Source organism: Myotis nattereri (assembly GCF_964212035.1).
Source record: "Myotis nattereri genome assembly, chromosome: 2".
NCBI classification, from domain to species: domain Eukaryota; kingdom Metazoa; phylum Chordata; class Mammalia; order Chiroptera; family Vespertilionidae; genus Myotis; species Myotis nattereri.
In genome coordinates this window covers 126,089,908-126,161,996 of record NC_138076.1, presented here as the reverse complement: position 1 = coordinate 126,161,996, position 72,089 = coordinate 126,089,908, and the positions used below count along the sequence as shown (strand labels likewise).

The window sequence follows — 72,089 nt, the reverse complement described above, 5'->3', positions numbered from 1 at the left end:
AAGCCTGTACTAGAAACTTCTGTCCTTTGGCAGATGACTCCTCTAAACCCATAAATAACTGACTAGTGAAAAATGCTGGATTTCTAATATAAAATATTAAATGTAAAAAGTCAAGCTACACATGTATATAAGGGATGGTCCTAATTTTATTAAATGTATAACTATATCCAGACACAGAGTCAAAGAAAAAAAGATGAGAAGGCAATAAAAAGGAATATACATAATTAGTACCTCAAAATGATAAGATCATGCCTGTTATTTGTTTGTTTGTTTATTATTTATTTATATTTGCCTTTATGTGTTTGGAAATGTTTACAGTGAGAGATAAAACATAAATATTTTTTAAATATGTTTTTATTGATTTCAGAGAGGAGGGGAGAAGGAGAGAGAGATAGAAACATCAATGATGAGAGAAAACCATTGATCGGCTGCCTCCTGCATGCCCCCTTCTGGGGATAAGCCCAAAACCCAGACATGTGCCCTGATCCAGAATCGAACCTCAACCTCCCAGTTCATAGGTCAATGCTCAAGCACTGAGCCACACTGGCCGGGCCATAAATATTATTTATTCATTTGCCTCCCTATGCATTACTTAGGAAGACAACATCACAAAAGACTTTTTTAAAAATTCTCACCTGAGGATATGTTTATTGATTTGAGAGAGAGAGAGAGAGAGAGAGAGAGAGAGAGAGAGAGAGAGAAACTTCGATTGGTTGCCTCTTGTATGAACCCCAACCGGGGATCGAACCCATGACCTAGGTATGTGCCCTGAACAGGTTCAAACACGCAAACTTTTTGGCTATTGGGCCACCCAGCTGGGGCTTGGAAGACACCGTTATTGACTGCTGTGTTCCTTGCGGGCCCAACACTGTCCCTCCCAGGACTTGCCCTCATCTCTTCCTTGCCCTTTCACTCCATCCAGGCAAATTTATCTGGGGCTCTTCTCTCTCAGTTCCACCTCTGTTCACTGGGAGCCACATCCTTGGGACAGTCTCGGGCCTCTGGAGCAGGAGTCTGCTTCTCACTCACTCTTCAAATCACCCTGTTGGCAAGCCTTCTAAGCCCAGGAGGCACTGAGAGCCTTCCTCACGCCCTGTCCCCGCCAGCGTGCCCCTTCTTCCCAGGGGGCCTGCCTCCCCTTCTGCACCACTCGAGCTGCTTTGGCCAAGTGTCAGATGAGTAGAAATGAAAGTTAGGAGTGAAGGTGGGAAGGAAGGGAAATGGAGGAAGTCATAAAATTGGAAAACGCTAAGTTTGCATCACTTGGCATATCTAGGCCAGGCATTCAGCGGCTACAAAGTCTCAAAGGCAGCAGCAGAAAGGGCTTCAAATGGTCTTTTTCTCTTTTCTCTGACCCCGGTGGGAGGTGGCAGGAGAATGTGTCTGAGAGACACACGGGTCCCTTCAGGGAGGACGCGCTCTCTCCAAAGAAAACACTGGGTCACAAGGTCCCTCAGCCTGCCCTGTGGGGAAACGCCCCACCCCAAGGTGAGCAGAGCTGTGCCCCAGAGTCGCCTGCAGGGAGCTTATTTACCTGGAATTTCCTATTCTCTGACCCTTGGGTTTAATTAATCTCCTCTCTCTCTCTCTCTCTCTCTCTCTCTCTCTCTCTCTCTCTCAATACACTGTGTTTTAAAAGCTTCTCTCTCTCTCTCACCCTCTCAATACACTGTTTTTAAAGTCCCAGGGGTGGCTTCAGAACTGACTTGCATCCCCAGTCTAGAGACCCATTTATATTCACAAATAGCAGGAGTGTGGTGACAGAGTTGAAGGTATTACTTATTAAAATAACATTATATGAAAATCCATGATTCAGTCCAAATTTTTCTTTTTTTAAATGGGGTATTTGTCTCTCTTCATGTTGCTATTTCAGGGAAAAGAACTGCCAAATGGAGTTTTTCCATATTTGACTTGAAAGGGGGCGGGGAGAGGTAGAAGTAGATCCTTGTTATAACATTGGTGCCAACAGTTGGCCTGGAATAAGTGTTCACAGCCAGATTTTCAAATTCCAGGAACCAGGAGCCCAAAATGAAAAGACTCGTACAAATCTCTCTGAGGCCTCTGGCCAAGAAGAGCGGGAACCTTTGATCTTGTCTGGAGCCAAAGGGCCCTGAGGATGGGGTGCAGACAGACGAGGGTGCTGGCGGAGAACCAGCTGGGGGCACTATTGGCAGCGTGTCTGCGATGAAGTCTCTCCACCACTGGGCTGGCCAGCCGCGCCAGCCTTGGGCCAGGCAGGCTGGATGTCAGAACAGTGGCCTGTTTATTCTACCATATTGCGCTCAGGGAGGGACCGGCCAACTGGTCTCTTTGCCCAAAGAGGCCCAACCTGACCACAGCTGCCCTCCCCCAGGGGGCCTTGGCTGCTCCCTTAAGAACCTCCCTTCCTTGTCTTCTGCATAGAACTGGTCCTGGATGCCTTTATTTTTCTAAGCCCTCTGTAAACAAACAGGATGTTCGGAAAAGCTCAAGATAGCCAGGGGTCTGCTGTGCTGGCCATTGGTTCTCCCTTGGAAGGCAAGTCTGGGCGACATCCATGGGCCTGGTACTCCAGGCTCTGGATATTGCCCAGAGCAGCTCTCTCTCTCTCTCTCTCTCTCTCTCTCTCTCTCTCTCTCGCTCTCTCTCTCTCTCTCTCTCTCTCTCTCTTCTCTCTCTCTCTCTCTCTCTCTCTCTCTCTCTCTCTCTCTCTTTCTGTCTCTCTCTCTCTTTCTCTCCTCTCCTCTCCTCTCCTCTCCTCTCCTCTCCTCTCCTCTCCTCTCCTCCAGGGAGTTCACAGTGGTAGAGGTAAATGGAAGAGATGCCGTCTTCAGTGTTTAAGGGTGTTTCCTACCAGGGTCTTAAGAAATCTTCCCTGCTCCCAGAGGCTTTAGAGGAGAAAGGTGAGTCTCAGAGGTGGAGACCTTACTCTTTACAGAGCTCTTCTCAAGTTTCTAGAGATTGGGGTAGGCCCCAAAGAAGATTCCTCTATGGATAACAGCCAGCTGTGATTACAAGGCCATTGGGCAAAGGGTTCAGGAGGAAAGACACTCTATTGCTCCCTTCTGACAGAACAGAAAGATTCGCAAGAGCAGGTTATCTCATTGATCAACAGCAACCAGTGCCTGCTCCCCTGGAGCTGAGTTAATCCCAGATGCAAAGGTCCCAGCATCTGAGGACAGAGAAGAAAACCACAGGCACAGAGAGAAATCAGAGCCCTCCTGCAGGGAGGGGATAAGAGCCTTGGCAGCCTCTTCTCCTGGCTCTTGCACAGCCATCCTCCCGGCCAATCCCCAGGCTCAGCTATCAACACTTTCACACTGAGCCATTGCGAGAGTTCCCTGAGGGCTGGCCAGCACTGGAGGCAGGAATAGGCCATGCTCACCCACCACTTCCATCACCCCACAGGATCTGCTTCCCTGCTGATGGTGTCCTAGAGCATGCTGGTACCTCTGCTGGCACGGCTGGTGCCCATGCAGCCACACCCACCCCACAGCATCCACCCAAACCAGCTTTGCAGTGCCTCCTCCCCCCTCAGTCAGTGCCCCTGAGCCAGTGCTTTTCTGCCCCCTCAGTCCAGTTCCCCTGTGCCCTAAGTCATGCTGGGCAACTCAGGAGTGCCCTGTTCCAGCCCAGGGAGCAAGGCGAGGCCTGGCAGGTGGCAGTCCCCAGAGCAGCAGCCCTGCCCAGGGTCCTGCAGCCAGCCCTGACTGAGGAAGAGAAGCCTTCCTCTACGGTCAGGACCCAAGGCTGCAAGAGCAAAGTGTCTGTGCCCAGAGTTTCTGTCTCACAGACTCTGTGACATGCCCCCCACCCCCCGCACCCTCTACCAAACTCTAAGGAGAGATTCCAGCAGCAGGGTGGGGGTTCCATGACAGGGCTGGGGTGGGACTTCTGGGACAAAAGGGTTCCCTGGGTTATGATGCTAGAGTGTATGCCACTCCTGGATTTCCCTTGTTGCCATTGATATTGTAACCCACGTTCCTAGATTCTGCCCTTCCCCATGGGGCAGAGGACACTGGGAAAACACATGTTATTCCACTCCTCTTCGGTGAACTTCACCTTCAGTAGAACTCTCCTGCCCTGGGGAGATGCTCATGAAGATTAAAAAGCACTGGGAACTAGTAGTTGAAGATCGGTACAATTATGAGAACCGCTGTGCCCAGTAAGAACCCACAGACACTGTGTCCAGGCTGCTGTCCACGCAGCCATAGTTCTCACAGCCAACCACAGCACACAGACACGCAGACACGAGGAGAAAAGACTGCGGAAAACTACTTTGTCAAAGTCATTTAAAAAAAGAAAAAGAAGAAAACATTTTTTTAAATGAAGGCAAAAATAAAGGCATTTTCCATCAATAAATGAACAAATAAAAAATAAAAACATGTGGCAAATTTGCAACAACATAGATGGAACTGGAAGACAATATGCTAAGTGAAATCAGAAAGACCAATATTGTAAGACCTCATTTATATGTGGAATCTGAAAATAGTCAAACTCACAGAGATAGTTAAAATGGTTGTTTCCAGGGGTTAGGGATAGGGACATGGGAAGATGATGGTCAAAGGGTACAAAGTTTTAATTATGCAAGCTGAATAAGTTCTAGGGATCTCCTATATAACATAGTGCCTATAGCTGAAAAATATTTATTGTATACTTAAATTTTTTCTAAGAGAGTAAATCTTTTTTTAAATTCTTTATTGTTGAAAGTTTTACATAGGTCTCCTTTTCCCACAATGACTTCTCCCCACCCACTCCCAGCCCCTAGTACATGCCCCCACCCCCGCTGTGTCCATTGGTTGATCTCTTACCCCCCCCCCCCCCACATTCTTCCCTGCCTTCCCTCTGAGGTTTGATAATTTGTTTGATGCTTCTATGTCTCTGGGTATACTTTTGATCATCAGTTTATATTGTTTATTATATTCCACAAATGAGTGAGACCATGTGATATTTATCTTTATCCAACTGGCTTATTTCGCTTAGCATAATGCTCTCCGGATCCATCCATGCTGTTGCAAATGGTAAGAGTTCCTTCTTTTTTTAAAGAAGTGTAGTATTCCATTGTGTAGATGTACCACTGTTTTTTTAATCCACTCAACTGCTGATGGGCACTTAAGCTGTTTCCAAATCTTAGCTATTGTAAATTGTGCTGCTATGAACATACGGGTGCATATATTCTTTCTGATTGGTGTTTCCGATTTCTTGGGATATATTCCTAGAAGTGGGATTACTGGGTCAAACAGGAGTTCCATTTTTAATTTTTTGAGGAAACTCCATACTGTTCTCCACAGTGGCTGCACTGGTCTGCACTTCCACCAGCAGTGCATGAGGGTTCCTTTTTTTCCACATCCTCGCCAACACTTGTCATTTGTTGATTTGTTGATGATAGCCATTCTGACAGATGTGAGATGGTAACTCATTGTCGTTTTGATTTTCATCTCTTGGATGATTAGTGACTTTGAGCACGTTTTCATATGTCTCTTGGCCTTCTGTATGTCCACTTTCAAAAAGTGTCTGTTTAGGTAGGACCTTTGCTCATTTTTTGATTGGATTGTTTATCTTCCTTTTGTTAAGTTGTATGAGTTCCCTGTAAATTTTGGAGATTAAACCCTTATCGGAGATAACATTGGCAAATATGTTCTCCCATGCAGTGGGCTCTCTTGTTGCTTTGTTGATGGTTTCTTTCTTGTGCAGAAGCTTTTTATTTTGATGTAGTCCCATTTGTTTATTTTCTCCTTAGTTTCCATTGTCCTAGGAGATGTATCAGTAAAGATATTGCTATCACATATGTCTGAGATTTTGCTGCCTATGGATTCTTCTAAGATTTTTATGGTTTCCCCAACTTATGTTTAAGTCTTTTATCCATTTTGAGTTTATTTTTGTGTATGGTGTAGGTTGGTGATCTAGTTTCTTTTTCTGCATGTATCTGCCCAATTTTCCCAACACCATTTATTGAAGAGACTGTCTTGACTCCATTGTATGCGCTTGCCTCCTGTGTCAAATATTAATTGAACATAATAGCTTGGGTCAATTTCTGGGTTCTCTGTTCTGTTCCATTGATCTATATGTCTGTTCTTGTGCCAGTACCAGGCAGTTTTGAGAACAGTGGCTTTGTAGTATAGCTTGATATCTGGTATTGTAATCCTTCCAGAAAGAGAGTAAATCTTACGATAAGTGTGCTTATCACACCCACACACTAACAACAACAACAACAACAACAACAATAACAACAACAACAATAATAAAGATGGCAAGAAGAAACCTTGGAAGTTGGTGAACATGTCTATGGCCTTGATGGTAGGAGTGGTTTCATGGGTGTATTCTGACCCCCAAACTCATCGAGTTGTATACATTAAATATGTACAGCTTTTTACATGTCAACCAGACCTCAATAAAGTTGTTTTAAAAAACACACACACACAAGGCATTTAAAAAAAAATAGAAAAATGACAACATTTTTATAAAGAAAATCTGAAAGGAAACTTGCTTGATTGATTGTTTAATGGAGAACCCAGAGCAGTGAGTTGAGGGAAACCGTCCAGTAGGTTTCAGCAATGTTAACGTAGTATTCCCAGCAGTTTCCCAACAGATAGTATCTTTGGGATTCAGGAACAAAAAATGAGGAAGTTCAGGAATTTTCAGGAATTCCCCAAATCTTAAGTTATTCTTTTAAGTATTTCTAAAATTGATTATACTCTTTACTCATTATTATGGATATCTAAAATTTTGTTTAATAAATAAATATAAAGTTTATTAATATTTACAAAAACCATAGTTTGAATATAAAAATATTCAAACACTAGAAAACACCAGCAAACATTACTATGTAATATTCAAACACTGTAGCATTCAGATATCCTGGGAAGAGGTTAACTAGGTTAACAGCACTAGTGAGAATATGTTGAAATTGCCAATTTTAGGACATATTTGCTTCCAAAATTTGTTGTTTTTTTAAGAACACCATTTATACAATTTGTATTAAGTACACTATACATAAAATATGCTTTAATATGTATCTTTTATTACAACAATTACTCACCATGAGAGGCAGGTAGGCCAGAAACACACTTATAATGGTAATTGCTATATGCAAGGTCAACTGATTAGATCTTGACTGCTCTTGTCTTCCTGTGCCTGTCCTGATTTTCAAAACTATCACCCTTCCCTTGGGCTCTGTGTGTCAGTGTTTCCTGTTCTCACGTTCCATTGGAATTCAATGGATTCCTTCAAACCAGTAATATCTCGGTGTTATTTGCAAAGCTTTAATTCTTGCAGGAGACTTATAGAGCTCTTTTCTGTTTTTCTTATTTTTCAACAAATTTTTCTTAGAATTTGAATTTCAAAAAACAGAAATTTCCTGAGCAATGCTGGGAAGGAACCCTCAGATGGAAATGCTCAATGGGCTGCAGGTCCAGTGGGGAAGAACCATCAGCAGGCTCTCTGGAAGGGAAAGCAAGGAGTTTGATGAAAGCTGGGACCAAGGCGGTAGCCAGTCCCAGGATGACAGGCCTGGGAAAACAGAGGGAAGAAGTCCATCTTCAACTTAGCCTTGGCTAGAAAATGTATTGTAAGCAGATCCCACCAGGCTTACTTAGTAGTCAATGAAGCACCTTTAAGGGATGGAAGATCCACAAAGTGCTTGGAAAAGGCAAGTCCTGACCTAGCCATATGCCTTGCTAGAGAGAGAAGGGGTTAAAACTGAATCTATTTCTTATCTTGTTGAGACCTACCTGCTTAGGTGTTCTTGTTAAGGTAGTCAAACAGCTTTCTGATATTATTGAGAAATTTGGGTTTTATCATTCCAAGGACAGTAGACTTGTAATCCTGAGACAAGTTTAGTCCTTGAAACTACTATTTTGTCTTTGCAGTTAATAAATGCCTTCTGGGGAATTACTCTGATGCTATGTATGTATGCTGTTTCTCAACACCCACTACTTTTAACATCCATTGGTGTTTCTCGCCTGAAATAACTTTAGTTATGTGGGTTGTCAAATAATTTTCCAAATCCATAATTCTTCCTACAATTTTTAGTTGGCATTCTGCCATAAAGAAGAACTTTCTTTTTTCCTTGTTTATCCATTCATTCATCCACGCATTCATTTGTATGAACTCATGGATTCTTATTTAATAGTATGGTTTGTAATCCTACCTAATAATAGACAAACATGGTAATTAACCATACCTCCGACACGCTTCTCATTGGCTAATCGGGGCGATATGCAAATTAACTGCCAACCAAGATGGCAGCCGGCAGCCAGGCAGCTGAAGCGAACAAGAGGCTTGCTTGCTCCAGTGATTGTGGAAGCCAAGGTTCACTGCCTGCCGCTGCTGGCCTCTGAGCTGCAGCCTAAAAAACAATGTTGCAATTATAGAAGCTAAACAAACCCCAGAAACCTGCTTTCGGCCAGCCGGGCCTCAGAGCTGGAGTCGCAACAGTGTTTCAATTATAGAAGCCAAACAAATGTAGATACCTGCTTTCAGCAGCCGAGGTCTCAGAGCTGGAGCCAAGCCTCAGAGCTAAAGCTGGCTCTCAGTTCCAGTGACAGCCATAGAAGGAAAATAAATCCCAGAATTAAAAAAAGAAAGAAAAAAAGGAGAGGTTGGGAGCTTTAGTTGCCCACCAGCCTGAAAACGGCCCTCAGCCCCTCACCCAGACTGGCCAGGCACCCCAGTGGGAACCCCCACCCTGAAGGGGGTGTGACCAGCTGCAAACAGCCATCATCCCCTCATCCAGGCTGGCCAGGCACCCAAGCGGGACCCCCACACTAAAGGGGATGTGGGCAGCCTGAAAACAGCCATCAGCCCCTCATCCAGGCTGGCCAGGCACCCAAGCGGGACCCCCACCCTGATCCGGGACATCCTTCAGGGCAAACCAGCCGGCCCGCACCCGTGGACCAGGCCTCTATCCTATATAGTAAAAGGGTAATATGCAAACTGATCCTAACAGCAGAATGACTGGGAATGACTGGTCACTATGACACACACTGACCACCAGGGGGCAGACGCTCAATGCAAGAGCTGCCCTCTGGTGGTCAGGGCGCTCTCACCTGGGAGGAGCTCTGCTCAGCCACAAGCCAGGCTGATGCTGCCAGTACAGCGGTGGTGGTGGGAGCCTCTCCTGCCTCCTCAGCAGCGTTAAGGATGTCCGACTGCAGTTTAGGCCTGTCCCCGCTGGCAAGTGGACATCTCCCAAGGGCTGCCGGGCTGCCAGAGGGATGTCTGATTGCCATCTTAGGCCCAATTCCCCGGGGAGCGGGCCTAAGCCAGCAGATGGTCATCCCCTGAGGGGTCCCAGACTGTGAGGGGGCACAGGCCAGGCTGAGGGACCTCCCTTCCTCCCAAGTGCACAAATTTTTGTGCACAGGGCCTCTAGTCTATATATATATAAAAGCCTAAGCAACCATTTGACTGGTAGCTATGACATGCACTGACCACCAGGGGGAAGATGCTCAATGTACAGGCATGGAAACATGGAACAGACTGATGAATCTTAGAGGGAAGGGGGAAGGGGGAAGGGCAGGAAGAGATTAACCAAAGATCTTATATGCATAGTAGGGGCCCAGTGCACAGATTCCTGCACTGGTGGGGTCCCTCAGCTTGGCCTGCAGTAAGAGGCAGCAGGAGAATGGAGGTGGAAGAGAGCTACAGTGGGGTGGCCAAGCACAGGGTCCAGGACCCTGCCCCTATCCCCAGCAAGGCCCCCAGCAGTGCCAGCCACTACGAGCTGCTGTGAGAGAAGTATTGGTCTGACTAGGCCACTAGCCTATCCACTCCAGATAGCCTAATAGGGTCACAGGATAGGCCCATGGTTTCCGTCTAGCCAACCCTGTTTTGTGCCTTGCCAAGTCTACAGAAACTGGCAGGTCTTTGCACGAGAAGGGAATGTGCCCAATATTATCATTGCTGGCCCCCCAGAAACTGGCAAAACTACAAGCATCCTGTGTTTGGCACGAGCCCTTCTGGGCCCAGCTCTCAAGGATGCTGTTTTGGAACTCAATGCCTCAAATGACAGGGGCATTGATGTTGTGAGAAACAAATCAAAATGTTTGCCCAACAGAAAGTCACCCTTCCCAAAGGACAACATAAGATCATCATCCTAGATGAAGCAGACAGCATGACTGATGGAGCCCAGCAAGCCTTGAGGAAAACCATGGAAATCTACTCCAAAACAACTTGCTTTGCTCTTGCTTATAATGCTTCAGATAAAATCATAGAGCCCATTCAGTCCAGGTGTGCTGTCCTCTGCTACACAAAGCTGACCGATGGCCAGGCCCTTATCAGGCTAATGAACGTGATTGAGAAGGAGAATGTGCAGTACACTGGTCTTGAAGCCATTATCTTCACTGCCCAGGGAGACATGCGGCAGGTGTTGAGCAACTTGCAGTCTACTTTCTCAGGATTTGGCTTCATTAACAGTGAGAATGTGTTCAAGGTGAAGGAGATGATCCAGCACTGTGTGAATGCCAATACTGACGAAGCCTACAAGATTCTCTCTCACCTGTGGCATCTTGGCTTTTCACCAGAAGACATCATTGGCAACATTTTTCTAGTGTGTAAAACCTTCCAAATGGCAGAATACTTGAAACTGGAGTTTATTAAGGAATTTAGATACACTCATATGAAGATAGCCGAAGGTGTGAACTCTCTTCTACAGATGGAAGGGCTCCTGGCCAGGCTGTGTCAGAAGACAATGGCCCCGGTGGCCAGTTGGAGCAGAGAACTCATTGATTGGGTAACAAGAGTCCCTGAGAGACAGGACTCACAGCCTTCTGCTTTGGAAGAAAATGCTGCCCAGACTGGCAGCGGGACTCGCCTTTTAGTAACATGCCGTGGCCTTCCCAGTGCTTCTACACACATCTCGAGAAGAATCAGCTGAGATAAGGAGAGGGGCAAATCCCAGCTGTACCCCTGGGCTTCTGTGGGGACCTGAAGGGACCAAGCACAGCTGCTTTGTGCCTTTAGTTTTGGACAGAGGGCATGAAAAGAGGAAGCAAACCTGCCACTACAAGGCTGAGAGGAGCATGGGGTAACTGAGGTGTGGTTCCTTCCGGATGCTTGTCGGCGTGGCTTCGCCACATGGCCATCAGGGGTCAACCAGGGACCCACCCACAGCCCCAGAGGCAATGTGGGCTGAGGAGAGAAAGGGACATGTGGGACACCCCAGGGACGATCCCTATCTGAGCAGAGGAAGGGCACTGGCAGGACCACGATTCCAGGGATTCTACTCATGGGGCAAACACAGAATTACTTCTCTGCTGGGGTTGTAAGATGCCTTGTGTGTCAACCTGTCATATTTCTGCATCTATAAGGTTACTTTAACTTATAGTAGAGCTCCAACATTCCCAAAAATCAGAGAGAGAGAAGAATCAGTGAAAAATGAACTTGGTTACCAAGGGAACAGTCTCCTGACTGGACTAAAGATAGTCACTGAGATGACCTTCACAGTGTTCTGGTCAACAAAGGCTGGTGACAGACAGTGAGCAGAAAAGCAGCATTTCATGCAGAACTTTGGACAAGTATATAGGTAGTTCCAGGTGCAAAGAAGCACATGGACACCGTCCTTGCCTTAACTTCAGAGCAGCTGCAGGAAGCCGAGATCTGGCACAGTGGGCACCCGAGCCGCTTTCTGTTGTCCTAGCTGTGGGTTTGAGAGAATCACAGATTCCCTCAGCGAATAAAGAGCACCAAAGTTAGACTAAGCAGCACAGCTTATAGAAGCAGTTCAGCAGGAAGAGATATTTAATGTATACCTAGACAGACATTTTTAAATCTTTTTATTTTGAAATAATTTCAGACTTATAGGAAAGTTGCAAACATAGTACAGAGAATATTTGTGTATCCCTTACCTTTCATCCAGATTTACTTTGCCCCATTTGTTTTATTATTTTCTGCTCCACTATTTGTTTGTTCCATCTGTTTGTTTGTCGTCCACCTGTCCATTCACTGCTATTTATCTATCTATCTATCTATCTATCTATCTATCTATCTATCCATACATATAAAATCTCATAGATAATTCCCCCCAATCCATCTTCCAGTGAGTATTTCATAAAATCAAGGACATTTTCATATAGCTGGGATACAATGATCAAAATCAGGAAGATAACATTGATACAGGACTATTAGCTAATCACCAAGTTTTACTTAAATTCCACCAGTTATCCCCGGCTATCCTTTACAACCAAAGGAAAAATAATTTGCCCTCAGTCCCAGGTTCTGCTACAGAATCACAAATTACATTTAGTTGTTATGTCCCTCTAGTCCCCTTTATTCCGGGCAGTTCCTCAATCTTTCTTTGTATTTTGACTTTGAAATTTTTGAAGCATACAGACCATTTATTTTGAAGAATGTCCCTCAATTTGGATTTAATTGATGTTGCCTCAAGATTATCGATTCAAGTTCTGTATTTTGGTCAGGAATACCATAGAAATGATGTATTCTTCTGCGTGAATCATTTTGAGAGGCACGTGATATCCATTTTTTCAGTAACTAGTGATGTGAACATTGATCACTTAGTTAGGATGGTGTCTGCCCGGTTTCTCCACATTGAAATTACTATTTTTTCTTTGTAGTTAATAAATGCCTTCTGGGGAATTACTCTGATGCTATGTATGTATCCTGTTTCTCAACACCCACTACTTTTAACATCCATTGGTGTTTCTTGCCTGAAATAACTTTGGTTATGTGGGTTGTCAAATAATTTTCCAAATCCATAATTCTTCCTACAATTTTTAGTTGGCATTCTGCCATAAAGAAGAACTTTCTTTTTTCCTTGTTTGTCCATTCATTCATCCATGCATTCATTTGTATGAACTCGTGGATTCTTATTTTATTGTATGGCTTGTAATTTCTATATATAAAGCCTAAGTGGCCATTTGCCCGGTAGCTATGACATGCACTGACCACCAGGGGGCAGATGTTCAATGCACAGGCATGGAAACATGGAACAGACTGATGAATCTGAGAGGGAAGGGGGGAGGCAGATGGTGGAAAGAGATTAACCAAAGATCTCATATGCATACTAGAGATCTGGTGCACAGATTTGTGCACCAGTGGGGTCCCTCAGCCTGGCCTGTGGGAATTGGGCTAAATCCATGCACTAGGCCTCTGACATCACCCAAGAGGTACCGAATTGCGAGAGGATGCAAGCCAGGCCAAGGGACCCCAACGGTGCACGAATCCATGCACCAGGCCTCTAGTATATTGAATAAAAATAATTTATTTTAATTCTTTTAATTATCAAAGATCTGACCAGTGGGAACCCCTTGAGCCTAGCTGCTGTAAATTGTGACATGTTGCCATCAAAACATCCCAGCCCCCCAAGCCTAAAATCAGTGATATCTCCGAGGAGCCCTAATTCCTCTTACTGGAAAATATTTCAGAATCGAGAATCGGAGGCTGAATGCTGACTATGGTTAGAATGAGTGTGTATTCACTTAAACTATAGGAATATAGTTAGGTTCACTTGTGTTTGTTTGCATCCCATTGTGTTTCCTTCTTTCCCTACTGGTTTTATGTATGTATGTTTGAGCATACAAAATATAACATGATTTTAAAAGCCTGGCCTATAAAAAAAAAATGTATATTTTGAGAAGTATCACTCCTCCCACAGCCATTCTACCCTATCCCCCTCCCCAGTTCCTTCCACACTATTTCCAACCACCACCCATCAGTGAGCAATGTCATTTCTGATTTATCTTTATGTTTCATTTTGCATAAATAAACTGGTACATGTATAATTTTTCCTTATTTCTTACCTAAAAGATACATAGTACAGATGCCATTTTTCCTTTTTCACACTGGAAATTGCTCCATATCAGTTCAAAAGAAATGTGTCTACTTCTTTTTATAGCTGCATAGTACTCCACTGTGGTGATGTATTCAACCACTCTCTGATGTTGGAGCATACATTTTGTTTCTAACACTTATCAACACTCAAATAATTACTTTGTACGTAACTATTTTCTTCTTTTCGGAGGTGTAAATTCCTTGAAGTAGAATTATTGGCACAAATTTAAAATGTACATATAATCTTTTTAGATATTGCCAAATATCTCTCCAAAAGGACTGAACCAACTTGTACCCCTATGTCACCCCTACATCACAGTGTGAGGCTCCCTGTTTCTCATAATCTTGCCAACAGAATGTGCTGTCATACTTTTTAATTTTCACCAATTTAAGTGAAAAATTATCTCAGTACAGTTTTAATTTGCATTTCTCTAACTATGAGTGATGTTAAACATCTTTTCATATGTTTAAGACACTGTGTCTTTTGTATATTTTCCTATTGGATACATGCTTTTTGAAAAACTTTGCTAGGAATTGCATTTTTTTTTCAATTTACTATGGAGAAGCTAGAAGTTATACATTTGCTTAACATTTTTCCTGTTCTGTAATTTTTCATGATAAAATCTTATCTGTGGCATTGTTTTCATTTTTGACACCGTGTTCACTGTGACAATGTTGTCAAGCTGTACAATTATGACTTGTACACTTCTAAAAGCCTATTTTTTAAAATTCTAGCTGATTTAATTCTGTACTCAATTAACAGTGTCTTCCTTACCCATTGTCTAAAGGGAAATTAATGATTCCCACACAGCTCTGATGTGAGACAAGGGGGCAAAGCGACCACTGAAGAAGGGGCCCTTACGTTCATACTTGAAAGCTGAGCCCACAACACACACACACACACACACACACACACATACACACACACATACACACACACACACGGTCACTCTACCTTCCCTCCCCCAGGGAGCCCTCTCCCATCCGTTAACCTAGCCCAAACTGGCTGCCTGGACATGTCTTCCCACCTCGCCAGCTGGGGGAAAGGACTCACCCAGTGATGTCAGTAAGGAGTCCTGGTTTCAAGTTTGTCCTACAGTCCTTCTTTTGTGTCCCAGTAAGTGATGCCTCTCCGTTTCAAACCTCATTTTCTCTAATTTTCAGGATTGTGGAAGCAAATGGGTAATCAAATCTATTAAATAGTGTGAGCTACTTGGAGAAAGATCCAGATACTTGGATGTCTCCACCATTCTCTCTGCACTGTGCAGAGCTGATGAGCTGCGCTCAGCCTCTGGAACCTCGTTGGTACTGGAGAGACTGGGTAATCAAATAAAACTGCTGTGAGTGGATAAACGCAGGAATTTCTAAGATTCCTTGTCTATTTGTTGTATCTTTCAGGACAGCCCAGAAAAGAGAGTAGGAGCAGCGACATGGCCTCAGAGAGTGGGCGGCCCCTGAGTAGGTGTCTCGCTGCCACGGTGGTGACTGGGCCTCTGCAGTGTGGCAGCCCCAAGGCGGCGGAGCTCCGAGCAGATGAGGAGAAGGTGAGGGGCAGATGACAACCGTAGTCGTCAGGAATGAAGACCAGCCAGCGCTGGTGGAAGTCAAAGATAATCTTCCACCCTCCTGGTTCTCTCCCCCACACGCGAGCCAGATGAAGGTGGTTATTTCAAGGAGTTTCCAAGAATGGCGTTTGATATATATAATTCCAAGGGAAGCTGGGGTGAGGCGTTGTAGTGTCCTTACTCTCCCCGGCCAGGACTCCAGGACGCATCCACAGCCCTCCCCCACCACATCCTGTGTGTCACAGGCGGAAGTCACAGTAAATACACACACACACATCTTCTTTCTCTCACCCACTGGCACTCTGAACAGAATTGGGAATAGAAGCCATTCAGTGGCAAGAATTGGTGTCTCAAATCTAGGCTCTCTGAGGATCGCTGGATGCTAGTTGGACCCCCAGTTTCCGATGGTGTGCTGGATTGTCCACACTTGTGTGGTGCAGGGCTGCAGCACAGGCATATAGTAACTGGAAGCCTTCTTTAACTCCAGACATCGTTTGGTGGCCCTGTTTATGAGGGCTCTTCCCTGGATGGGAGGAGAGACAATCAAGGTATTGAAATGCCCTAGCCATGCCTCACCTCCCTGCGCCTACTCTCTCTGCCCTGCTCACAAAAAAAGCTGGAGGGTCCCTTGATTCTCTGCAAGCCATCCAGAGGACAAAGGATTGCGAGAGGGATATCTGACTGCCCCGTAGTAACCTAACCATAGGTCTGGGGTAAGCACTGCATGCTGGGCTCTGATGTTATCATCTGCCTCTCCCAAGACTGAGCATCAGGTCAGTGTGACTGACAAGACATGATGCCCCTTGGAGAGCCATGACTGACCTTCCTTTTCACACCTGCAGCTCTGAGCCTGTAACACCCATTAGGATTCTTCCTCCTTCTTCAGTGAGGCTCTGTGGTAGGCCTATTTTCTCCATCACTCTGGGGCAGTTCCTACTTCTCCCACGTGGGGGCTTCATGAGGGTTTACTACTGGGAATGTTGCAGGCTTTGGAGCTAAAACATCCCTGTTAAATCCCTGCTCAAACATCTACAGAGAGGCCTTTGGCAAATTACCTAACCTGCCTTAGTCTCAATTTCTTCATCTATAGAATGGGTTGAGAAGTAATATTAGGGTTACAGTTAGGTTTAATGTTTATTGAGCATCTTGAGGCAGAGACCACATTCTCAAGGCCACATCCCTGCTCCCTCCCTAGCCATCAGCTCCATACCTCTCTTCTCTTCCAATCACAAACTGCCCCCAACAACCCTGTCCCCAAATGTCACCTGCCCTGGCCACACTGGACTCCCTCCGCCCCCACCTCCCACGATGCATCCATCCACCATCACCATTCAAGGTGGCTCTCCGGTTCTTGAACTCTTCCCACTCCCACTGCTCCTTTCTCTTGGCCCCCACTTTCAGACAACACAGGGCCACCATTGGAGTGGAGTGGACCTGGCTGACAAATGTGCCTACAGCAGTCTGGCCTCAGCACTTGGCTTACTCCTTAGGGTTATTCCTCCAGGTCTCCTTAGCAGGCTTTGTCCCTTTCACTCAATGCCTTTAGTTTTCACTTTGTCAGAAGACCCCGCTTCCAGTCAGTCGACCCCTCGCCCAAATGACATGGGTGGTCTCAGAGGAGCTGTCCTGCTTCTGTCTCTACTGCCAGCAGTCCCTGTGCTCTGAGCCCAGCCGCACTTGACATATACAGAGAAAAACACTCTTCCTGTCTGACATCCTTCCTTTATTTCTCTCTCTTAGCAGCTTCCTTTTCTACTGACTTTAAATAAATCCAAATGTCCCAATATAAAAGGGGGGGGGGGAACACCCTTAACTCTACCTTTTCAAACCAACGTTCAGCGTTTTTCTCCCTTTCAGAAACACACTTCCTAAGCAACGAGGCAACAACAAATAGTGGATAAGATTTTGTCTTTGAACCCACAGCATTTACTATGCTATGCGACCTTGGGAATATTATGTGACTTCTCTGTGCTTTAGTTACAACATAGCTAAAGTAGAGCTAACAATAATACTTCTCTTATAAAATTTATGTAAAATTTATGTAAAGATCATGTTTAATCCAGTGCCTGGTACAGAATACATACTCAATAAATCTTGGCTATTATAATTTACTAGTGGCCCAGTGCACGAAATTCATGCACAGGGATGGGGGGGGGGATGTCCCTCAGCCTGGCCTGCACCCATTTCAATCTGGGACCCCTCAGGGGGTGTTCAACTGCCGGTTTAGGCCCAATCCCACAGGCCTAAACTGGCAGTTGGACATCCCGCTCACAATCCGGGATCGTTGGCTCCTAACTGCTCACCTGCCTGCCTTCCTGATCACCCCTAACCACTCTGCCTGCTGGCCTGATCAACCCCAACTGCTCCCCCTTCTGGCCTGATCACCCCTAACTGCCCACCCCTGCCAGAATGATTGCCCCCAACTGCCCCCCAACAGCCAAATCGCCCCCAACTGCCCCCCTTCTGGCCTGCTCGCCCCCAACTGCCCCCTTCTGGCCTGATCACCCCTAACTGCCCACCCCTGCCAGACTGATTGTCCCCAACTGCCCCCCAGTCAGCCGAATTACCCCCAACTTCCCCCCCACCAGCCTGCTTGCCCCCAACTGCCCCCCCTGCTGGCCTGCTTACCCCCAACTGCCCCCCCCCCCCGCTGGCCTGCTCACCCCCAACTGCCCCCCCTTCCGGCCTGATCACCCCTAACTGCCCACCCCTGCCAGACTGATTGTCCCCAACTGCCCCCCTACCGGCCTGATCGCCCCTAACCCCCTCTGCCTCGGCCCCACCACCATGGCTTTGTTCAGAGGACGTCTGGAAGGTTGGGAGCCAGCAATCCTGGATTGTGAGAGGGATGTCCCAGATTGAAGAGGGTGCAGAGGGACACAAATTTTGTGCACTGGGCCTCTAGTCTATAATAATAAAAACATAATATGCTAATTAGACCAGACAGCTGAACGACCTTCCAGATGAAGCCACAGTGGCAGAGGCTGAGGCAGAGGCAGTTTAGGGGTGATCAGGCAGGCAGGTGAGCAGTTAGGAGCGATCAGGCAGGCAGGCGAGCGGTTAGGAGCCAGCAGTCCGGATTGCGAGAGGGATATCTGACTGCCAGTTTAGGCCTGATCCCACAGGGATCCCTGACATCCGCTGAGGGGTCCCAGATTGTGAGAGGGTGCAGGCCAGGCTGAGGGGCGCCCCCCACCCCACCCCAGTGCACAAATTTCATGCACCAGGCCTCTAGTATTTATTGAATACTTTCTATGTGCCAGGCACTATGCTAAAATGCTTTACACATGTTATCTCATTTAATCCTCCCAACCCATAAAGTCAATACTATTTCCATTTTATGGATGAGGAAACTGAATCTCAGAGAGGGCAACAAAATTGCTAAATGTAACTGAACTATGATTTGAACCCAAATGCTTAACTCTTAAACTATAACAGTTTCCAGATTTTTTTCCCTTCAACACACACCTTAGTCAACAGACTCGGTGTTTCATACCCAGTTCCCTGTTTCCAATGTTTTCCCTACACACTGTCACAAACTGAGTCTTTCTAAAACACTATGAAATCAAATATGAATCTCTCAGATTATATCTGAATATATCTATCCTTTAAAAAGTACATGACTCACCGGCTTAAAATCCCAATATATGTGCAGTCCATTTTGGGCTGCCTTGGAACATGGCTCCAAAGTGGGATTCTCCCCACTGCCAGGGTCTGTCAGGCAGCAGTCCTCGGCATTTGCCTCTGCAATCAGCGATCCCACATACAACTCCCCAGTTAGATGGTAGTAGACTTTCTAAAAGACAGCAAAGCGATCTGCTGTAGACACAGTCTGTGGAGAGGCCCTTGACCCAGATAGTGGACATAAAGACTGCTTACGGGTCCCGTGGACACTCAGTCACCAGGGGGAGCACTGAATTTTCCTGAGTAACAAGTAGTACCCTCCGTTTTTTTCTCCCACCACCCCCAGTTGATTCTAGGGAGAAGACCAGGCATGAGGAGGGAGCACTAGCCTGCCTCCTTCCATACAGGGAGCCCAACAGAATCATGGCTTGCGTGGATGAGGGAGCTTATCTTTGGGGAAAAAATACTCAACTGAACTTCATTAGGTGTCATCGGAAGCCTCCACTATGAGCTTGTTGTTAGGAAACCTTTCAAATTTTCAATCTGACCCTCCCTTGCTCAGTGAGCTCAAAGAAGTAAGTTGTTTTGTGTCACAGCTTTTTTTTTTTTTCATTCATCAAGTGGAAATGTTTTCTACCCTGCATCCCTCAAGAGGTTCCTGTGAGGGCAACATGCGAAGTAACATGACAGCTGTGAGTAGTCTCAGGGAAAAAGAAGTCCCCTGCTACACCTCCCACTTGGTTCCAGATCTCTCTTATCCCCTGGAAGGACTCCCATTCCGCCAGGGACTCTCTTCTCTAGCCCCTCTTTCCTTCTCTATGGAAGAAGCCACAGCTCCCCACCTTCCCACACAAGGAGCAGTGGGGGGTGGGGGTGGAGGGAGGCCGTGGGAAGAGGGGAAAAAGGAATTGAAGGTTTTGTCAATGAAAATATTACTGCCAAAACCGGTTTGGCTCAGTGGATAGAGCATCGCCCTGCGGACTGAAAGGTCCCAGGTTTGATTCCGGTCAAGGGCATGTACCTGGGTTGCGGGCACATCCCCAGTAGGAGATGTGCAGGAGGCAGCGGATCGATGTTTCTCTCTCATCAATGTTTCTAGCTCTCTATCTCTCTCCTTTCCTCTCTGTAAAAAATCAATATAATCTATTTTTTAAAAAAAATATTACCATGGAGAATGAATGCAACAGATCAGAGCCTTTTCACCTTCGCTACCCATATCTGAAATAGAACTGTCCTGCCATAACTTTTTGAATGAACTTGGAAGTGCTTAGTTAAACGTACAGGTTGGGGTTTCACCATGACTCATTACCCAGGATTCCCAGCTCCTGCCTCCCTGACATCTGGCACTGAGTCCAAATCTGGCAAAGGTTGCTAGGGCTGAGCCTCAACAGACTCATCCTGTCCAGGCAAAGAAGGTTGTGGAAGATACCTGTGGACTGTATTCATTACAAAAATACATGATGGGCGTCTTGCCCTTAATAGGGCCCCGATCCAGGCAGTCATTTTCACTCAGCGAGTTTTTTATCTGAAGGAGCAAAACACATGACAACATGATTGGAAAGAGTCGGAGAAACAGTACCAAGCCTCCCAGACCCTGCATTTTCTCCAGTGCTCCACAGGGCCAGGAATTAACAGCCAAAGGGTATCCTGACAGTTTGCTATCCTGACAGCAATTTTTCTAAGCAAATTTCTAAGACAAATGCTGAAGTGAGGCCCTGCTATGATCCCCACTTCCTGGGAATGCCCGCCCACTGGGACCATCACAACATATATAAAGAAGGGACACCTACAGCCACCTTCAGGTGGGTGAGGCCAAACACCCTGATTGGCTGAGAAACGGGAGAGGCAGAGCAAGGGCTGCCAAGTAAGGAAGTAGAGGCAGAGAGAAGGAAAGGAGATGGGAACTGTGGAGTAAGAGGTAACAGGAACTGAGAGGGCCCAAGGGAAGGAGTTGGGGGACAGGAAGAGAATCTTGGACAGGATGCGTTTGGGAAACCCTTTTCTGGGTAGTCATGTGACTCAGGTTTCATTGTCTGTCACAGTCAAATATTTAAAATCTGAAATGCAATGTCATAATACGTACTCTTCCATAGCCTACAATGTTGTGGATTGGCTTCAGGACTGGATAAACATTTTTCAGATACCAGTCAAAAGTTTTACATTTCAGGTTTTCCCGGAGTGCCATTCTGGAAGAAATGTCTCCATAATCGATTCCAGAGTTCTGTAAGTAAAACACAGAGTGTTTCTGTGTAAATAAAACATGGAATGTTTCTGTGTAATGTCCTTGGCTCCATCAAAGGGTATGGATGATGCCTGAGGGAAGGGGGTATTTTTCTGATGGTCTATAAAGTAACCTTTATAATGTATAGTTTTCCGGGGAAAGTGAAAAAAGCTTGAACCTTAGGAACCACATTGGCCTCAAAGGCACTTGCAAGGCCTGTGTAGTGGGGTCACTCAGGTTTCTTTCTCATCATTAGCAAGCTAATGCAGGCTGCTCCTCTTAGAGATCATATTTATATCAGTAAAACACAAAATACTACTCATGATGGCCAGAAAAGGCTTTCAAAAGCAATATTCTGGCAGCAAGATTTTGGTGGTTAAGTGGCATTTTCTAAAAGTGATATCTGTGGGGAATCAAACTGAAAGAATGTTTGAGCCCAGAGCCACAGCTCAGAAGCAGAAGATAGCAAATCACCCTGAACTCCAGTGGCAGGGACAATGTATGGCCTTAGCCAAGAAGGTCATCCGCATTCATGTGCATCCAACAGGATTGTAGTCTCTATTCCCACCATCTCACATCCTGCCTACCGTGTTTATGTCCTCTTAAGACAGTGAGTTCCTGATGTCCGACCCTGTATCATAAAGATTCCACCAGTAATGATGATGGATGAACAAGAAATGTAGAGGATTACTTGGTTTGAATCTTATCTCAGCCACTTACTACCTTATTACCTTAAACAAGTTTCTTTCAATTCTCTGTGCTTCAGTTTCTTCATCTGTAAACTTAGAATAATAAAAATAAAACCTACCCAAGGAAGAGTCTGCGCTTGCTTCCTCCCACGACCACATCAAAACTACAACTAAATTACAGAACAGCCACCCTTGAGAACCACCTGAAGACTAGCTGAACAGAACTCCTATAACTAAGGATATAAAGAAGAAGGATATATAGAGGGTAGGAGGGGCGCAGATGCAAAATGGGCTGGCCCCACACCCACATGTGGTAGGTAAGACCTTCTCGGCTGTGAAGGTCCTCTCTGGGGAGGGAGGGGTCCTGGCTCACACCTCACTCCCCAGCCCGAAGAACCAGTGCTAGGAATAGGAGTCCCCACAATATCTGTCTGTGAAAATCAGCAGGAAGTCCATCTAGGTGAGACAAAGGGCTGCTGTAGACCAGATATCCTTTTAAAGAACCCAAGCGAAAACTCAATCGCTCACACTTGCCCTAACCTCCAGCAAAGGGACAGCAGCTTGGAAAGCACCAGGGATATATGGGGAGAAACTGAATTGACTGGCTTCAGAGAGAGGGAAGGAAGGGCAGCTCTCTCATGGACAGAAGTACTGACAGGTGCCATTATTCCTTTATTGAGCCCTCTCCCCACACAGCAGGCAGACACAGGTGTGCACTACATCTGAATCTCCATCAGCCTGGCTAACCACAATTGCCGCTCCCTAGTGATTCCCTGAGACCTTACCTCACTGAACTCTCTTTCAGCATGAATCTTTTTCCTAGGCTGTTCCTCACAAGCAACCAACCTTGGCCTGAGCTGTGGACTTTCCTAAAATCTCTCAAAGATTTACAAACCCCAAACAAGCAGTGGGTAGCCTCTTCATGCCCTGCACCTCTTGCTAATCAGCCCCAAGCTTGGCATGAGTGGCAGTCACACTCGGTCCATAGCATAACTGGTCCCAGATGCCTCCAACCCAACAGAGGGAGCTACCAACCACCGATCATTTTGTAGCTCCTACCAGGTGACCCCAGGCCAGGCAGGCAGCAGCTCACTTTGGCTAACACTGGAGCTCTTCTCAAGAGGCCCCAGAAGCAACACACCCAGTGGCCAGCTTCAGACCACACCAGAGCACCACCCAATTAGTTCCACAAATGACACACTGAAAGGGCAAATTCAGCAGACACCAGAGCCCCAGATGAACCCCATTCTACGAGGTCATTCACACACCAACAGGTTGTCTGTTGTAGCTATGGTCAGTCCCCACACCCAGTCAGCTTGGGGGTCAATCTCACCCACTGATGTGCCAACAGAAATCAAGGCTCAACTACAACAGGAGGGCACACACAACTCATACAAAGGACAGTCCTGGCACACCCATCTCAGGTGACCGGGAAGACTGTGCTACTGAACCCATTAAGACACCTACTATATAAGGTGATCCTCCCAAGATTGGGAGACATAGCAGATCTACCTAATACATAGAAACAAGCACAGGAGGTAGTCAAAAAAGAGAAGAAAAAAAAACATATCCCAAATTAAACAAGACAAAACTCCAGAAAAAGAACTAAACAAAATGGAGGCAAGCAATAGAACTACCAAATAACCCAGCAATTCCACTTTTGAGTTTTTATTTGAAGAAATCCAAAACACTATTTTGAAAAAAATATATGGACCCCTATGATCATTGCAGAATTATTTGCAACAAAGTCTAAAAGCAACCTAAGTGTCCAAATGGATAAAGAAGATGTGGTATATATTCAATGGAATTTTACTTAGCCATAAACAAGAATAAAATCTTGCCATTTGTGACAACATGTATGTACACAGAAGGTATTTAGACTAAGTAAAATAAGTCCGACAGCGAAAGGCAAATATCACATTATTTCACTTCTATGTGGAAAATAAAAAACAAAATAAATAAATAAAACAGAAATAAACTCATAGATATAGAGAACAAATTGATGGTTGCCAGATGTGAGGGGGTTTGGGAGCTATGTGAAAAGAGTGAAGGGATTAAGAAGTAAAAATTGGGAGTTACAAATTAATCACAGGAATGTAAAGTGCAGCATAAGGAATATTGTAATAACTATGTACTGTGCCAGGTGGGCATTAGACTTATCACAGGGAACACTTGGAAAGTTACATAAGTGCTAAGCATTATGATATATACCTGAAACTAACATAACATTGAATATCAACTGTAATAGAAAATTTTAAAAATACATAAAATTAAAAATAAAACCTACCTTCTAAGTATGTTGTGATAATTAATGAGTCTGGAACATAGTCTTACTACATAAATGTTGTGTCATCATCATCACACCATCTGGATGTTATCCTTATTCTTTAGGGCTGGGATGACACTTTTGCTGTATCCCTTCCCATTTCCCACCACTACCACCACCTCCTCCTCCTGGTCCTATTCAGTGCCATGACAAACCTGGAATGGTATGTTCCAGGCCAAGTAGACCATGTATTTGTACTCATCCATCCAGATTTCGGCCACTCTGAGAGCATTGCGCTTCATGGCAGGAGTCAGGTCCAAGGCATAAGGCTTGTGATGTCTCTCTATGTGAGCAATCCGGGAGCAGGGCAAAACCTCAATTCTCCCCCCACACTGCCACACCTGCAAGAGAAGGGGAAAAAATCATCTGGACAGTCTTGGCGCCAAAGCTAATAAATAGCATTGCTTACTGATGCACAGAGACCAATATTTTGGGGCCATTTTTTAAAGAACATAAACTCAGTCCTCCCACTCCCATCTTTATGTTACCTCCCAAACCACTTATCTAAAACAATCCTTAGAATTTTACCAAACTTCTTCTCTCCTGTCATTCAGACAGTTCCAGAAATCCTACCCACTTTAGGAAATCCTCCCAAACAAAACCAAAGGAAGGTCTGTTGCGGGAAGCCACCATTTGCCAATACTGTCATGAGAGTGCACCGAGAAATGCAGAAGGCTGATGGATCTTGAGCATTAGCAGGGTTGACGCTAAGCACCGATTGTTTGTGTTGAGATAGTGGTGGCTCGATAGTCTCCAAGTAAATGTTTACTGGACCTTACTGATCTTTATTGACCTTAGAGACGGTCGGTCTGCTACCTGTTTGCTGTGCTTTACTAAGGGCAAGATGTGTATCTAAAACTGAATAAAAGCAGACGGGACCCAGTTTCAGTGTATCTCTTCAAGAAAGAGGCTCCACCTGGCCCCCAATGCCTTCTAAATCCATATTTCCTGTATAGCATTTTCATTTGTGCGTCGTCCCCTCCTAGAATCCTGAACCCCACTGCGAAGGTCCTGGCGGTCTGTCCCTGCTCACTTATCCTCAAGAAAAGTGCCAATGTCCTGAGGAGCACCAAGCCCTGAGCTAATCACACTGGAGTTAGTGTCCTATGACCCCTCCTGGACCTGCATGCTGGATATTATGCAATGTGATGAACAGACCACAAGTGGCCCACATGATCCCTGCCTCCTCATCTTCACACCCTTCCTCACTCCCCTCCCCTTGAGTGTGGGTTTGTGATCTTCTTCTAACCAGTAGAATATGGCAAAGGTATGTACACGATTACATGTGTGTGATTACATTACTTAAGATTGTAGTGTCCATCCAGCAGCGGTTCTCAACCTGTGGGTCGTGAACAATGAAAATGCATCCTGCATATCAGATATTTACATTACGATTCATAACAGTAGCAAAATTACAGTTATGAAGTAGCAACTAAAATAATTTTATGGTTGGGGGTCACCATGACATGAGGAACTGATTTAAAGGGTCGCGGCATTAGGAAGGTTGAGAGCCACTGAGCTAGGAGATGCACTCTCTTGCTGGCTTAGAAGAAGGAAGCCACCAAGTTGTGAGCCACCATATGAAGAGTGCAAGAAACTAAGGGTGGCTTCCAACTGATAGACAGCCAAAACCTGAATGCCTCCTCAGTCTGGAAGACTTCAAGGAGCTGAATGCTGCCAATACCAACATGAGCCTAGAAGCAGATCCTTCTTCAGTCAGTCCTAGCTGAGAACCCAGCCCTGGACAACACCTTGACTGCATAGAGGTATGACCATCTGACCAGTGCTGGCCAATGAAATACAATATACACAACTTGCAGGTAGAACTCATTAAAAAGAGGAAGAGCATACTCTCTCTTTCCCTACTTTCTCTTCCTGCTAACTAGGATATGGATGGGATATTGAGTGAGGCAGAACCACAAGATGGGAGAGTCTTGGTCCCCATCACTCTGGAGCTGCCATCTCAATCCTGAACCACTTATGTTCAAACAGTCATGAAAGAAAAAAATTAATTTCTATCTTATTTAAACCTCTATTATTTTGGCCTCTGTCCCAAAAGTCAAATAAGAATTCTAATTCATATCTTCATAAAACATTTCAAATTATTTATTACATTTTAAATGCACAATCATTCTTATGAGATAGTTTAAAAAAAAAAAGGACACTTCTCTCCATTTCACAAGTGGAAATACTGATCAAGACCACCAGGCAAAAAAATAATAATTCTCTCTGCTAGAGAATGGTTGTGGCTTAATGGAAAACCCAGACAGGGACTCAAAGTTTATTTGTTAACACATAAATGTGGGATCTTGATTGGGTCCTAAGTGGGTGCAATATGTGGTCTTCAGTCTCAATTGAAAAGAAACTGAAGGGAGTAGGACAGAATAAGCTTTATATAGGAAATTATCTTGTTCCTCCAGAAAACACAATGGGCCAGAGGTCACCTGACTCAGGCACAGAATTTTGGAGCTGGGAGTTGCAGGGGTGAGCATTTTATAGAAATGGGGAATTAGCAGAGCCAGGATTAGAACCTAGGCCCAGTATTTTTTACAATGCCATCCTGACATCCTTATTATTTTTTTTATTATAAACTCATTATCAAGTGTAAGCCATATGTCACTCACCATGCTAGGTTCTTGGTGCAGCAGGTTTGGCTTAGGGAGTTTGTATCTGGCCAGGATAACACAAACTTTCTAGTGGAAAAGTAGGGTTTGGAATTAAGATTTACATGAGACCTATTCCAAACTGATTGTGATGTGTTGAACTTATTGGCCCCACTTCTCCATCACTTCATTGTAGACAGAAGATACTCCCCACCCCTTGACTTTGGGCTTGACCATAAGATGTACTTCGACAAAATTAATAGGAAAGAAAAAATAATGCACTAGTTCCAAACTGAAGCCTTCAGAGCCACCCCATCAAAGTCAAGCTGGAGCAGAGAAGAGGCATCATTGCTGAGTAGCCAGTGCACAGGAAGTTGGTCAGAATGAGAACTGGTTCGAGAGTTTTACTGCTGTACAAGCCATCATTGGCTATCTGTCCTAGACTAAACTGCATCTCAGCATGACCTATGCCGTCATGTCAGCTGTTCTAGCTGTCCATTCAACTGTCCACACATCTGTATCCCCTGGACCCTCTGCCCAGTTTCTCTTTGGTCTTACAGAAAGCTGTCTGCCACAGAGCTGTTTGATTCCAGATGTTTGGAAAATGCCTGGACTCCTCAAGACAAAGGGGGACACCATCTGCTGAGCCTCAGTTTTACCCTTTCCTCCGATACGTCCCAGGTTATATAGACCTACCTCAAAAAGACTCCACTCCGGAAGTCCTAGTGCCTTTCTCTAGTGACCTACAAACATGAGGATTTGTCCACCTCTTGAACCATTGACATTCAGCCTTGTTTCAGGATTCCAGAGACACTACTACTCCCTCCTATTATTTCTCCTCTGCTTTGTCCCATAAGAAGAACGGAAATGTACCCACCCGCAGACTAAGTTCCACATTCTCTCCTCCATAGACCAGCATTCCACCATCCACAGACCCAATCTTCCCCAGGAAGAGCCTGTTGGCTGCCAGGATGCCCATGATGGAAGGACTCCTGTGGAACACAAAGCAAGAGAAGTTACTTACCTCTCCATAATGAGTGGGTTAGGAGGGAGGGGAGCCGTAGGAAACACAGTGATGGTTTGGCCTTTGAAACTCTACCCAAACCTCTTATCCGTAGGGTTTCCCTAAACCCTCTAGCTGAACTAAGCGTGTGTAACTTTCCCTCACCCTCTGTGTTGTCATGACTCTTCTCAAGGTCTATTAAAAGTACCTCTTTTTCATCTGGATATTCCTACTTCATAGCCTGATAAATGCTTTAAATGGCCCACATGTTTTCTAAAACATTTGCTTTATTCTGCTTGAAAGCCCTCAAATAATCCAAAGTGTCTGTGATTTCTTATCTGGGATCAGCGTTTTTTATTTTTATTCCCTGTCCTTCATTCCTTTCACCCTTCTTCCATTACTACCACCACACCCCATTCATTCCTGACTCCCCATGTGCTAACCACATTCCTGAGACCTCTCCGACTTACTTCACTGGAGCGGTGACATCATTCAGATCAATCCAGGCCTTTGGCAGTGAATCATAACGGCACCACAGTTCCCAGTTAAACCCATCAACTGCCAATCCATACTTTTCTAGTTCAAAGGTGTCAAAGTTAATTTTGTCAAACACAGGAGACACAATCACAGTGTGGTCTTCCTGAATCCGGGCCAAGATAGGCTCTGCCCTAGAAAAAGGATGTGTAACAAACCCAGGTTAGGTATGTGGGTAAGCAGCAGGAGCAAGCAGACAAAGGTGCCCCAAGCATTAAGCACCTTCTTCATTATTGTCTTGCCCTGACATTAAGCACCTTCTTCATTTAGACTGAGCTTGATGGTGAGAGGAACGCTCCAGAGTCCAGGAACATTCTTCAGCTTTTGGTATAGCTGGGATGCTAGCATCTGACCCATGTCAAAAGCATATTTGAAATTAGTACCCAAATACTACCCCCGAGCTACTGTGAACCAGAACCATCAGTATTCCTGAATTTACATTACCTTTGGGTCACCCTGTTTCCAAAATGATAACTCTTTAATATCTGATTCTCCATTTTCTCCAAAGAACACAGCTCTCTTTAGGTCATGTAATTTCAGGGCTGGGAAAAACCTTAGGAATTCCCGAAAGGCAATCTCTTCAATTTTATAGATAAGCACATGAATATCAAGTTAGATGAAGTGATGTATATACAAAGTCCCAAAGTATTTGGTAAAGTCAGGGTTGGGTGCAATGTCAATATGCCAAGCCCATTGTTTTTGCTCCAGCACTATCCTTAGCCAACCAAAATCCTCGAGTAAAAGCATCCTGTCTTTGTAGCTTCCTTGTGTTTAAGGTCTGATGTAGGCTTTCCCCATTCCCACACTATCCTGTCTTGTATTCAGCATTACAATATGTCCTTTCTCCCTTTTTTCAGAAGAAGAAACCATCCGGAGCCTTACCACCCAGCGTTCACTTCAATATGAGCATCCAGGATGGCTACCACTTCCGCTGTGGCCGTTTCCCTGCCAGTGTTTCGGGCTTGAGCAAGACCTTGTCTCTTGGTATGCCGTACTATTTTCAGTAGTCCTGGATACTTCTGGTTGTAAAGCTTAATAAGCTCATCCAAGTTTGCCTTTAGTTCTTCTGCCAAAAAAAAATATATATATATACACTTAAAGAAATTCTGAATGTAATGACCAGTTTGGTACAGAAATGTAATACTATTCTATAGTTAGTAGTGGTTGAACTATCTCCAGGTTAGGATGTGCGATTCTACAACCTTGACTGTTTCCCCTGCACCCACCTTCCTCTCTATTCCATCCTCAGTCTTAATAGCACCATTCTAGTCTCTTTTCCCTCAAAGTTAAACTGCCTTAGAAATTGCTTACTATGTGCCAGACACTGTTATACCAGGTTTATGTATACTGAAATTTTTTAACAAGAATGAATAGGACAGTCCTAACTAGTTTTGCTCAGTGGATAGAGCATCAGCCTGTGAACTGAAGGGACCGGGTTTGATTCCGGTCAAGGGCACGTACCTCAGTTGCAGGCTCCTGACCCTGCAGGAGACATTCAATCGATGTGTCTCTCTCTCACAGCAGTGTTTCTCTCTGTCTCTCCCTCTCCCTTCCAATCTCTCTAAAAATCAATGGAAAAAATATCCTTGGGTGAGGATTAAAAATAAATAGATAAATAAATAATATGTTTAAAAAAAAGAATGAGTAGGACAGACCTGATCTAACTATGATAGAAATGTTGATGGTCAGACATTGCAGAGACAGCTCACAACATCTTCTCCACAACTCAAGATTTTTCTAAAGAATGCATAATCAACTGAAATTGTTTTGTCTTGTGTTAGCTATTTCTACTTGGCCTACTCAAGGACCAACTGGGACAGAATGCCCAACTAATGCCTTTTCTAACTTCCAGCTAATGAGTATATCCCCAAAATTATGCAAACAAGATTCGCTATTCCAAGATTGCTTATAGTTTTCTTTCTCTCTCTTTCTCCTCTCTTTTATAAAACCTATCTATGCATTTGTTCATTGGGTAAGCCTACTAGTTGACTTTCTCATAAGTATGAAGACAACTTACATACAAATCACTAAGCAATGTTTAAAATATCTAACCAAATGACTCCCTGATAATATTAATTCATTTAATTCTCAAAAAATCCTATGAGGAAGGCACTTCCAGTATCCTCACTTTACAGATGAAAAAACTGAAGCACAGCAAGGTTAAGAAACTTGTTTAAATCACACATCAAGTAAGTGGCATACCTGAGTGTGAGCCCGTGTTGTATTTAACCACCATGCCGTGCTGCCTCAACTATGCATGTAATGGTTGGATTTATCAAGATTTCCCTCCATCTCCTCTCCCCTAGTCACACCCCCCAGTGGCCAAGAGATTAGATTCTTTCTGGTTCCTTTCTCAGAAGGAGATTAGATTTGTGAATCCTGGAATCAATAACGACATGACTATGGTGCTAAAATCATACCCATTTTAGCACTTTCCCTATTGTACTCCAGGATGGTGAATCAGTAATTGAAAGTGTTGAAGAGAGCCAATGGACCTGAAGGCTGTTTGCTCCTACTCAAAAAAAAATAAAAGGTTGAAATTCCCTAAATTCACTCTGTCACTAATTTTAGAAAGTAATCAGAAGGGGTTGACACATTTTTTTTCTGCTTCTGCTGCCACCACGGCATCTGTGGGAAAGTTTGTGGGAAAGCAGGACAAAAACAAACAAAGAAGCAGGCTCTGGAGTTCACCTTTGTCTTCACCCACCCTGTGGGACATGGAATCATGACTACAGCCAATTTTGAACAATTTCTTCAAGAAAGAAAAAGTGAATAGAAAAGCTGTGACTCTCAGTGAAGGAATGCAACTATTGAAAGGAGCAAGAGCAAGATTGCCATAGTTTCTGAGGTTCTTTAAAAAAGCACGCATATTTCTATTGATCTCAGAGAGGCAGGAGAGGGAGAGGGAGATAGAACATCAATGATGAGAGAGAATCATAGATCGGTTGCCTCCTGCACACCCAACACCGGGGATCAAGCCTGCAACCCGGACATGTGCCCTTGACCGGAATCAAACCTGGGACCCTTCAGTCCACAGGCTGACACTCTATCCACTGAGCAAAACCGGCTAGGGCCTGAGGTTCTTTTTTAAAGAGATATTTGAAATATCTCACACAAAAAAAATATTTGGAGAATAATCTATGAGATTGGTTGCATGTGGCAAAGAGAGTTAGGAATTACATTAGTTCCAGATAAACCAGGATGAAGAGGAGGAGAAAGATGAGGATCAAAATTCATTTATCTGGTATATTTTGCATGAGTTCTTGAATTAAACTTGGGAACCAAAATAGTGGGGGAGGAAAAGAAGGGGTTGCTAGAAACTCTAGATATCTAGACTATAATTTGGGCTCCCTCACTATCTAATTCTGTGTCACTTCCCATTTGGGGAATTCTATTTCCAAAACTTAGAGAAGGCTGGATAACATGTCAGTACCCTTCCAATTCCAAAGTCCTATGAGCTGTAGATTTCTAGTCACCCTTTCAGAAATAATGCCTATAGTCCAACATAAGAATTAAAGACCCTTCAATGGCTCTTCTAAAGTAAACCTATGTTTCCTTCTCAGTCTTGCTCTCCCATTGATACTCCCCCTACTCCTACCCCCCAAAAGACTCTTTATTTCAGGCTGTTCAGCTCAGGGTGCTTCTGGCTTCTGTATCTTTGCTCACATCTTTTTTTTTGTTTTTTTCCTCTACTCCCTATGTAATCCCACCAGAGCCAGTCGGTCTTCCTTTGTTTTCTTTGGCTTTTAAAATCCTTCCAAGCTTTCAAGTCCCAACCCAAGGCCCTTTCCTCCAGGAAGCCTCCCTAAGTCACCCCAATTACTTCTCTGGGATTTCTTACACTCGCTGACAGCTCACTCAGTTTGGCACACTACTTTTCATACATCGAGGTGTCTTTTCATAGGTTTGTCTTGCCTCATCAATTAAAATGGGAACTTCTTGAAATCACTGGCATTCTCTTCCATGCATAATGCCTGGCACATGGTAGAAACTCAATAGTTGTTGATTGGGGAATTTGCCTAAAATTGGGGAGAAAATACAGGGTTCCACCTACATTAATATAATTTCTGAAAAACTTAGATTAGCTTGTGTTGATGTGAAACAATTGATCTGATGCAAATTAAGCTTTACATCTAGGGAAATAAAGGAAAGGGACACTCCTCTAATACCAGATTGCAGCATCTCAATAGTACTACAAATGATACTGAGACAAACAAGGATTACAACACTGGCTAACATTTATTGGGAGCAAGCCCTGTTCTGAGGACATTACAAGTGTCATTTAATCCCTAGAAAGGTCCTATCAGAAAGGCAGTGTTATTTCCCCATGTTACAGATGAGGAAATGGGGCATAATGTAGCTGAGTAACTTACCCTCACAGTCACATGAATAATAAGTTTATCTTGTGGCATGCATGGTAGAGACTTCCAATTCTTTTTCTCAGTGTAGCACAAAACAGATTTTTGAGTTCTGTTCAGTGTAGGCCCAATCTAGCTAATGTTTCCATGGTTAATGAGAGAGAAATTGATTCCTGTCCCAGTGACAACAAAGAACAACTAACAATTCTCTCTTCTGTGCCCATCAAAAAATATATCTCTATGGAAACCACAAATGAACTCTCAACTCAAGTGAGAGGATGCATTATATGATGGGGGCACAATGGAACAAACAAGGACTATGTTATGTGTCTACCCTATGTTTGTAATTTTGTATCTTTAATTTCATTGGTCTACATGCAAAGGTCTTGAATTATTTCTTATCTGCTCCTCATGGAATGTAGACTTATAGAATCATTGATTTTTTTTTTCATAGAAAAAGATACCTTCAGAGTCCCTCTACTGTAGCCCCTCTATTTGCCCCATGAAGAAGCTGAGTCCCAGAGAGGTGAGATGACTTGACTTGCCTCAGGTCATCTCAGAGAGCCGGGGAGTGGAGCCAGGTCTTCTCAGGTGTCTAGAACAGAGGTCTTTCTAATTACACTCCTATTACTTGCTTAAAATTCAGGCATACAAGTGGCTATTGACCTCCATTTCCAGAAATGAATGAAGTCAGCCATTCTCTTTTCTTTTTTTCTGGTGGAATTTTGCTTGGGAATTGTAACGCCTCATTTTTTGTGTGCAGTTGTATTGGAAGGACAAGAGAAGAAGGTATTTAAAACATGAAAAGGATATCTAGCTGGTTTGGCTCAGTGGATAGAATGTCGGCCTGTGTACTGAAGGGTCCTGGGTTCGATTCCAGTCAAGGGCATATGTCCGGGTTGCAGGCTTGATTCCCAGTAGGGGACATGCAAGAGGCAGCCTACCAATGATTCTCTCTTATCATTGATATGTCTATCTTTCTCTCTCCCTTTTCCTCTCTGAAATCAATAAAAATATATTTTAAAAAAATAAACAACATTAAAAGAAGTATTTTTAGTGTCTGGAAATCCAAAAATGAAGGTTTAAGAGGTCATTTGTCTCTTCTCCTCTAGTGAAACAGCCCTTAATTTGGAGCTACAATAACCTGTCTGGTACTTAAAGATCCTCAGAAAGGGAGAACTCTTCCTCTAATGGGCTGCCATTTTATAGTCCTTACTATTCGAAATCTCCTCCTAATTGCTAGCCCAAATCTCTGGGTTTGTGATGTGATTCTAGTTTCTTTTATTAAGTGCCCAAAATTAATAAAACTAAGAGCTAACACTTACTATATGCTAAATGCTATTCATAATCCATGTATTATATCAATAAAAACAGTGACTAGAGCTAGGGCTCTAAGATGCTGAAGTTGTGGTCAAATCTCAATTTCATCATTTACCAGTTGTGTTGGCCAAGTTCCTTGACCAGATTATGCCTTAGTTTTTTGTATTTGTGAAATGAGCAAAGAAGGAGCTCCTTCCTCATAGGATTTTTGTAATAGTTAAAGTAGTTAGCATACGTAAGGTGTTTAGAACAGTGTTAGCTACCATTATTATCTCACTTAATTCTCATTATAGTCTATGAGATAGTTATCTCATCAACATCCATGTTTTGCAAATAAGAAAGTAGTAACAAGTTAAGTTACTCAAGGACATCCTATATAGTAAGGAGGTAATATGCAAATTGACCATCACTCCAACACAAAAGATGACCGCCCCCATGTGGTCAAAGATGGCCAGCCCCATGTGGACACAAGATGGCTGGCAGGGCAGTTGTGGGAGATCAGGCCACCAGGGGAGGGTAGTTGGGGGCAATCAGGCCTGCAGGGGAGGGCAGTTAGGGGTGACCAGGCCAGCAGGGGAGGGCAGTTGGGGGTGACCAAGCCTGCAGTAGAGGACAGTTAGGGGTGACCATGCCAGCAGGGGAGGGCAGTAAGGGGCAATTGGGCCAGCAGGGTAGCAGTTAGGCATCAATCAGGCTGGCAGGGGAGTGGTTAGGGGGTGATCAGGCTGGCAGGCAGAAGCGGTTAGGGGCAATCGGGTAGGCAGGCAGGTGAGCAGTTGAGAGCCAGCAGTCAGACATCCCTCGAGGAGTCCCAGATTGGAGAGGGTGCAGGCTGGGCTGAGGGACACACACACACCTCCATGCATGAATTTCATGCACCGGGCCTCTAGTAGAGCTTGTAAAGGAGGAACTTGGATTCTGAAACCCCAGAAAATGAGGACTCATGTCTACCCACTATCTCCCAGTTCTCCATGTGTCCTCCTTGTGGGGGGCGTTGGAGGGGGGTGGAGTTAGACCAGGGTGAGGAGGGAGCAATGCCACTGTAAAGAGTCTCAGCATCCAAATCTCATCTTTTCTCTGGGCTTAACTACTTAGAAAGATTTTTTTTTCTCATAAGGAATGACTTAAATTCAACCTTGGTGTCTGAGATCCTCCTTTGGACCCCACCTCACCCCCTCAGGCCTCTCCCATGGAGCATGGACAGGGCAGAGGTGGCTTTGGAGTCACACAATCCTGGGCCTGGCTCAACTCCACCACTGACTGGCCACACAATTTGGGCACACTGTGTGTTCACTGTGTCTTTGTTTCCTCATCTGTGTAATTGAGATGATGATCCTCTTGTCTTGACTTTGTGAAGAGTAATGTGCCCATTGAAAATTGGGATCAATAAATGAACCCTTTCTTCTTCCTATATGAGGAGCCCAAAGTGTCCTAAACTCTAAGCTAAAACCCCTTTCCAACCTACCACAGTTGATAAATGGTCATTTTACTGCTATTCCTTGATCGAGTAGCTCACCATTTGAGCTAAAATCGTCCACCAAGATGATTTCCTTTAACAATCGAGAGGGGGTCCGGTTGATGATACTGGTGATGGCCCGTTGTATAATGGACAGAGCTTCATTCGTGAATATGAGAACGACACTGAGGGATGGGAGTTGTGAAGAATATGTCTTCTGAAGACACCTATAAGAGACCATTTTTAATAACCAGTTTACTTTTTTAAATTACTTAACCATTACTACCCAATCTATATCACTTCACTACATATAATGTTATATTAATCAACTCACCCAAGCTGATTAGAAAACTCTCTCTTGCTTATCACAGTAGCCAGAAGATTTCATATTTGTTTTTCCCAAATTCTCCTGTTCTGAGGATAAAACCCATTTCTTTTTTTATTACTTTTCAGGAGACATTTCCACTTGAACATTCAACATTCCCCCAAAGAAACTCCTATTTTTTCTCCATCCCCAAATTAGCTTACTTGCCAGACGACTTCTTTCTAACATTGTCACCACCCTTTTCCTATGTTGTCAGACCTTCAGTCATTTTTACACAACCCAATACGTCACCACTATAGAGACATAGCAAACTGTCCAAAGACTTGTGCTTAACACATTTTTTAAATGTCATAGTTTAAATTTATTAAATTCTTACCATATGCTAGGTGCTGGCTTACTCTTCTCTTAACATTTTTATTGAGATACATATTACATGCAATAAAATTCACCCATTTAAAAGTGTACAATTCAATGTTTTTTATAATATTCATTTTAGAACATTTTTGTCACACTTTAAAGAAACCCCATACCCTAGCCCAGGGGTCCTCTAACTTTTTAAACAGGGGGCCAGTTCACTGTCCCTCAGACCATTGGAGGGCCGGACTATAGTTTAAAAAAAACAAACTATGAACAAATTCCTATGCACACTGCACATATCTTATTTTGAAGTAAAAAAACAAAACGGGAACAAATACAATATTTGTATTTGCATGTGGCCCGCGGGCCGTAGTTTGAGGACCCCTGTCCTAGTCTGTTTGGCTCAGTGGAGAAAGCATCGGCCTAAGGACAAAAGGGTCCCAGGTTCAATTCTGGTCAAGGGCACATACATTGGTTGCAGGCTCTTCCCTGGCTCGGGCCCTGGCTGGGGCTCTTGCAGGAGGCAACCAATCGATGTGTTTCTTTCACATTGATGTTTCTCTCTGTCTTTTCCTCTCTCTACCACTCTCTCTAAAAATCAATGAAAAAGTATCCTTGAATGAGGATTAACAAAACAAAACAAAAAAGAAACTCCATACCCATTACCAGTCATTCTCTATTTCTCCCCCAAACCATTCCACTCCCACCTACCTCAGTCATAGGCAACCACTGGTTTATTTTCTATTTCTGTAGAATTTCCCATTCTGGACTTTTCATATAAATGGAAATCTATATCATAAAAGGCCTGTGGTCGTGACGCCATAACAGTGGAATGACCAAACAATCGGTCACCAGGAGGTGCATGGAGCACCTCTCATGGCTTGCACGGTGAGGTGGGGCTCACGCAGGGCTGGTGGGGCTGGCACAGCAGAGGAGGGACCTGTGGTTCACGCAAGGCAGGTCTGGGGGCCCATGGTTTGCACAGGGCAGGTCTAGGGTCCTGCAGCTCAAGCAGGCCGGGTCTGGGGTCCCACCGGTGCAGCAGGTCTGGATCTCGCGTGATTTCGCATGCTGGGCCTCTAGTATACAATATGTGGGCTTTTGGATTTGGGTCCTTTTACTTGGCATAATATTTTCCAGGTTCATCAATTTTACAGCACATATCAGTACCTCATTTCTTTTTATTGGCAAATAATATTCCATTGCATGGATATACCATATATATCCATTCATCAGTTATTGGAAATTTACGATGTTTCCTCTTTTTGACGATTAATACCACTGTGAACAACTTTTTGTGTTGGCATGTTTTTATTTCACTTACATACACACCTGAGAGTGCAGCTGTAAATCATATGATAACTCTTTGTTTAATATGTGGACGCTGAGAAGAAAGATTCATTTGATGTGAATCCAAGAAGAAATTTACCTGCTAAAAAGGACTGCCTCTGGTCAACTGAGGGCCAAAATTTTGTAACTAATAAAAGCCTAGTGGCCATTTGCTGGTAGGGCTTGTTACATACCCTGTACAACTAGGAAGAACCTCTGACTGAGCTCTGGGCTTTTGCACTATGCCCCGCTTGTTTACAAAAGATGCTTCCCCTTCATCTCAGTGGAACACAATTTAGGTTGTCACCTAAATGTGTCTGCTGGGCTGCAGCTCCTTTTTGCTCAAATAAACGCCTTCTATTCTTTGTTAAAGTTTAAAATTAATTTTGGTTTACAATTTGATGAGCTTCCCTCCTGTTTTCCAAAGTGGCTGCACCATTTACATTACTATCAGTAATAAATGAGGGTTCAAATTTCTCCACCTCTTGAACGACATTTGTCATTTTCTGTTATTTTGATGAAGGCCATCTGAAAGGTTGTGAAGTATTAGCTCACTGTGGTTTTGATTTCCATTTTCCTTATAACTAATGATGTTGAGAATCTTTTTATTGTTTCTTGGTCATTTGTTTGTTTTTTGGATCAATGTATAAGTCCTTTGTTTATTTTAAATTTGGTTATTTGTCTTTTTGTTATTGAGTTATAGGAGTTATTTATGTATTATAGGTTCAAGTACCTTACTGGGTATATGGTTTGCAAATATTTCTCCCACTTCATGAGTTGTTTTTTCACTTACTTGATTATATTATTTGCAGCAAAAAAAAAAAAATTTCAGTTCTTATAAAGTTCAAGTTTTCAATCTTTTTTTATCACTTATGCTATCTGACCCATGATCAGATTTTCTCTCAAGAGTTTTATAATTTTATCTCTTACATTTACATGTATGATCACTTTGAGTTAATATTTATAGTATGTATGCATGATGTAAGAGTCCAAATTCATCATTTTAGTATATAAATCCCCAGTCGTCCCAACAGTGTTTGTTGAAGGAACTATTAATTCCCCAATGAATTCTCTTGATACATGCAAAGAAGAAAAACTCTCCTGTTTGTTTCTTTCTCTCCACTCATAGCACTACTGACAATGAAAATTTTGGTGACCAGGTGTGGAGGGGGGGTTGGGGGGGGCGTCCTATATCAAAGAACTCTGCAACATCAGCCTGGTGTCCTACAATGTACTCCAATTCTGACACTGTCTGCCTGAAGTTACCATCAGATCCCATAGGTTAAGGGTTCAGGCCCACAAAACTAGGCCCTACCCACCCTCCCCCATTACAGAGGCCAATCACAAGTCCAGGTTGTTCCTTGTGCTTTTGGCTTATGGGTTATAAATTCCCATGACCCCTTGCTTGGGTTAGATTAATTTGCTAGAGGGGCTTGCAGAATTCAGGAAACCAGTTCACTTACTAGATTACCCGTGTATTGCCGGGAGCTGGTCCATGCTTGCTGTTTCAAGGGACCTGGCATATATGGCATACTGTTCTTAATATGTTTGCTCACCTTCTAGGCACTATGTGTTTTAACCAAGGTCTCTGAGAAAGGTTGTTTCCCCAGGTAGGGATTTTCCCCTGAAGTTAGGGAGGGAATAAAACCTCTTAACTAAGTGCCAGGTGGGTAATTAATCACTTTAACTACGAACAATCATGCTTAAGCTACATAATCTTTACTCTCTGGAATGGAGATAAGAAACGCCCTAACCTTTGAAATAGAGATTGATAGGATTGGAATCAACTGGTATAAATAAATACAGATGTAAGAAGACAGAATGAAGAGAGACAGAAATTGGCACAGAACCTACACAGAACGTTCTCTAGAGACAGAAGAACTTCGCTGGAGAGAACATGGCAAAAGATCCTGGACAGAAACTGGCCTCAGAACCTAGAGACAGAACCTAGCAAGAGAACGTGGCAAAAGATCCTGGACTGAACCTGACTACAGAAATTGGCAAGAGAACCTGACTAGAACCTGGTGACTGAACCTGGCTGGAGAACCTGGACAGAACCTGGCTGGAGAACCTAGTGAGGGAACATGGCTACAGAACCTGGCTGGAGAACCTGGAGAACCTGGCTGGAGAACCTAGCAAGAGACCATGGACACAGAACCTGGCTGGAGATCCTAACCAGAACTTCACTGGAGATCCTGACCAGAACTTGGCTGGAGATCCTGGCTAGGCTGCTGATCAACTGAACGCTGTCTCCGTGTCACTCCTTCTTCGCCGACTCCGTCCACACCTTTGGGGACCCCTGGACCCGCTGGGGTTGGACCCCAGCAGTGTATTGCAAAGGATATTAAAATATATGAATGAACAGCGAGATAGATACCAAGAGCAGGGTCCTGAAAGGCCCTGAGCACAGGAGCACCTGCCGCAGTGTGGCCTGGGGTGCAGCACACGGCCGGCTCCTGTAGTGTTCTTGTTTACCAATCCACGCTCTGAGGCCCATGGCTCATGGATTGTTATGGCGGCTTCATTATGTAGGCATGACTGATTAAATCACTGGCCATTAGTGACCAAATCGATCTCCTGGCCCCTCTCCCCTCTGAAAAGGGGGAAGAACTGAAAGTCCCAATCCTCTAATCACAGGGCTGCTTACCCTGGCAAGCCCATATCTTTTATGCATAACAAAAGACAACTTTATTTCTCTTCTTACTTAAAAAGTCCCAAGGATCTTAGAAGCTCTGTGCCAGGAACATAGATAAAGACCAAATATGTATTTCTTATCATAAATTACAAAATCACAGCACCCTATTCAAGAGTCAATTAACCATAAATGTAAGTTTATTTCTGGATACCAATCCATTCCACTGATCTATATGTCTATCCTGAATCGGTAACACCTGGTCTTATTTACTGTAGCTTTGTAGTAAGTTTTGAACTTGGGAAAATATGAGTCCTGTAATATTTTTTCTTCTTTTTCAAGATGTTTTGGCTACTTGGGATTGCTTGCATTTTCCTTTGAATTTTGAGATCAGCTTGTCAATTTTTACCCAAAATCCAGCTGATATTTTGATAGAGATTGTAGATCAACCTCAAGACTACAGTAGCTCCCTGTTACCCACCAGAGAAACTTTCCGAGACCCCCAGCAGATGCCTGAAACCACAGATAGTACCAAACTCTATATATACTATGTTATTTCTGTACATATGTTTAAAAAACTTCAACTGAGCAAATTTGAAGATCTTATTGGCTTTTACTTAAGAAATTCAATGAATTGGGCAGCATCCCATCCAGCAACAAAAGGATACTCCAAGGTTTGTACAAAATGAAAGGTTTTTATAAGAAGAAGGGTGAGGCAAGGGAGCTATTAACAAGAGAAAGAAAAAAGAAAAAGATGACTTTTGGTCCAGGACACCTTTTCTTTGGAGGGAGAGAACAGAAGGGTTTGTATCATGCAGATTTTGTTTTCTTTCTAAGGGGGATAGAAAGGGCCCACCATGACAGAATACCAGACTGGTTGATTAAGATTACATTTCTGGGAGAGGTTGAAGTGACATTTAGATCAGGTATTAAATCTAGATTTGGTATTGAGAACAAAAAAAAGAAAGTTCTATGAAAAATAACTTCAAGGGTGAGCTGATCATAAATTTCTAACTGGCAGGTCATTGTAAGTAATCAGGTTTACCTTTGCCTTAGCAAACTCTGTCCATTGTTTCTGTGCATGTAGTTAACACACCTTTGAAATAAACCATAAGCACCTTCAAGAGAGCACATAATCTTGCCCAGCTAGTGTGATTCAATTTATGAACCAGGAAAGGGGTCATGGTTCAATTCCCGTTCCGGCATATGCCCCAGTTGTAGGCTTAATCCCTTGTAGAGAGTGTGCAGTGAGCAGCCAATCAATGATTCTCTCTCATCATTGATGTTTCTATCTCTCTCTTCCTCTCCTTTCCTCTCTAAAGTCAATAAAAAAAATATTTTTTTTTTAAAAGAAGAGAGCACCTAATCTTAACCATCCTGTAATCCTTCTTTTCTCGCACCTTCATGTAACCTTCTTTATGTTCCTTCCTTAATTTCAAATGCGTAAAAGAAGCTGCAAAACTGTTATTCTCTAGAGTACTTGAGATCTTGTTCCCTGGCAAATGTCTTCAGTTTGGCTCAATTAAACACATAAAAATTCTCTACAAAAGCTATTATTTTATCACTGTCAAAAAAACAGAATGGTTGTGGGCATTTTTCTTTTAAAAAAAGGAACTGTACATGTATACAATAGGGTAATCATATCAGCCACAGAATCCTTAATTTTGCATTTGTTGTAATTCCTGCTTTCATACAGAAAGATTGTGTGCTTGTGTGCACATGCTCAAATAAAAGAATCCCTTCAGGGGCACTATGTTGTTATGTATCAAGATATTCTCTTTTCTACTTCTCCTCAGCCCCTGCTCCCCACCCTCATTATAAATTGGCTTATTAAAACTGGTACACAAACAAAAACAAAAAAAATTCTCTACAGGTTTGGATGTTTCTTATATTGACAGTATTATAAACTTTTAGCACAAATTATGCGATTGGGGAACTGGTTGTTGTTGTTTTTTTCTTTAACACATACATACCTACGATAAAATTTAATTTATAAATTAGGCACAGAAATAGATTAACAACAATAATAATAAATAGAATAATTATAATAATACAGTATAATAACAGTTATGTAAAAGTGATCTTTCTCTCAGAATATGTTATTGACTGTATGTAGAGCTTGGATACACTGGACAAAGGAATGATTAGCATCCTGGTTGGGATAGAGCAAGTCTGAGCAAGAATTCATCACACTATTCAGAACAACATGCAATTTAAAATTATGAATTATGCCCTAACCGGTTTGGTTCAGTGGATAGAGCGGCAGCCTGCAGACTGAGAGGTCCCAGGTTTGATTCCGGTCAGGGGCGTGTACCTTGGTTGCAGGCACATCCCCAGTTTGGGGTGTGCAGGAGGCAGCTGATTGATGTTTCTCTCTCATTGATGTTTCCAACTCTCTATCCCTCTCCCTTCCTCTCTGTAAAAAATGAATAAAAAAAAAACTATGAATTGTTTATTTCTGAAATTTTCCACTTAATATTTTCAGAACATGGTTGACCATGGATAATTGAAACCATGGAAAGCAAGGCCATGTATGAGGGAAGACAACTGCACAGTGAATAAGAGCAAATAAGAGCAGAGTTTCCAGACAGATGCATATTCAAGTCACAGCTCTGCCACTCTCTAGCTGTACAATCTTGGGAAAGGTACCTACACTTTTCATGCCTCCTGTATGTTATCTGTAAAGTGGTAATGTAATAACAATAATGATATATTCACACATCCTATATAATAAAGAGCTAATATGCTAATTAGACTGAACAGCAGAATGACTGTCTGGATGGGATGACTTTCCAGATGAAGCTGGAGCTGTGAGGGTTGAGCCCCTTGCACGAATTTCGTGCATCAGGCCTCTATCCTACATAATAAAGAGGTAATATTCAAATTAACCCTCACAAGATGGCTGCCTATGACCAGGCCGGCACGGAAGTTAGTGAGGGATGACCAAACGACTGAACAAGCAGGCTGCATGGGGTGACCAGGCCAGCAGGGGGGTTAGGGAGGGATGACCAAATGACTGAGCAGCAGGCTATGTGGGGCAACCAGGACAGCAGGGGGTGGGGGAGCAGTAAGAGTTGACCAGGCCAGCAGGGGGTGGGGGGGAGAAGAGGCAGTTAGGGGCAACCAGACCAGCAGGGGGGGGGGGGCAGTTGGGTGTGACCAGGCTGGCAGAGGGGGCAGTTGGGGGCAACCAGGCTGGCAAGGGGGGCAGTAAGGGGTAACCAGGCCAGAAGGGGGGGCAGTTAGGAGCAACCAGTCCAGCAGGGGGGGCGCAGTTAGGGGCAATCAGGCCAGCATGCAGAGGCAGTGAGGGTAATCAGGTCAGCAGGGGTGGGGGCAGTTAGGGGTGACCAGACAGGCAGGTGGGTGAGTGATTAGGAGCCAGCAGTCCAGGATTGTGAGAGGGATGTCCGACTGCCGGTTTAGGCCTGATCCCTGGCATCGCCCCTAAACTGGCAGTCAGACATCCCACAAGGGATACCAGATTGGAGAGGGTGCAGGCTGGGCTGAGTGGACCTCCCCTGTGCACGAATTTCATGCACCGGGCCTCTAGTCTACACTAATAAAAGAGAAACATGGTAATTGGCGTACAACCGTTACCCTTCCCATTGGCTAATCAGGGCAATATGCAAATTAACTGTCAGCCAAGATGGCGGCCAGCAGCCAGGCAGCTTGAAACTAACATGAGGCTTGCTTGCTTCAGTGATGGAGGACTCCAACGTTCCTGCCTGCCGCTGCAGGCCTCTGAGCCTGCAGTTTCAAACATTGTAACAAATACAGACGCTAAACAAAACCCCAGAAACCAGCTTTCAGCTGGCTGGGATCTCAGAGCTGGAGTTGATACAGAGTTTCGAGAACCGGAACAAACCAGATACCTGCTTTCAGGAGCGGAGGCCTAAGAGCTGGAGCCTCAGAGCTAAAGCTGGCCCAGAATAAAAAAAGAAAAAAAGGAGCAGTTGGAAGCTTCAGTCCCAGCCTGAAAACAGCCCTCAGCCCCTCACCCAGACTGGCCAGGCACCGCCCCCCCCCCACCCTGAAGGGTGTGTGACCAGCTGCAAACAGCCATCATCCCCCCATCCAGGCTGGCCAGGCACCCCGGTGGGGACCCCCACCCTGATCCAGGACACCCTTCAGGGCAAACCAGACAGCCCCCACCCATGCACCAGGCCTCTATTCTATATAGTAAAAGGGTAATATGCTTCCCAGCACCGGGATCAGAGGAGCTGAGAGGCCTCCCGGCACCGGGATCAGCGTGACAGGGGGAAGCACCCAAACCTCCTGATCGCCCTGCAGCTCTGTGTGTGACAGGGGACGGGGCCACAACCTCCCTATCCACCCTGCTCTGTTCGTGACAGGGGAAGGCGCCTCAACCCCCTGAGCAGCCCTGCTCTGTGCCTAATAGGGGGGAGCTCCCCAACCCCCTGATCGGCCCTGCTCTGTGGGTGATAGAGGGCGGCGCCCCAACACCCCCCACCCCCCACGGGCCCTGCTCTGTGTGTGATGGGGTAGAGCCATAACCTCCCCATCGGCCCTGCCCTGAGTGTGAGAGTGGCGACGCCCCAACCCCCTGGTCCGCCCTGCTCTGTGTGTGACAGGGGGCGGTGTGCCAACTCCCCTATCGGCCCTACTCTGTGAGTGACAGGGGGGAGCTCCTCAACCCCCTGATGGGCCCTGCTCTGTGCGTGACAGGGGGCAGCACCCCAACCCCCTGATTGGCCCTACTCTGTGCATGACAGGGGGTGGCGCCACAACCTCCCCATGGACTCTACCTTGAATGTGACAGGGGGCGGTGCCCCAACCCCCCAATCAGCCCTACCCTGAGCGTGACTGAGGGTGGCATCGCAACCTCCCAATCCACCCTGCTCTGAGCATGACAGAGGGCGGTGCTCCAACTCCCCAACTGGCCCTGCTCTAAGCCCAACCAGGGGCTGCACCTAGGGATTGGGCCTGCCCTCTGCCACCCGGGAGCAGGCCTAAGCCAGCAGGTCATTATCTCCCAAGGCGTCCCAGACTGCGAGAAGGCACAGGCCGGGCTGAGGGACCCCCCTGCCCCCCGAGTGCACAAATTTTTGTGCACCAGGCTGTAGAGGGCCGCCAGGGAGGCACCTAGGCATTTTCTTATAATTATTGTCAGCTGAACTCAGAGCATAGGCAGAGCCACACCCTGGGAACATGCTTCCCCAATAAGGCTGGACATGTTAATCAGGCAGGGGCGGAACTAGATATGTAAATCTAGGCCTTTAAAATAAACCTGCTGTGTGGCTCAGTCCGCTTTTTGCCGCCTCTCCATCAGAGAGGATGGCGCCCACCTGGCCCCAGCTTAAAACCTATTTCTGAGTCTTGGTCTTTCTTTAATTTCTTAATCCCCAGCTCCTCCACTCAGCAAATGGACTGTTTCCTTTTCCATGCGGGACATGGAAGAGAGAGAAACAGCCCCCCACACCAGGCCTCTAGTTCTATATAATAAAAGCCTAAGCAACCATTACATTGGAAGGACCAGAACAACTGGTTGCTATGATGCACACTGACCACCAGGGGGGCAGATGCTCAATGCAGGGGCTGTCCCCTGGTGGTCAGTGCACTCCCACAGGGGGAACGCTGCTTAGCCAGCAGCTGAGCTCACAGCTGGTGAGAGCAGCAGCAGCGGCGGGAGCCTCTCCACCTCCGTGGCAGCGTTAAGGAGCAGTGAGCCGAGTGGTAAGGACCAGCGAGCAGACAGGCGGTAAGGAGTGAGGGGTCCTGGAATGTAAGAGGGTGTAAGCTGAACTGAGGGACACCCCCCACCCCCCCCCACCCCCCCCCCCACACACACACACAGTGCACAAATTTCACGCACCAAGTCTCTAGTAGTTGTATAAAAAAAGAATCTTACCACTTTCCCACCTATTAGGGAAAAACCTAGTTTGTCCCTACTATGTGTTTCCTTCATTACTTACATTATTACTCCACAAAACATTTCACTTGACATTTCTGGTAACCAAATGTGTGAGAGTTTTTCCCATGCCAAGCAATTCTCTGTGACCCCAGCTGGGTGTCCTACAATTCTGACAGTATAAATTCAGATGGAATTCAGACAGTATTTACCTGGAGACAGCATCAGATCCCACAAGTTAAAGGCTCAGTCCCACAACTGCCCCACTCCAGTTCAGATGCCAATAGTAAGTAGTGGGCCCCCAGGTGTGGGTTCAGAAAGAATCACTCCAAGATGTGCCTCTGGGGTATGCAGATTGTTTTGAGCTAAAGGCAACTTTAGCTGCAGGCTCAAGAGAAACTTCTGCCCCTCCCTTAGCTACCTAGAAAAACTTAACTAGGGGCCTTGCCTATAATACAGGACAAACTTCTATTTACTGAGCATCTGCTCTTCTTATCATTCTGCAATGACCCTTTGAATCTCCAAGGCACCTTACCTCTCCCTAGCTCAGGATGTCATGTATACCCCAGTCTCCCTTTCTCTCTCTGAACCTCTCCTGCATGTGGGGTCTCTAGCTCTCTCACAAATGCATGTGTGTTTTTTGTTTTTTGTTTTTTTAAAAAAGTTGTTTATTGATTTCAGAGAAAAAGGGAGAGAGGGAGAGAAAGAGAGAGAGAAACATCAATGATGAGAGAAAATCATTGACCGGCTGCCTCTTGCATGCCCCCTACTGGGGATCGAGCCCACAACCCATGCATGTGCCCTTGACAGGAATCAAACCTGGGACTCTTGAGTCCGCAGGTGCTATCCACTGAGCAAAACCAGCTAGGGCACATATGCATGTATTAAATTGGGTTCTTTTCTCTTACTAATTTGCCTCATGTCTATGTGCTTATTAGAGCAGCCAGAACAACCTTAGTAGAGGAAAGTTTGTTCTTCCCCCACATCGAGTTACCCATGACTTCTGTCAGACTTGGCTATGAACTGGATGTTCTCATGACCCTCTCTTCAGGTTTGAGTCATTTGCAGGAGCAGCTCACAGAACTCAGGGAAAACTCTTCCATTGGCAGATTTATGAAAGGATATGATACAGTACACGGCTGAACAGCCAGTGAAGAGATACCCAGGCCAGGTCTGAGGGTCTCCAGGGGAGAACCTCACTCCGTGGAGGTGAGGTACATCACTCTTCTGGTGTGGAGGTGTTTGCCAACCTGGAAGCTTTCCAAACCCTTTACTACGGGGATTTTATGGAGGCTTCCTCATTGGCATGATCAATTATTAACTCCATTCCCAGGCCCACTCCCTTCTCTGAAAGATGTGGGGATAAAATGGAAAATTCCAAGCTTCTGGTAATGGAATGGCTTGGTCTTTCTGGTGACCAGCCCTTATCCAGTAGCCCATCTGAAGTGCCTCAATAGAACAAAAGATGCTTGTGATCTTACTTAGGAATTTACAAGGGTTTGGGGAGCTCTGTGTCAGGAACCCAGGCAGAGATCGATATACTGTGGGGCCTTGACTTATGAGTTTAATTCGTTCCGTGATGGAGCTCGTAACTCAAATTACTCATATGTCAAATCTTAAAGTGAACGAGTGAGACACGTGATGCTGGGCTGATGTTGTGGCGTTCACTGTGACGTTCAGTGCACCAACTAGCGGCGGGGTATCTGAAGCTGGCTCATAACCCGAATTTTAGCTCACAACTCAAAGCAAAAAAATTGGCCAAGAGACGGAAAAACTCGTTAGTCGGGACACTCGTAAGTCAAGGCCCCACTGTATATTTTCTCTTATCTCACAATAGTACTATCATGCGGGGCAAATGCAATGTGGTTAAATTGCTCAGAATTTAAAAAGTGTTCAATAAATGTTGCCTGCTATTATTTCTAATTTGATGGTTCTTTCTCTTGTTATAATTATTACTTAAATGATGACCCATTCACTGAGCTAGGAACAATGAGAGGAAAATGTTTTAAAATTAGCCACAGGGATGTAAAGTACAGCTATAGGGAATCCTATATAATAAAAGGCTAGCAACCTTAGTGGTGTAACGACCGGAATGACCCATTGACCAGTCATGAGCAAACTGGGAGGTTCATTGACCACCTCTCAGTCCCTCCCCCCAGCCCGCAGGCTCTGATCACTGGATGGGGAACCATGGGGAATTGGGCTGGGTGGCCGCAAGGCAGACTGGGACTGGCGAGCAGGCAAAAGGGAGACCTCTTGGTCCCTCCCCGCAGCCCGCAGGCTCCGATGGATCCTCAGTTTCTTCCAAAAGGAATGTGGCGCCTCCACTGAGCAGCCTCCCGGGATGCGGACTCACTGCTGTGAGAGGCTCCAGAGTGGGAGCTTCGACAACTTTAGCACCTGCAGCGACCCTCAGCCTTCACTGCTGGTAAATGGACAGAGAACATCAGCTTTAAAGCACAAACACCCTCCTCAGGAAGAACCCGCCACCTCCCTACTCCACAGCAGCTTCCAGGTCTGCAAGAAACTGCACATGCTCCTCCCTGTGGGATGGGTGGGACCAGAGCCTGAGCTTAGGTTCCACGATAGTGGAGGGGCCGATTCAGGTGGCTGGGCCAGTGTAGGGACAAAGGGAGGGAGGGTGGGAAAGAAGGAGGAAGGGGGAGGTAGGGCAGGGCAGGAGCAAGGGGTAGCCCTGATTCCCTGCACCTCCTCCCACAGGTATAGCCCTTCCTCTTTGAATTTCCCACATCATTGTTAGGGTTTTGGTGGTGATGCTGGCTGTGAAAGGATTCACAGGGGATAGAAGAGACAGGTGCAGAGAGAGGGCATTTATTTTACTTCTTTAAAGGGAGCCGAGGGCCAGGGTGCCCTTTGATGGCACAAGCACCTAAGGCAGAGTGGGCTGTTCTTTTGATCGCTGGATGGCAAATGAGTAACCATGGTGAGTGGCAACAGCGGGGCTGGACTAGGGACTGGCAAGTGGGTGGAAGATGGCTCTGATCACAGGCTAGGCCTAGGGACCCTCGGTCATGGAAAATTTCAACAAAAGAGTGTGTATGTGCCAGCAAAGCTGTGGAGGCCATTTACCTGATATGCTATTCCATACATAACCCTATACTGTATACTTTATGAATCAATTAAAAATTTACAATTTTTAATTATAAACCTGTGTTTTATATCAAAATTACTTTTTGCGTGAATTTTGGGACACCCTTATATTTTATTGATTTTTTACAGAGAAGAAGGGAGAGGGATAGAGAGTTAGAAACATTGATGGGAGAGAAACATTGATCAGCAGCCTCCTGCACACCTCCTACGGGGGATGTGCCTGCAACCAAGGTACATGCCCTTGACTGGAATCGAACCTGGGACCTTTCAGTCCACAGGCTGATGCTCTATCCACTGAGCCAAACTAGTTAGAGCATATTTTAAATATATTTTTATTGATTTTAGAGAGATGAAGGGAGAGAGATAGAGAGAAACATAGATGGGCTGCCTCCTGCATGCCCCTCACCTGGGATCAAGCCCAAAACCATGTGCCCTGATGAGGAATCAAACTGTGACCTCATGATTCAGAGCCCATGCTCAACACCAGCAGGGCAACAGTAGTGTATTTTAAACTGCGCATGCAACATACCCCAGAGAGACATATGCTAAGGCATAAAATAAGTCTCTGCAAATTTTAAAAGATTAAATTCATACAAAGTGTGATTCTCTGATCACAATAGAATGACATTAGAGATAAAAACAGAAAAAAAAGAAAAATTTACAAATATGCGTAAATTGAACAGCACATTCCTAAATAACCATTAAGTCAAAGAAAAACATCACAAGGGGAATTAGAAAATACATTAAGATGACTGAAAACCAAAATACATTATATCAAAACTTAGGTGATCCAGCTAAAAAAGAGCTGTGAAGGAAATTTAAAGTTGTAAACACTGTATTTAAAAAAAGAAAGATCTCGAATTAATAATCTAGCCTTACACCTTAAGAAAATAGAAAAGAAAGAGCAAAAAGAAGAAAGAATATAATAAAGGTAAGAGTAGGAGTACATAAAATAGAGAATAGATATAATAGTAGAGAAAGTCAGTAAAAAGTTGGTTCTTTACAAGCATCAACAGAATTTATAAACTTAGTTATACTAACCAAGAAATAATAAAGAATACTCAAATCACCAAATACAGGAATAAAAATGGGATAGCATTAATAACCTTACAGAAATAAAAAAGATTTTATGAGTACACTATAAATAATTATTTGCCAACAAATTAGAAAACTTAGATGAAATGGAAAAATTCCTAGAAAGACACATATTAAAATTGACTCCAGAATAAATAGAAATTTGTATAGATCTACATCAAACAAAGAGACTGAAATTAGTAATCAAATTTTACCTACAAAAAAAACAAAAAAAACAAACCCAGACACACAAGGCTTCGCTGGTAAATTCTACCAGGTATTTAAAGAAGAATTAATACCAATCCTTCACAAGAAGAGGAAAAAGCACTTTACAACTCATTCTATGAAGCCAGTATTACTCAGATACAAAACCAAACAAAAAGAAAAAAAAGGGGGGGAAAAAACTACAAATCAATATATCTTATGAATAGCGACCCACAACTCTTCAACAAAATACTAGTAAACGATATCCAGTAATATATAGAAACAATTCTACATCAAGATCAGATAGATTTTTTTTAATCCTCACCTGAGGATATCTTTTCCATTGATAATTTTAAAAAATATATTTGTATTGATTTCAGAGAGGAAGGGAGAGGGAGAGAGAGATAGAAACATCAATGATGAGAGAGAATCATTGATCAGCTGCTTCCTGCATGCCCCACACTGGAGATTGAGCTCAAAACCCTGGCATATGCCATAACTGGGAATCAAACCATGTCCTTCTGGTTCATAAGTCGATGCTAAACCACTGAGCCATACCAGCCATGCCATTGTTTTTTGGGGGGTTTTCTTTTAGAGAGAATGAAGGGAAGGGAGGAGAGAGAGAGATAAACATCAATGTGAGAGAGGCACATCGATTGGTTGCCTTCCACACTCGCCCAACGAAGGCCAGGGATCGAGCCTGCAACCAAGGTTGTGGGGCATGCAGCAGGCGGTCAATCAATGATTCTCTCTCATCATTGATGTGTCTATCTCTCTCTCTCTCTCTACCTTCCTCTTTGAAATCAATAAAAATAAATTTTTTTTAAAAGTCCCGAAAACCTAAAGCATTCAAAGAAATTTTAAAATAACTAAATAAATGGAAAGATTTCCCATGTTCCTGGACTTGGTTGAGGCAGGAACTGTGTGGAGGGGGAACAATGAGGTGATAAAGAGGGACATCTGTAATACTCTCAACAATAAATATTTTTTTTAAATAAAGAAATAAATTTTTTAAAAAACACACAGAATAGAGAGACCAGAAATAAACCCATGCCTATATGGTGAATTAATATTTGACAAAGAAGGCAAAAATATAAAATGGGGTAAAGACAATCTTCTCAATAAATGGTGCTGGGAGAATTGGACAGATACAAGAAAAAAATGAAACTAAACCACCATCTTGCACCATATACAAGAATAAACTCAACATGGATTAAAGACAAATGTAAGACTTGAAACCATAAAAATCCTAGAAGGAAACATAGGCTGTAAAATCTCTGACATTTCTCATAACAAAATTTTTTCTGATATATCTCCTCAGGCAATGGAAACAAAAGAAAAAGTAAACAAATGGGACTACTTCAAACTGAATTTTTTTGCACATCAAAGGAAACCATCAACAAAAAAAGACAACCTACTGAATGGGAGAACATATTCACCAATGATATATCTGATAAGGGGTTAATATCCAAAATTTATGAAGAACTCATTCAACTCAACACAACAAAAAACAAGCAATCCAATTTAAAAATGGACAAAGGACCTGGATAAACGCTTCTCCAAAGGGAACACACAAATGGCCAATGGACATATGAAAAGATGTTTAGTGTTACTAATCATCAGAGAAATGAAAATTAAAACCACAATGAAGAATGCATGGTTTTTTTAGCCACTCATTTCTGTATATCTGAAACTGGTGCAGAATGGTATTCAATGTAAACTATAGTTGAAAAAATTTATACACAAATAATTAAACAAACTACAGTGGCATAACACCTAACCTGTCAGAATGGCTGTCATCAATACATCAACAAACAAGTTGTTGGTGAGGATGTGGAGAAAAGGGACCCCTCGTTCACTGTTGCTGGGAATACAAATTGGTACAGAACTATGGAAGACAGTATGGAGAGTCCTCAAAAATGTTAAAAATGAATGTCTTATGACCCAGCGATTCTACTTCTGGGTATATATTCAAAACTTAAAACACCTGTTTGAAAGACTTTATGCACTCCTATGTTCATTGTAGTGTTACCTATGATAGCCAAGATATGGAAGCAACCCAACTGCCCAACAAGAGACAAATGAATAAAAAGAGGTGGTATCTATCTATATACCAAGTGATCAGAACGACCCAAATGACTGGAATGACCAGTTGCTATGACGCACACTGCAGCCAGCCAACCGGCCCAATCGGGCGTCGGCCCTTCCCCACCCCCGGGCAAGTCCTGGCCGGATCAGGGTGGGGCTGGTGGGCCAACATCCCTCGGTCCCACCCCCTCACCAGTCTGGCCCCCAATCGCCCCCCCACACCCAGATCGGGGGCAGGGCCAGCCAACCACTGGTGGCCCCTCCCCCACACAGGCCCACCCCCGATCGGCCGCCACCACCCTGATTGGGGAAGGAGCCAGCTGGCCAACCTCCCACATCCCCTCTCCCCTGACAGCCTGGCCTGATTGGCCCCCATTGGTGCAGGCCAGCCGGACTCCACCTGTGCACGAATTCGTGCACCAGGCCACTAGTGTGTGTGTGTGTGTGTGTGTGTGTGTGTGTCCTATCTAATAAAAAAGAAACATGGCAATTAGCCGTATGTCCGCTACACTTCCCATTGGCTAATCAGGGCAATATGCAAATTAACTTCCAGCCAAGATGGCGGCTGGCAGCCAGGCAGCGTGAAGCGAACATGAGGCTTTCGTTCCCCACCTGCCGCTGGCGGCCTCTCAGCTTGCAGTTTGAAACATTGTTACAAATATAGAAGATATAGAAGCTAAACAAAACCCCAGAAACCTGCTTTCAGCCAGCCGGGATCTCAGAGCTGGAGTTGAAACAGTGTTTCAATTATAGAACCCAAACAAACCAGATACCTGCTTTCAGCAGCCGAAGCCTAAGAGCTGGAGCCAAGCCTCAGAGCTAAAGCTGGCCCAGAATAAAAAAAAAAAAGAAGAAAAAAAGGAGCGATTGGGAGATTCAGTCACCTGCCAGCCTGAAAACAGCCCTCAGCCCCTCACCCAGACTGGCCAGGCACCGCCCCCCCCCAACCCTGAAGGGTGTGTGACCAGCTGCAACCAGCCATCATCCCCTAATCCAGGCTGGCCAGGCACCCCAGTGGGGACTCCCACCCTGATCCAGGACACCCTTCAGGGCAAACCCGCCGGCCCCCACCATGCACCAGGCCTCTATCCTATATAGTAAAAAGGTAATATGCCTCCCAGCACTGGGATCAGTGGAGCCGAGAGGCCTCCCGGCACTGGGATCAGTGTGACAGGGGGCAGCGCCCATCCCCCTGATGAGCCCTGCTCTGTGCCTGATAGGAGGGAGCTCCCCAAACCCCTGATTGCCCTGCAGCTCTGTGTGTGACAGGCTGCAGTGCTCCAACCCCCTCATTGGCCCTGCTCTGTGTGTGACAGGGTGCAGCGCCCCAACCCCCCCACCACGGGCCCTGCTCTGTGTGTGATGGTGTAGAGCCATAACCTCCCCATCAGCCCTTCCCTGAGTGTGACAGTGGTGGTGCCCCAACCCCCTGATCCGCGCTGCTCTGTGGGTGATAGAGGGTGATGCCCCAACCGCCCCCCATGGGCCCTGCTCTGTGTGTAACGGGGTAGAGCCATAACCTCCCCATCGGCCCTGCCCTGAGTGTGACAGGGTGCGGTGCCCCAACCCCCTCATTCGCCCTGCTCTGTGTATGACAGGGGGCGGTGCCCCAACTCCCCTATCGGCCCTACTCTGTGAGTGACAAGGGGGAGCTCCTCAACCCCCTGATAGACCCTGCCCTGTGCGTGACAGGGGGTGGCGCCACAACCTCCCCATCGACCCTGCCTTGAGTGTGACAGGGGGCGGTGCCCCAACCCCCCAATCGGCCCTACCCTGAGCATGACTGAGGGTGGCATCACAACCTCCCAATCTGCCTTGCTCTGTGCATGACAGGGGTGGCGCCCCAACTCCCCAATCAGCCCTGCTCTGAGCCAACCAGGGGCTGCACCTAGGGATTGAGCCTGCCCTCTGCCACCCGGGAGCAGGCCTAAGCCAGCAGGTTGTTATCTCCCAAGGGGTCCCAGACTGGGAGAGGGCACAGGCAGGGCTGAGGGACCCCCCTCTCCCCCGAGTGCACAAAAATATATATATATATATACTAGAGGCCCGGTGCACAAAAATTTGTGCACTCGGGGGGGAAGGGGATCTCTCAGCCCTGCCTGTGCCCTCTTGCAGTCTGGGACCCATCAGGGGATGACCACCTGCTGGCTTAGGCCTACTCCCCGGGGGATTGGGCCTAAGATGGCAATCAGACATCCCTCTGGCAGCCCGGCAGCCCTCAGGGGATGTCCACTTGCCAGTGGGGAGCAGGCCTAAGCTGCAGTTGGACATCCTTAGCGCTGCTGAGGACACAGGAGAGGCTCCCACCACCGCCGCTCTACTGGCAGCCATCAGCCTGGCTTGTGGCTGAGCAGAGCTCCTCCCAGGTGAGAGCGCCCTGACCACCAGAGGGCAGCTCCTGCATTGAGCGTCTGCCCCCTGGTGGTCAGTGTGTGTCATAGTGACCAGTCATTCCCAGTCTTTCTGCTGTTAGGGTCAGTTTGCATATTACCCTTTAACCATATAGGATAGAGGCCTGGTGCATGGGAGGGGCTGGCTGGTTTGCCCTGAAGGGTGTCTCAGATCAGGGTGTTGGTCCCGCTTGGGTGCCTGGCCAGCCTGGATGAGGGGATGATGGCTGTTTGCACCTGGTCACACCCCCTTCAGGGTGGGGGTCCCCACTGGGGTGCCTGGCCAGTCTGGGTGAGGGGCTGAGGGCTGTTTTCAGGCTGGCGAGTGACTGAAGCTCCCAACCTCTCCTTTTTTTCTGTTTTTTTTTATTCTGGGATTTATTTACCCTCTATGGCTGTCACTGGAGCTGAGAGCCGGCTTTAGCTCTGAGGCTCGGCTCCAGCTTGAGGCCTAGGCTGCTGAAAGCAGGTATCTGGTTTCTTTGGCTTCTATAATTGAAACACTGTTGCAACTCCAGCTCGCCCCACTGGCTGAAAGCATGGGGTTGTTTAGCTTCTATAATTGCAACATTGTTTCTTAGAATGCAAGCTCAGAGCCCAGCAGCTGCAAGCAGGGAACCTTGGCTTCCTCCTTCACTGGAGCAAGCAAACCTCCTGTTCGCTTCAGCTGCCTGGCTGCCGGCCGCCATCTTGGTTGGCAGTTAATTTGCATATCACTGTGATTAGACTATGGGAAGCGTGTTGGAGGTACGGTTAATTACCATGTTTGTCTATTATTAGATAGGATATGAATGTTACTTGGCCATAAACAATAATTCAATCTTACCATTTGTGACAGCATGGATGAACCTGGAGAATATTATGGTAAGTGAAATAAGTCAGTCAGAGAAAGATAAATCCCATATGATTTCACTTAGATGTGGAATCTAAAGAACAAAATAAGTAAACAGGCAAAACAGTAATAAACTTATAGATACAGGGAATAGAATGCTGGTTGCCAGAAGGAAGAGGATTTGCAAGACTAGGAGAAAAAGGTTAAAGGATTAAGTACAAATTGGTAGTTACAAAATAGTCACAGGGATGTAAATTACAGCATAGGGGAAATAGCCAATAACATTGTAATAACTATGTATGTATGTTGCTAGGTGGGTACTGGAAATATCAGGGGACCACTTCATACAATATATGATTGTCTAACCACTATATTGTATACCTGAAACTAATCTATACTAACAAAGGGGTAATATGCTAATCAGACTGGACATCCTTCTGGACAAAGCCTCGGTGTTGGGGGCTAAGGCAGAGGTGGTTTAGGGCAATCAGGCCAGTAAGGGAGGGCAGTTAGGGGCAATCAGGCTGGCAGGCAGAGAGGTTAGGGATGATCAGGCAGGCAGGCAGGGGAGCGGTTAGGAGCCAGCGGTCTGGGATTGCGAAAGGGATATCCGACTGCCAGCTTAGGCCCAATTTCTGTGGGATCGGGCCTAAACTGGCAGTCTGACATCCCCTGAGGGGTCCCAAATTGGAGCAGGTACAGGCTGGGCTGAGGGACCAACCCCTGTGCACGAATTTTATGCACAGGGCGTCTAGTACAATGTAATGTAAATTAATGTAAACTAATTGAAAAATAAAAACAATAAGAAGTCTGCTCAGGCAGCCTGCTAGAACTTTCTATGCCTTGAACCCTTCCCCACCAATTTTCCACTCCTCCAATCCTCTTTTCCATCCTTGACTTTTCACTGCTCCCAAAGTTAATCCCCCCAAATTAAAGTGAGGTTCCTATGAAGCCCAACCTTGTACATACTACCTGGAATGCCGCGTGTCTGGGATGGACCGGTTCAGGGGCAGCAGGTTACTGAGGTAAACATTGTAACCAAACTTCTGGAAGAGGTCCTGGGCCCTTTTCTGCTGGGCCTCAGAAAGATCCTCACCCCATTGCTTGAAAAGTGGTGAGTTTGGAAAGAGTTTCTCTCTGGGTCTGTGTTTCTTTGTCTCGCTTGCCTTGGCTTCCACTGCCTTTTGAACAGGTTGTTCATCATTCATCCTCTTCAGTGTTTTGTCCACATTTTCTTGTTGCTTCATAGCCAATTTCATATTTTCTTCTGCAAATGAAGGGCAAGGGAGAAAACATTTCAGCGAATCCTTAGCTACCTGGGCACTGCTTTGCATTCAAATTTCACTACAATGTCTTCCTCTCCAAATTCTGAAATTGACCAGCTCTTATCTCAGAGGATGCGATATGTCAAGGAACTTGTCAGAGCCGTGCCAACCTGTCCTGGCGAGGCGTGCACTGGAACACACCTCTCCTTTCAGCTCCATCAGAACTTGTCTATCCTGAGTCCCAAGCCTTCACAGTTCCTCCAGTAACTGTCATCTGAGAAATATATTGACCATAGCGAACCTTTTTCAGAATAAGGCCTGAGAACCACTTGCATCAGAATCATCTGTTGGATTATTTTAAAATGCAGATCTACAGGCTTATCCCCAAATCAACTAAATCAGAATCTCAAGGTCAGACAGGGGTAGGGAAAGATGCCAGAATCAGCACTTTTTTTTTTAATCCTCATCTGAGGACATTTTTTCATTGATTTTAGAAAGAGTGGAAGAGAGAAGAAAAGACAGAGAGAAATATCAATGTGAAACATGTCAATTTGTTGCTTTCTGCACGAGCCCTCAGAGCACTGAGGGCCTAGTAGAGGGCTGCTGACCTAGGCCCCCTGACCCAGGGCCCGGGTCAGAGAGGAGCTGCAGGCTCCAAGGTACGTGCCCTCAACCGGAATAGAACCTGGGACCCTTCAGTCTGCAGGCTGACGCTCTATCCACTGAACCAAACTGGTTAGGGCCAGAATCAGCACTTTTAACAAAATCAATGAGTAATTATTTTATACAATAAAATGTGAGAAGCACTGCACTACACTATCAGTGGCTACTCCTTCCTACCTGTGTGACCTTGGCCAGGGGCTTTCTCTTCTTGGTGCCATAGGTTTACCAAGTACCTCAGAGCATTGCGGTGGTAACTATGGGGCCTAATACCTGTGAAGTGCTTATGACAGAGCCCGGCACACAAGAAAGCGTGGCTATTTTCTTTTCTCTGGTTTTTCTGTTTCTTCTACTTGGGGGTGGGGGAGAGGTGAGGAAGGATATTGAGAAGAGTGGAAAACTTTTTAAATTGTTATGCTAAGAAATGGGAGTGAGAATTTATTCGTGAAACAGAGCACTGAGGGCCTAGTAGAGGGCTGGCTGAGGCAGGGCCGTGAGTGTGAAGTGGCTCAGTTATGGGAATTTTTCCAGCAGTGCTCAGCACTTGGGTGAAGGCACAGCAAAGACGGGCAATTGATTTCACACAATGTTGGGGGGTCCTTAGAAGAGTGCAATAGAAAAAGTGTGCAACGGAGTTGTGGATTGTGGCAAAGCCGGAGAAAGGGTACTGTTACAGAGAACAACTGAGGGGATATGCTGCAGTCATGAAGTTGTGATCAGCAAAGCACAGCTTGAATTTGTCATTTCACAGGTGAGCAGGTCTGGATGATGACAAAGTCCAACATATACCACAGAAATATGAGGTGGGATGGAGGTAATGGACTGCATAGATGGGAAGGCAGAGCTGTTGAATGGGTCATCCACAGGACATTGCAGGGGCCAGGCTGACAGCAGGATTTGGGGCAGAGCCAAAGTCTGAACCAGGATCCATTGCAAAGTCTGTAATGAGTGAGGAAACCTGACAGGGAGGTCAACAGCAGAAATGCTAGAGGGCAGCCAGGTTTACATAGTAAGGTAAAGAGCTATCGCCACAGCTGTCTGACTCTCCTTTCTGAGATCGGACCAAACCTAGAGCCCATTAACTGTTCCCAAGTCCAACACTGACAATGACACTCCTCAGCATCAAATCCCCAAGTGGTCACCGAGATGCTCCACCACGGGGACCCTCTTAGCTCCCACTAATCTTCCCTCAAACCTGTACTACATTCCTACCAGCCTGATAGGGTCACCTCTAGCCCATGTAGTATATCTTCTTGCAAGTTGAAAGAATCACCGCCCCTCCCTTTATTTTTTTTGATAGTTGCAGCTCAGGGATTACCAGCATGGCCAGGACACATCTCACTGTGTAAACTGCCTCTGGGCAGATGCAGCCCCAGGCACAGCGCATGGCTTTGTGAGCAGAACAGGGGCTGGATTTCAGCTGCATACACAGCCCCTTAAAGCAGTGGTTCTCAACCTTCCTAATGCCGCAGCCCTTTAATACAATTCCTCATGTTGTGGTGACCCCCAATTTCATTGTTACAAATTGAACATAATTAAAGCATAGTGATTAATCACAAAAACAATATGTAATTATATATGTGTTTTCTGATGGTCTTAGGCGACCCCTGTGAAAGGATCGTTCGACCCCCAAAGGGGTCGCAACCCACAGGTTGAGAACCTCTGCCTTAAAGAGAAGCAGGAAAGTCCGCAAGTGGGAGGAGGACATGTTTGAAAGGCAGCAAAACCCTGCCCAAGAAAAAAGAGAATCAATTACAGACGTGCTTAAGGCAAAATAAATAAATACATAAATAAATACATAAATAAATACATAAATAAATACATAAATAAGAGGGTCAAAGAAAACTCAGAAAGAACAAATAAATATAAATGGAGTGTCTTTCAAAGAAGGCTCATGTGAATACCCTGCATATTTGCATATTTGCTCGGGTAGGCAAAGTGAGAGCAGAAATTTTACAATATTCCAAATTGAATAGTATTTTTATCAAACTTTTCCCTACTAAGCATGTGGGGGTCACAGGGTTGCCTTGAGTTCTCTGTTCCTTTAAACTCCCCTGTGTTCCTCTTTGGGGGGAGGGGGCATCTGATTTTCCTCTGTTACTCATTGCTGCCAACTGGAAAATTGTTTGGACCGGGACACCCTAGAGTCAGTTTGAGGGCATAAGTGCAGAGTCCACAGGCAGAATACAGTGCCACTAGACCATTCTCAGTTTATACAGAAACTTTCTAGGAGCCAAAGGAGCCACACCCAATGTCACCATTCTGCAGAAGCCTTTAAGACGCCCTGGGGAGTTTTCCAAAAAATTCCTTCAAAGTCATCAAACCCTCCACAATAGGGATATCATTATCATCGTGTATTTGCTTTTGTACTATATGATGTTTACATCCATGTTTAAACATCCTTATTGAGTTATGATATCCTCCAGTCTTCCTGGAGGCAAAGAGCAACCAGGATGCTGCATAACTGAACAGACTTCTTTTCAGGAAGCCCTTCAGGAAAGAGCCTTTGTGATCTGGAAACAGGGTCCAGAAGACATTGTGAAATTTATCTCAGCTGGTAGGGAGTGCCTGACACCGCATCATCTTGAAGTGGATAGAATGTGGGGTGAAAGCGCGAGGGCTACGCCCTCCATCTTGCCCCAGATCCTTCATTTTTGGGCAGCAGCCATTAGCCATGTGCTCAGCAAGGAGCTTCTTCCCGGAAGCCCAAGCCTCTGCTAGCCACACCTAAGATTTCTTTAAACTAACCAATGATAATCAAGGGAAGTACACACCATAGACACAACCACATCCTGTGTGACAAGACCCCGACTTGCGCCTGGCCAATTGGCAGGGCCCACAGTCCTCTCTCCTCCCCTTACTCCGACTCCCCTATAAAACCCCTCGCCCCACAGAGCTCTCTCTCTCTGCCTCCTGCCGCCGCGTTGGCAAGTGTGGTGGACGGGGAGCTCAAGCTAGCTTGAATAAAGACTCTATGCTTTTGCATCGGACTCGGCACTCCCTGGTGAATCTTTGGGGGATCTTGAAATCTGGGCATAACATGGGGAGCATATGAAATAATAAGAAAAGGAGGAACTGGTCACTGCAGAAGGAAAGGGAAGCACACTGGTGGCTCCAGATGACTTGTGGAGGTATAATGTGTTCCAGCTGCAGGCAGAACTGATATGGGCAGAAGTAGAATGTTGGAGAACCAGCTAGAATTTTAAGAAATATTAACCATGCTCTGTTAACCGTGATTGGTTTGTTCTGATTACAGAAGGCACATTCTAACCTGGCTGGTAGCCGCACTCTGGACCTCAGAGCTCACCTGCAAATTCAGCCCATCCCCCGCATTTGGAGCTGCCTATTATCATGGAAAGATTAACAACTTTCTGGTAGAAACCAGAATCACCAGCTCTTTGAAGATCCCCCACTCTTACATATCATTAAGCCCTTTGAAGATCCCCAGCCCTTTTGCATGCCTGCAGGCCTTTGCAAATCTCCAGCCTGCTTACCTGTCAACTGCCCATTTGGCATACCCTTTGGCTATTTCCTCATGTAATATTTGTCCTTCTAATCAATTTAAGTAGCTGGCTTATGGTGGGGTGCAGAGCAGATTTTTGTGGATGACCTGCTGCTCTCCCATGCTGCCGGCAATAATGAATAAACGCTCATATAGAACTCAACCCTGTCTCTGCTTAATTGGCTCAAGTAGTGACAGGCAGCACGGGCCCATTGATTGTCTGGTTACAGAACTCCTGCCACTTTAAGGCCCGAGGTGGCTGAGCCCTGGGGTTGGGTGAGCGAGTGGTGGCATGGTCTGGGTATTCTATCAAGGAATGACAATGATTGTCCAGGTACATAGGCATCCTTTTGGTGATGCTACACTGAGCATATTTGCAAGTCAATGTCCACCCCAGTCGGATGTGCTTGTGGACGAAAGGGGCCACATGCTGACCTGACAAGCTCAGGGGAGGCCTGCATGGCAGTTTTGCAAACTCGGAGACCTAAAGTAACCACAAAGGATGGTCTGAAATTAAACTTTAACTAAAAGCAGTTATGGTGGGCAGTTACGTCCTAAGCCGATATCTTCACTGATAAGGTCAACCTTTATGTAACTGAGCCTATCTGTCTATTTGCATCTATGATAACATGTCCTTGGGATGTCTGGGTAACTTGTGACTTCCCTTTTTATGGAGCCCCTGGGGCACAGCCAGGTGTGCTGGGCCCAGGACAGATACCACAGATTCCTTGTTAATTGTTCCTGTACCCACCTAAGTATGTGTCCATCATTTTACTTTTTATCCAATCCCAGGGGTTTCCCCGCTTTGCTTTATCCCTCCTCTTTAGCCTATCACCAATGAATTTCATAACCCACCTATGTTTCTCCTTTGACTGGAATGTATAAATACAAATGTAACCCCGCCATTCTCCGGAGCATTATCTCAATTCATTGAGGTTCTGCTTCCCGGCATATGTCGACAGTTTGGCTCAAATAAACTCACAAAATTCTTTACAGGTTTCAATGGTTTTTTACATTAACATGCTCAAAGCCAGGGCTTCCAAGAGTGACAATCTTATCTGTTTCATTACTCTCTTACCGTGTATCACTCTTCCCTCCATCCTTGTCGGCCTGTCCTCTGTCCTCTTTTTCCCACATTCATTCATTCATTTACTCATCCAATTAATTTCTATGTGCCAGACACAGGGGATTAAGTGGTAAGACACGCCATGCGACATCCCTGAAACCAGCCCCTATGAAACATGCCTTCCAGAAAATTATACCACAATAAAATATGAAGAGTCTTATGAGGGAAGATGTAGAAGGTGCTATGGTGCTTTATGATTCCTTTTTTCTATGCCCATCCACATCACTTCCTTTTTTTCTGTCTTGTCTCCACATACAGTCTTCCATTCCCTTGCTCTGGACTCTTGCTCTTTGCTCCTTTTTGGTCCTCATCTCTTTAGTTCTCTATTGTCCTGTTTTTATCTCTCTCTTTTCCTGATTTAGTCCCTTACTTTTTATCCTCCCATCTGTCCTTCCATCGTATCCCTCTGCCTCGCCCTGAACCTGGGCAATGTTCAGTTTTCATCTTAAAAGACACCTTCTCCACAGCCAGCCCCCACGTGCACACAACCACGCATCTCTGCAGCCACTTCCCTGCTCATACATTCAACCTCCCTTCAGGGGCGCAGACGTTTGACCCCTGCAATGACAGGGATCAGGGTAAACATTCCTGCTTCCCTCACTGGTGTCAGACGCTGAGACACATAACATTCATAGGGGTTAGAGTCAGAATCAAAAGCAAGCCCCAGAATTCATGTGAAGAGGTTCAAATGTGGTAGACCTTATGAAGTATGGTAGCAATCATCTCAGGTAGAAACTGTAGTTTAACTTTAACCCTGCTGTTTGGCTTCTGTACTTAGTTGCTTTGTTTAACAATAGAAAAGTTATTTTGATTTCCTGAACTGTATAAATCATCCCACTCGATTGAATACCTTATTAACTGTAATGTGAATATCCCACTGATTGTGATCTTACTGGTTATCGAAGCACATTCTTCTGTACCTGGGAAACAGGACAGCACAATTATCCTAAATTGTTTTAGTGGCCACAGATAATGCGTTCCAGTTGGCTCAGTGGTCCCAAGACCAGGACAGCGCAATTACTCTAAATTACCTCGATGGCTCTAGATCAGGGGTGGGCAAACTTTTTGACTCGAGGGCCACAATGGGTTCTTAAACTGGACCGGAGGGCCGGAACAAAAGCATGGATGGAGTGTTTGTGTGAACTAATATAAATTCAAAGTAAACATCATTACATAAATGGGTACGGCCTTTTTTTTTAGTTTCATTCATTTCAAACGGCTGCTCTAGATAATGAGTTCCTGGCAACTCAGTGGTCTCAAGACCCGAGGGCTCTAGATAATGAGTTCCTGGCAACTCAGTGATCCGGAGACCCAAAACTTTAATTAACATGCTTAATTCTGCTTCTGTAAACTGCTTTTTTGCTAACCAGGTTCCTCATTCCAAACCCTGGGATGTAATCAATACCTTTGTGATTTTTGCCTATATAAACCTGGTTTTGCGGCCATCTTATCACTATGAGATTTGGGAGAGCAAGATGCCCCCTCATAGTCCCGAATTGCAATAAATGTGACTCTTTAATTCGACTTCTTGAGGCGTCCTTCTGTGATTCGCAGGGTACATTATAACACTTAAGGGCATTATGTTAAGTGAAATAAGTAAGAAAGAGAAAGACAAATACCATTTAATTGCACATATATGTCAATCTAAAAGTGGGGGAAACAAGCTCATAGTTACAGAGAACAGATTGATGGTTGCCAGAGGTGGGGGGGAGAGGGGAGGCAGTATGTGTGAAAGGGGTCAAAAGGTACAAACTTCCATATATAAAATAAGTAAGTCCTGAGATGTCTTTTAATGTACAGCATGGTGACTACAGTTAATAGCACTGCATTGTGTACTTGAAGTTGCTAAGAGAGTAGACCTTAGAGGATCTCATCACAGGAAAAAAATATTTGTTCTTATGCGTGGTGGCGGGTGTGACCATTTCAGTTAGTAGAAGAATTGAATCATTACACTGTACACCTAGAACTAACATAATGTTAAAGGACAATTATGCCTCAATAAAAGGAAGAGGTTAATATGCGACACTGCATGGATTTCTCAACCCTGGGAGGCTGGCAGATATGGTCTCATCATCTCCACTCACAGACCAGGAGCCTCACTGGGAGATATAAGCACTGGCTTTAGACCACTCAATCAGCATGTGACATCAGGTTCCACCTCAGGTCCTCCAACAAGCCCATCAGTCCCTGACAGCAGCTCAAGGCAAAATGGAAATGAGGCCTTAGCCCCAGAGATAGTTACCTCGGTTTGTCCGCCCTGCCACACAAAGTCCTAAGGTCAGGGCTGTGCAGAAAGAGTCCTGAGCCTCTCTGGGAGTGTTTGTCTGAGCTTCTTCCTGCCTGCATGTATGTGCTTGTGATCATGAGTGTGTGCCAGCATACACACACACACACACACCACTCACATCATGTGGATGAAAAGGGCCCACATGCTAACCTGACTAGCTCAGAGAAGGCCTGCATGGTGGCCTTGCAAACTAAGACACCTAAAGTAACCACAAAGCACAGTCTGAAATCAAAACCTTTAATTAAAAAGCAGTTTATAGTGGGTATTCCTGTCCTAGGCCAGTATCTTCCCTGACAAAGATCAACTTCAATTTTTCTGAGCCTATTATCTTTTTGCATCTAAGATACCATACCTGTGGAATGTCAGGGTAACTTGTAATTTCCCTTTCTTTGGACCCTTCAGGGAAGAAACCAGGGAAGAAACCACAAATTGTGATTATTATCATGTTGTCCACTGCTGACTATACTGTACCCACCTATGTAAAAGACGCAAATATCTATCGTTTCGCTTTGTATCCAAACCCAGAGGTTTCGCTGCTTTGCTTTCTCCCACTTCCCTACTCTATCACCAGTGGATTTCATGTAACCCACTTACGTCTCCTCCTTTGATAGAAGTTTATAAAAGTGAAAAGCCACCATTTTTCAGAGCATTATCTCAGTACACTGAGATTCTGCTTCCTGGCAATTGTTGACAGTTTGGCTCAAATAAACTCACAAAAATCCTTTAAACGTTTGAATGTTTTCTTTGGTTGACAGCTCTGATTCCCACTAATTCTCAACACTTACTGCCCATTTGAAGGCATAGAATTCAATGTCAGATGCTAAATTGAGCACCTAAGAGATGAAAACGTGAACTCTTACTCATTTTAAAATTTCTCCACACTGCTTTCTTCTAAGAGTCCCCAAGTGTGCATGAGCATGCACGCACACACACACAGAATTCCCTCCAAGTGACTGTTAAAACTTACGCAGATGCTGCAACTCCAACTCCAGGTGAGAAAGTTTCTTTATCACCGTCTCGTTCCATTCAGACAGAGGGAAGTGAAGCTCCTTTTGGACACCACCCAGAATCAACTTTTGTAAAGTCATCTTGGTATAAACTACCAGGAGGAGATTGTAGACAATAACGAGAGTCAGCCCAATGCAGAGAACTTTGCAGAGATGTCTCCTGAGCATCATACTCCTACTCCGGCTGGGCTGCTCCCTGCGGGGCTGAGTGTCGCTGCTCGGGAAGCTAAGGATCAGAATCAGCCGAGCCTGGTCTCCTGGGTGCAGAGATGACACCCTGCCTGCTGAACCAGATGTTCTCCGACTGGAAAGCTGGCACAGGCTGCCTGGCTTCTCCCTGAGCAGTGTCAGGTGTGGAGTATGTCAGGGCAGCCACCCAATGACTGGCAGGCTCTCTGAGTACACTTTGCACTGTCTCAGAAGTCAAAGTCAACAAACTTGAGGAGAGCTTTCTAAGGTGGAGGTGAGCCCCAGGCGATGGCCCTGCTTCACTGATCCCTGCCCTCTGCTAGCTATCTGCACACAGCTCTGCACACTGAGGTCTTATAGTGGGGAAGGGCCTGTAATAAGAATAGAGCCACAGTCGTTTAATGAGTATTCACCTTACTAACTATAGGTAAGAAGTTTTCTTACAGACCCTGGGAAACTGGAGGATGTGCTGCAAGGAGAAAAATAGAGCTGTAAAAAGATAAGAGACACCTTGGGGCCCGAATGGGTCCATTGCTCAGAAAGGAAAATGCATTTTGAGAACAGACAAAAAACAGGACAGTTTTGATTTGGTTGCTGTGCCTGGACCCTGTTGCCCTCTGGGAGTTTGCCTCAGGAACGCTGACCATTTTCTTTAAGATCCTGGAAGGAGACTCAGGGACCACAGACCCTGCAGCCACCCCCACCCTTCCCCCTTGTATGCAGCCTTTCTTCCTTATTCCTATGTAACCAGCCAGCTAGTAGGAGATGCGAGAGCATATTTTTGTGGATGACCTGCTGCTCTTCCACACTGCCAGCATTCTTGGAATAAACGCTCATATATGGTTCCACCCTGACGCTGCTTAATCGGCTCAAGTAGTGACAGGCAGCTGGGACCCATTGATTGCCGGGTTTCAGTTCCACCCTGCTCCAGCTTCCACTAACTCTTCAGCTCCCACACCTCACCCTCACTATATGTTTTGGACAAATCATTTAATTACCATCATTGCGGACTAAACACTGAAATTGTTCCCCAGAGCCAAAAGTGTACAGTTCTAAGTCTAGTGTTGGGTCCCCTCCATAATCATATCTCTCCCTGTGTCCCAGCTCTGGCACTCCTTACTAGGTCTCCAAATCAACAAGAGCTGGGGCAGACATTTAGGTTAAAGTACAGAGGTGTGGCTTTAGAAAAAGCAGGTAGAACAAAAAATAACAATAAAATGTAAGAGTGTTTTATACCTGTTGTTCCCATGCCCTCACCTACAAATCAGAGTCAAAATAAATGTAAAATGGATGATCATGTCTATTTAACACTTGAAATGGAGTAGACAATTTATCTCTTCTCCCCTCTGAAGACAATTAAAAACTCTGGATTCTATAAATAAAACAAACATGAACTCTCTGAAAGGTGCAGAAAAGGGCTATGGGAACAACATAGTGGTGAGTTCCCTGGGTTTTCTTTTTGCCTAATATAATCCTAGACTGAATGCTGAGTAAGTTGCCAAACTGTAAATGCCAACAGGAAAAGACAATAAAAGCCCCAAAGAAAATCCTGTTCTCTCTAGACAAAGGAACAGGACAGGGGCAGCCTAGCAAGATGGAAAACATTCAGACAATAACTGCTATACTCCAGCCAAACACCACGTAAAAATCTGTTACACCACACCCATCCCATCCCATGTGGGAAGCCTCGACTACCACCCTCTCCCCCAGCTGTGACAAGGTGCCCCTTCCTTCATCCCCTCTAGGATGGGGCCTAAGAAGGAGCCATAATTTTTATCTATGCCCCCCAGGGTGTCAGTAAGGAAACAGTAATGAAGTGGCCCTCCCTCTCTCAGCCAGCTGGTGTCAGCAGAGGCCTAGTGGGGAACCTGAACTTCCTTCCCCGCAAGCAGTATATGTATTTCCTCCTACCCCCAGGTGTCAATGAAGGCAAAGTGGGAAACCTTGACTTCCACTCCCACTTGACAGCAAAAAGGTGGCATCTCCATTTCCCCACCAAAGAGTGTCAGGGAGTCCTGCTAAAACAGAAGATTTAATCAAGATCCAGAGTCACACAACATAATACTCAGAATGTCGAGGATGCAATAATAAATAACCTGACATGCCTAGAACCAGGAAAATCTCAACTTGAATGATACCAACACCAATAGGACAAAGATGTTGGAATTATCTAATGAGGATTGTAAAGCAGCCATCATAAAAAAAAAAAATGCTTCAATAAACAGTTATCAACATGATTGCAACAAGTGAGAAAAAAAATGTCTCAGCAAAGAAATATAAAGTCTAAGGAAATAAAATAGAAAACATAAAAAGAAACCAAATTAAAATGTTAGAATTGAAAATACAATAAGTAAAATTTTAAATCACTGGAGAAGCTTCAAAGGTAGAATGAAAGAAATAGAGAAAAGAATCAGGGAACTTGATTAGAAAACAGAAAGGACAGTAGAAATTATCAACCTGAACAACAGAGCAAGAATAGACTATAAACCTCAAGAACTTGAGAATATAGTAAAAGATTTAGTGTGTCATCAGAGTCTCAGAAGGAAAGGAGAAATGTGAGGCTAAACAAGAAATTGAAGAAATAAGTTGGCAGGGGGAAGAGCTTTGTTATGGTTGTGGCTCACCAGCTCTGCGGGATTAGGAAGCTGAGGACACGTCCTCAGACACTGCGGTGTCTCATGCCTAGCCTCAGCCCGGCCGCTGCCCATGTTAGATTTCTGTGGCCTTTTAAATGATTGAATAATGATGGATATGGATCCGAAATAATAAATGACTTCTCTACTGAAGCAATAGAAGATTCTTCACATCACTTCCAGTAGCTCAATTTCAGTCTTCAGGAAAGGGCAAAACAAGTAAAATACAGAAAACTGAAGAAAAGAAAACCTCACTTTGGAACTGTCTTTCTCCTTGACTATCCTTAACCCCCATCTTTCTACTTGTTTTGATTTTTCTGTGAGTTTATAACTAGTGAAGAACAAAGAAATAGAAGATACATTTGGGAGCTTTATCCCAAGAAATTTGCCTTGAAAGCTGCTATTCTTTGGAGGGAAAAGTATATCAAGTTCCTGTCTAATTTCTTTTAAAATAAGATGTCTTATATCCTTAGATTTTGAAGAATAAAACAAATTTAAATACATATCTGCACATTTTTTTTTAGCAGCTGTGTAAGAATAATGAGATTTGTAAATTAAGGGCTTTGTCACGTGGATGTTTTGCCACTGGAGTTGAATGCTCAGAAGATCTTTTATAGCTCTTTAATATTATATTTTTGATTATCACTTAGATGACATTATTTGCCCTTGCAAGTCCACCTGTATTTCTAGTTATGCCCTTGTTATGAACAGTGTTTGTACTCACTGTGCAAATATCCATGTATTATCTATTTAAACAACATCATAGAGCCATCACTCAAGGAAGTTGAATGAGGTGAACGTAGACATAGGTCTTTCCCCTTCCCCCCATTTTTAAATGTAACAGGTACTTTCTTTATCTTCCCCTTCTCCTTTCCCCTCCCTCCTCTTCCCTTTTGGAAACCGTGTCAGGAACTAGGCAGTTTAGATGAGCAATTGAGGGGACTGAGAGAGTGATCCTCACAGAGCCTGGCTTCTTTGTGCTTCATCATAAGGTGTGCTGCTGGTCAGCCTTATTAAGCACCCTTCTAACGAGAACCTTGTGGGAAATCAGCTGGCAGACTCAAGGAGTTCAGGAAACAGGACCACAGACGTTACACTCTGGGATCCCGGCCATGAGGTTGGATGCCTCACCTTGCTGAAAAGAGACACTGGGCCTAAATGGCGCAGCATGACTTTGTTCCTGCTTGGCTAAATTTTTCACCACCACAGGCAGTGAAGTCACCTACAGCCACCTTTGAAAAACACGGAGAGCACCTACCCCGAGGAGATGGTAGATTTGGAGTAAGCCGTCGTCGACATAATTCCTCTGATGGCTTTTTTAACAATGGACCTCTACGAACTACAGGAGATTCTTGGCACCAGCCCTCCCTGTTTCGCCATGATTCTGTGGACTCAAGTGTCTCTAAGGGAGCATATTCTGGAATCACAGGAAACCTATCTGGTTGGCATGGCTCTTCCCGTGGTCATGATGGCATGAGCCAGCGTAGTGGGGGTGGCGCAGGAAACCATCACCACTGGAATGGCAGCTTTCACTCCAGGAATGGCTGTGCCTTTCAGGAAAAGCCACCTGCAGAGATTAGGGAAGAAAAAAAAAGAAGACGAGGTGGAAAAGTTGCAGTTTGAAGAGGAAGACTTCCCTTCTTTGAACCCTGAAGCTGGCAAACAGAATCAGCCATGCAGACCTATTGGGACCCCTTCTGGAGTGTGGGAAAAGCCACCTGGTGCCAAACAAACCTCCAAAATGCTAGTTATCAAAAAAGTTTCCAAAGAAGATCCTGCTGCTGCCTTCTCTGCTGCATTCACCTCACCAGGATCTCACTATGCAAATGGGAACAATTGTCCAACATGGTTCCCAGTGTCTATGAGAACCTGGTTCCTAAGCCTGCACCACCTCCCTCCACGCCCAGTGCATGGAAAGCTAACAGAATGGAACACAAATCAGGATCCCTTTCCTCTAGCTGGGAGTCTGCTTTTACCAGTCCAATCTGTTACCAAACCAGTAGTACTGGCTGGTGGTGCAGTTTTAAGCTCTCCCAAAGAGGGTCCCTCCAGCACCACTCCTCCCATTGAGATCAGCTCCTCTCATCTGACCAAGTTGACCCGCCGAACCATTGACAGGAAAAGCAAGCTTCTGAAGACTCTGAAAGATGACTGGGATGGAGACTTCTCAGAGAACAGAGACTGTGACAAGCTGGAGGATTTGGAGGACAATAGCACACCTGAACCAAAGGAAAATGGAGAGGAAGGCTGTCATCAGAATGGTCTCCCTCTCCCTGTAGAGGAGGAGGGGAGGTCCTCTCACACTCACTGGAAGCAGAGCACAGGTTATTGGAAGCAATGGGATGGCAGGAGAATCCTGGAAATGATGAGAATTACCTTCCCCTCACAGAGGATGAGCTTAAAGAGTTCCATATGAAGACAGAGCAGCTGAGAAGAAATGGCTTTGGGAAGAATGGCTTCTTGTAAAGCCGCACTTCTAGCCTGTTCTCCCCTTGGAGAAGCACGTGCAAAGCAGAGTTTGAGGATTCAGACACTGAAACCAGTAGCAGTGAAACATCAGATGACGATGCCTGGAAGTAGGCACATAAATGTTCACAGTTAAATCTGACCCATAACCTCAGCTTGTGTGCTTACGGAGAATACAAAAAAAATATTTTCCTTTCATGTTGTTGTTGAATATTTCATGCACAAGGGAAATAATCATATCCCAAAGAGAGAGCGATTGGCTTGTTTAGCTTTGGTTGTTTTTCTTTCCTGTTATTTGCTTAGTAGAGAAAATTTGTGTGGTGAGAAATATTTTTAAAATATACACACAGTATATATGGGGCGATGCACAAGTGGATGCTGACAGAGAGGAGGCACTGGTCTGCAGCAATAGCTTCCACCAGCCTTTGGGGCACTCACCCCTGTGCTCAAGCAATCATTGTCAATGACAAAGTGACTATTGAAGTTATAATTGTATTAAATTAATGCTAATAATTTGGATATTTTATTTTATTTTTGGCTGCTTGGGTAACGTTAGCCCTTAACCAAGCATATGTGGGGGACCGGGGGGTTTGTTTCTTTTTTTTTTTCTTTTTTGGGTACAGCTGTAAAATATTTGGATATAGGAATTGTGTTATTCTTGCAGCCTTGATATTCAGGTGGATTGTAAAATATAAATTTTTGTGAAATTTCAAAGATTATGATTATTTTGATAACATTATTTACAGGTTAAAAGATGTGGTTATCACAAGTCTTGAAGGGGAAACTACTGCATAAAATAACTAACTTGGAATAAATATTTTGCATCAGTTTGGATAAAAAAAGGAAATAAGTTGGCAAAAGACATAAATCTACAGATTCAAAAAGCTGAGAGAACTGCAAATAAGATAAATCAAAGAAATTATGCCAAGACACATCATAATCAAACTTTTGAAAACTAAAGACAAAGAAAAAAATTGAAAACAGTAAGACCGAACCAACAGCTCACCTGTAGGGAGAAAAGAACTATTTGAATGACAGAGAATATAATGGAGGAACCACACACACCCTGGATCAAGCTGAAAATGGATGAGTTTGAGTGCACAAGTCAAGGGGCTGACCTTACATCTATATATATAAAAGCCTAAGTGGCCAGCTGGTAGCTATAATGTGCACTGACCACCAGGGGGCAGACACTCAATGCAGGGGCGGAAACCACAGGCATGAAAACATGGAACAGACTGATGAATCTCAGAGGGAAGTGGGGAAGAGATTAA

General features: G+C 44.8%; 2 protein-coding genes and 1 pseudogene across 3 annotated transcripts; 2 read left to right on the top strand and 1 right to left on the bottom strand.

The window, feature by feature from the left end:
- Positions 1-9,604: 9,604 nt before the first annotated feature.
- LOC308513859 (replication factor C subunit 2-like) lies at positions 9,605-10,855 on the top strand (the record flags this gene model as incomplete). Its single annotated transcript, XM_081083957.1, is given in 3 exon segments — positions 9,605-9,708; positions 9,776-10,014; positions 10,017-10,855. Coding segments are annotated over 3 exon segments (1,182 nt in total).
- Positions 10,856-14,380: 3,525 nt separating this feature from the next.
- Positions 14,381-65,698, bottom strand: GALNT8 (polypeptide N-acetylgalactosaminyltransferase 8; the record flags this gene model as incomplete). Its single annotated transcript, XM_081083725.1, has 11 exons — positions 14,381-15,855; positions 18,961-19,128; positions 20,386-20,481; positions 21,040-21,177; positions 24,348-24,533; positions 27,673-27,787; positions 28,269-28,466; positions 29,215-29,398; positions 35,527-35,693; positions 56,653-56,947; positions 65,488-65,698. 11 exons carry the CDS (start codon positions 65,696-65,698, stop codon positions 15,715-15,717), a joined length of 1,899 nt encoding a protein of 632 aa, XP_080939851.1. The 3' UTR covers positions 14,381-15,714.
- Positions 65,699-69,471: 3,773 nt separating this feature from the next.
- Positions 69,472-70,929, top strand: LOC308513584 (vasculin-like protein 1; annotated as a pseudogene). The gene has a single exon. The product of its transcript is annotated as a vasculin-like protein 1 (transcript).
- Positions 70,930-72,089: the final 1,160 nt, after the last annotated feature.